This window comes from Nannobrachium achirus, assembly GCF_963921795.1.
Source record: "Nannobrachium achirus genome assembly, chromosome: 2".
NCBI lineage: Eukaryota > Metazoa > Chordata > Actinopteri > Myctophiformes > Myctophidae > Nannobrachium > Nannobrachium achirus.
The window spans coordinates 56,018,275-56,090,363 of NC_137811.1; the positions used below are offsets into that span (position 1 = coordinate 56,018,275).

General features: G+C 43.0%; 1 protein-coding gene across 2 annotated transcripts; it reads left to right on the forward strand.

The window, feature by feature from the left end:
• The first annotated feature begins 3,948 nt into the window (after window positions 1-3,948).
• On the forward strand, window positions 3,949-55,606 carry eif3ea (eukaryotic translation initiation factor 3, subunit E, a). Of its 2 annotated transcripts, XM_080748022.1 has the most exons (13): window positions 3,949-4,041; window positions 6,934-7,051; window positions 7,810-7,927; window positions 11,218-11,260; window positions 12,446-12,550; window positions 29,841-29,966; window positions 31,155-31,279; window positions 33,739-33,865; window positions 35,117-35,218; window positions 47,684-47,793; window positions 53,515-53,617; window positions 54,112-54,246; window positions 55,460-55,606. In XM_080748022.1, the coding sequence occupies exons 1-13, from the start codon at window positions 3,952-3,954 to the stop codon at window positions 55,493-55,495; spliced, it is 1,338 nt and encodes a 445-aa protein (XP_080604148.1). In that variant the 5' UTR covers window positions 3,949-3,951; the 3' UTR covers window positions 55,496-55,606. The 2 variants fall into 2 exon arrangements, with proteins under 2 accessions (XP_080604148.1, XP_080604149.1); XM_080748023.1 differs by lacking the exons at window positions 31,155-31,279; window positions 33,739-33,865.
• The last annotated feature ends 16,483 nt before the right edge of the window (window positions 55,607-72,089 follow it).

Sequence of the window (72,089 nt, forward strand, 5' to 3'; positions counted from 1 at the left end):
TCAGACGGGGGTCAAATTTTCCGACCCCTCCCTCATTTCCTGGGGGCGGGTCACTTCAGTTTTGGCCCTATGTATTCCCAATTTCCCATAGTATTTTTTGCTAATATTGATTTGTTTGCTGTTTTGGCTTCTATAGGGACCAAACTATCAGAAAATTACGGGGGTCACATTTTCAGACCCCTCCCTCATTTCCTGGGGGCGGGTCACTTCAGTTTTGGCCCTATTCGGCTATGTATTCCCAATTTCCCATAGTATTTTTTTCTAATATTGATTTGTTTGCTGTTTTGGCTTCTATAGGGACCAAACTATCAGATAATTACGGGGGTCACATTTTCAGACCCCTCCCTCATTTCCTGGGGGCGGGTCACTTCAGTTTTGGCCCTATTCAGCTATGCATTCCCAATTTCCCATAGGATTTTTTATTTTTTTGCTAAAATTGTTTTGTTTGCTGTTTAGGCTACTATGGGGACCAAACTATCAGAAAATGACAGGGTTCAAATTTTCATACCCCTCCCCCATTTCCTGAGGGGGGGGGGTTCAGTTTTGGCCCTATTCGGCTCTATATTCCCATAGATTTTTTTTTCTTCTTTTCTGTTTTGGCTTCTTTAGGGACCAAACTGTCAGAAAATGAGGGGGTTCAGATTTTGCATGCAATTGAAGATGCCAGGGCAGAGCCCCTGTAGGAAGATCTTCCATGTGTCCCATAGCATGATCTGACGGAGGACGGTTATTCTATCAAAGTTCTTATTGTTGATGCCATGGGTTTGCTTCAGAACATGAAAAAGACAAAAAGCTGTCAGATCTTCAGGATGCATTCAACAAACGCATCATAACGATGATGGCTGGCTATGTTGAGGGTGGAGTTGTCTTTGATAGGTAATATTAGGTATACGGATCAGTCGAAAAACACAAAGTCTTCATCCAGAGATGAAGCTCACTATGTCCATCAAGGAACTCCTGACTGTGTGATCAACCAAGGAGACGTTCACATGTGTTAGGCCAGGGACTGCTTGAGTATTTCTCAAGGGACAGTTCTTTCAAGCTCGTTGTCATATATGATACCTTCATCAAGGGACATGATTTTGAGGAGGTGCACACATCGAAGAGGCTGCTGACACCGATCTCCAATTGCCCTGAGCCCTGAGCTTCCACCAATTGAAGAGAATTGGAATTCAGAGAGTGGAGGGTATGTTCCAGTCAGGTGTCTTGCCCTCCCTGCTCCAAAGGCAATACTTAAGCTCATCACATGTGGGTGCAAAGCAGGTTGCAAGGGACAGTCAGTCTCTGCAAGTGCTATGGCACTGGACTGGAGACTTTGCCAACAGTATAAAGGCCCATTCTCACTGGGCCAGATTAACAGATAAAGAAATATCTTTCTCCATTCAAGTGGATGGTAAGACACAGATAAAAAAATATCTGTGACAGATATTTTCTTTTATCTGTATCTTACCATCCACTGGAATGGAGAAAGATATTTTTGTATCTGTTTATCTGGCCCAGTGGGAATGAGCATTAAGGGAGGACATAACAGTGATCATGAATAGATCCTGTATTTGACTAGAATAATAACAGGTCAGAAGTATAAATGCTACCCCATCCTCCTCACTTGAACTGTTCCTATCTAAACTATTGAATAGCCTCAGAATATACTGTGAAGTTGTGTATAAAGTACTGTAAAGTACTCCCCCCAGGATACGAGGGAGGGGTCTGAAAATTGGAACCCTGTCATTTTGTAAAATGACAGGGTTCCAAGATAGTTTGGTCCCTAAAGAAGCCAAAACGGCAAATAAATCAATTTTAGCAAAATACTCCTATGGGAATACAATACTGAAGTGACCCCCCCAGGAAATGAGGGAGGGGTCTGAAAATGTGTACCCCGTCATTTTCTGATAGTTTGGTCCATATAGAAGCCAAAACAACAAAAGAAAATATATATTTTAGCAAAACAATCCTATGGGAGATTGGGAAAACATAGCCGAATAGGGCCAAAACTTAAGTGACCCGCCCCCAGGAAATGAGGGAGGGGTCTGAAAATTTGACCCCCATCATTTTCGGATAGTTTGGTCCCTATAGAAGCCAAAACAGCAAACAAATCGTTTTTTTGCAGAAAACTCCTGTGGGAAATTGGGAAAACATAGCTGAATAGGGCCAAAACTGAAGTGACCCGCCTCCAGGAAATGAGGGAGGGGTCTGAAAATTTAACCCCCATCATTTTCTGATAGTGTGGTCCCTATAGAAGCCAAAACAGCAAAAAAAAATCTATTTTGGCAAAAAGATCCTTTGGGAAATTGGGAAAACAAGGCCGAATAGGGCCAAAACTGAAGTGACCCGCCCCCAGGAAATGAGGGAGGGGTCTGAAAATTTGACCCCCGTCATTTTCTGATAGTTTGGTCCCTATAGAAGCCAAAAAAGCAACAAAAAAAAAACAATTTGGGCAAAACAATCCTTTGGGAAATTGGGAAAACAAGGCAGAGAAGGGCCAAAACTGAAGTGACCCGCCCCCAGGAAATGAGGGAGGGGTCTGAAAATTTGACCCCCGTCATTTTCTGATAGTTTGATCCCCATAGAAGCCAAAACAGCAAAAAAATCAATTTTGGCAAAAAAATCCTACGGGAATACATAGCATACCGCACTATTGGCCTAGTGGGAACGTGTCCTACAAACTTTGGAAGCCAAATCTTAGCCAATCAGGATGGAATATGCAAAATCGGACAGATCCGTAAGAGTAGTGTACAGAAATGTGTTTTGCGAACATCGGCCTCATGGTGGCGCTAGAACAGGCCCATTTGAAAAATGTGGGTCAGAGCTTCTGAATTCGCATCCAGGGAGTATGTGTGCTCATTTTGGCAGCGACCGGGGCAACGGCAACTGAGATTAGGTGGTAACAAACTGCAAGGACGCAGGGACGCACGGACGGACGGACGGATGAAGACGAAAACATACTCTCTCTGCCCCATGCCTTCGGCTGGTGGAGACAATAGAGCATCGCAGTGCGGTGTCGGAAGTATAAACAACCCATTCATTTTCACCATAGCGTTTTTCATTATCAGCCACAAAGTCGTAGCAATTCAATGTACACTTACCACTAGGCTGGTGGTTGTAAAATGGTTCTATATGCTCCTGTAGAACCCCCGAGTATGTATGCAATCACTCTAGTTTTAGTAAAAACACGTTTTAATCAAGATCGCACGGAGAAGAACTGCATTTCCCATACTGCTAAACATGTACATCCGGTGAAATCGACGTCTGTGATTGGTCTAGCTTCTTCTTCTTTCATGTATCTTGCGGTTACCGCGGAAGTAGCTACTGCCCCCTGTCTTCCCGGCGGATTATTGCACGTCAGCAGAACTGCGTGAGCGATCGTCTTTCTTTTACAAATATGATCCACTATGTTAAGGATGACGATAAGAGCGTCCACAGAGATGACAATCACTACATTTCAGGCCGTATGCTGGCCTGGATAACTAAACTGAGCGTGATTTAAGGGCTTTATTTCAGGAAACAACAACAACATTCGCTATGCATTCTGGGAGTGTAGTTTCCGCAATTTTAAAAATAATGATGTACACAGTCTTGTACCCTGCCCTTTTTTTCAGCTTTCTAATTAATCTTTGCATTCAAAAAAATGTGAATATTGACACGATCCCTCTCCAGCCGAGGTGGCTTTGTCCAAGGCTTAAAAACGTTTAAATAAATACTTTATGAAATGTCTATGGAAGAAATGAATGCGGAAAACGCTTCCGACACCAGAGTGAGGACGGGGTGGGGCTTTAACTGCGATGCTCTATAACAATCCTAGGAAACCCGCATCTTTTGGCTCTTGTTTCTGACAGAAACAAGAGCGAGGATGCTGAGGCTGTCGCTGATTGGTTGCCTTGGTCACAGTCACTGTTGACACCGCGGCTCCATCATCATCATCATCATCTGCTTCCTTCCCTTCTCGCGGTAAAGATGGCGGATTACGATCTCACCACCAGAATTGCCCATTTTTTGGACCGGCACCTTGTATTCCCTTTGCTGGAATTTCTCTCTGTCAAAGAGGTTTGTGGGATTTATTTTTAAGTAGTAGACGATGCTCCGTTCTCTATGCAACGACAAACGTAGACGGCGTTTTAAAGTCCTAAACAACAGCCACGTGCGCGGTTGTAGCAGCGCAGCCTTGCGCTGTTTCAGACTGCTGACTTTAGGAGCACTTGTGTCACTACACGGAGTACACCCGGTAGCGGGCGGTGTTCTATGTCACCGATGAGCCATTGCGCACACAGCCGCGGTAGCCCAGGCTGCTAAGCCTCTCGTCTGTAGTAAAAATAAAAAATACACTTTCGCCACTCACCAAAACAAACACTGTTCTGCGATATTGAAGGCCTACTTTCCTTAGTGGGAATACTCGGGAGTCCCCCACCTCACGTCTAAAATACACTTTTTGGCCAGAAAAGAAAATATTTCACTGGAAGTTTTAGATCCTCCACACCGCCCTCTACAGGTCTTGTCAATAGTAAATTCCATTGACCAGATTTTGCCTTGCGGTGAAATGTTTTCTTTCTGGCTAAAATGTGTATTGTAGACGTGAGGTGAGGTGCTCAGAGTGTTCCCACTAAGAAAAGTAGGCTTTTAACTCCATGAAGCCGTCTTGTAGCGAATTTGTATTTTTTATTTCTACTACAGACGAGAGGGTGCGCACTGTGCAGCCTTTCCTGCGGCGCAAGGGCTTATAGGTGACATAGCGTTAGGGAGAATTCCTTCTAACGCTATGGACCAGAGCTATGCTAACGGCATTGCTAGGCTACTTTCTTAGCTCAGCTAAGAATCAAGTTGTAGTGTCGCACAAGACGCACATCTTCCTATTAGACATACAGTATGTATCTGTTTAATAGGAAGATAGGCGACTCCATTTAGGCCTATAGGTAGTTGAGAAGTATCTCCCAGTTCCAAGTATTTTACTGGGAGTCTGGGATAAATTGAATTGCCGTTACATAATTGTTAAAGTAACTTGCACTTGCTAGAATGCTAGTTGACATTCTGTTCGCTATATATCAACAACTAGTCGGCTTATATGAATATCTAGTAGCTAACAAGCTGTCATGTGTCGTATATTTAACTGATGGTCACTGATCTAACAATAATATTAAACCTTCACACGGCTGTTGAATGTCGTGCAAACCACCAACGAACGATCCAGATACTGTGTTGCTCTTGATCCAAGGGTAGTTGTTGATGTACTTTCTGTAAACCTTGAGTTTTACAGTCAAACATTTTGCGCAGCTAGGCCACAATTTAAGATTACATTACAATTTCATTCGTATATTAATCTTGTTAATAAGAATCACTAGATGGGTTTAATTCATATTAATGTTATTCAGATAATAACAGCTTGATATTAGCGATTCATAAAAAAGATGAACTTTACTGAGAGGTAATTAACAGATGGCTGTCCCATTATAATATTTGAACAAATAATAGTAATGTAATCTATCTATAAATGCGACAAATCTCTGTCTGTCTGCGTGTCTGTCTGTTTGTAATCCGCGTATCTCGAGAACCGTTCGTCCCACCGGCTTCAGATTCGGCACGCGCGTTCCCCGCCGCCGCGCGGAGTGCAGTGCCGGGCCTCGACCCGACCCGACTCGCGGTTTTCCGAAACCGGCGCAAAACGTTCGGAATCTTCTTATGCGGAGCTGATTGTTGACATCAGGCTGTTCCGGAGGAAATCGGCGCAAGGTGAAAAGTCACCTTCAGACAGCTGCTACCCGTGACTTGTAAATAGATTAAGCCCCCATGCCCCCCCTCCCCCCTTTTTTTTCTTTTTTCTGCCTGCCTTTGTATTTGATGTTATGCTTTTGAAACTGATATTATCCTAGATAAAGTACTATGTTCTATCCGTCTGTCTTTCAATGTTATATGAGATACTTACAGTGTGGTTCCTGTGGAAATAAGCCTCGGCTTTCTAGGATCTCCTTTTAGTTGACCTTGTACCAGTGATTTGTACTGTCATGAAACTGTACTTTTTTCTATTGCAAACTTCTAATAAATTCTTCAATCAATCAAAAAAAGCGCTGACTCATTGTGACATCACTTCATAAAAGGCTCTGAGATCACGTACACCACATGAGTCAACAAAAAATGCCATGGTTACGTATTCTGATGTTCCTATATGGGCATAAAAGGACACAGGCAAACATATGGTCAAAACGGCTCTTATGACAACAGGTATAATGGGGTTTGCATTAAAGAGTGGGGCATTCATGGGGCACTATCAAATAAAGGCAAAAAGCCCAAAAACTAATCTTTAAAAAAAAAGGAAAAAAAAAAGAGTGGGGCATTCATTCCCTATTTCAAATTAGGCACGCGCGTTCCCCGCCATGGGCATAAAATGGATGCAAACAGACAGATACAGAGATCTCCATAATGGGCATAAAGGGACACAGACAAACAGATACAGAGATCTCCATATATGGGCATGAAATGGATGCAGACAGACAGACAGATACAGATATCTCCATATATGAGCATAAATGGACACAGGCAAACAGATGGTCAATACAGGTCCTACAGAGATCTCCATATATGGGCATAAAATGGACGCAGACAGACAGATAACTCCATGTATGGGCATAAATGGACACAGGCAAACAGATGGTCAAAACGGGTCCTACAGAGATCTCCATATATGGACATAAAATGGACGTAGACAGATAGATATCCCCATACATGGGCATAAATGGACACACGCAAACAGATGGTCAAAACAGATCCTATGACAACAGGTATAATGGGGTTTGCATTAAAGGGCGGGGCATTCATCCCCTATATACATTGTTCCCGAGTTGGCCAGGGTGCGCCCGAGCTTCTTGTAGTAATAATACCAATAATATTAGAAACATTTACTGATATCACTACATCCTCATTTTGTTTCCGTTATGCCTCTCTTCATAGATCTACAATGAACAGGAGCTGCTTCATGGAAAGCTGGACCTCCTCAGCGAGACAAACATGGTGGACTTCGCGATGGACGTGTACAAAAACCTCTTCTCCGATAAGGAGATCCCCCACAGTAAGTGACCGCCCATACTGTCTGTACCCCTAAACTCTTATATTAACAAGCTGTCAAGATAATGTTCCTCAGCCCCCCTGATTCTGATTCTTGATTCACAATATACACACATAGTCCATAAGATTTGCAACTGCATCTTATTAGCACCTTATTACATTACCCCCATGGAAGATATTACGGTGACGACTGACGACTGTTACTGCACACAGCACTTAGCGCTAATGTCATTGTTGACGTTGCTATACAGCAGGGGTGTCCAAACTTTTTTCAAAGGGGGCCACATTAGAAAATATTAAAACACCCAAGGGCCGACACCATCTCCTGACATAATGTACTTTCTTTTGGTCTGACCATAACAAAGTCATATATCCATCACATTTAAATGATTTTATTTAACTATATTTGAGGTGTGTGCTCTGAACAAAACACAAATTACTCAGCCTTATTTCACATTGGCAAATGTAGCCAGACGTGCAAGGTACCGCTTCAGAATGTGACAAGTTCTGACAACAGGACAACAAGGAATATCCTGACAAATTATACTCTGGGAAAATATTCTTGTTTGAGAGTGCTGGCGGGCCGTTTATGATACAATTTAGGAATGAAGCAAAGGGCCATATAAGATGTGTCCACGGGCCACATTTGGCCCCCGGGCCGCACTTTGGACACTCCTGCTATACAGCATATTTATAGATGATTTTATATATATGTTCATTATTGATCATGCACTTGAAACACTGCCCCCTGTCATTATTCAGCTCTACGGGAGAAGAGGATATCCGTAGTGGCTCAATTAAAGCAGCTCCAGTCAGAGACAGAACCCATTGTGAAGATATTTGAGGACCCAGAGACCACCAAGCAGATGCAGTCCACCAGGTGAGTCTGCGGGAGCTACTGTAGGGGAAATAGTTCAGTGTTCAGTGTCATTTCACCCTGCCATTCTTAAGCAAAAGCACAAGTGACAGAGAGCATAGTCTGTTTTTTTTGCCAAACATTTCCACAAAAGTGGGTTTCATGCAAGACATGTAGTGAGGTTGCGGTTGACATTTATTAGTGGTTGTGTTCTTGTGATTCCAGGATGAGTAAAAACAAAGTGTTATTTAATACAGTAGATGGCACGGCAACACCACGAGGGAATTTTGTAATTGAAGAAGTGATGGGAATGCATCAAATGAAAAGAATTCTCTCATTCTTTTAAGGGTCTCGTTGAGCAAACTCAGCAAACACAGGGAGGAACAGAGACAGACACAAGATCCTGTGGTTAACTTTATTAAGGCTATTTTGTCGTCTGCGGTGATTAAAATATTTTGGTCCAATTCAGTCTTTAGCCTTTCCTTTTGTCTCTTGGCGAGAGTGAATACAGTTAATCAAAAGCATTTTTCATTTTTATCCATTTTCCAGTTTGCCTTCTCTTGTTATTTTCTTTGTTGAATCATAGAAATTTGTTTATTAAAGACAACATTTCACAGGGGTTATAATTGAACAGTAATGTGAGAGTTGAAGGCTGTGCTTAGATGTTAGCTCATGTATATGTTTTTTGTCAGTTTGCAGTTTTGGTAAATGTCTTTTTTGGACCCGGTATCATTTTGCTGTTTCTGTCTTTTGTTATTCATAGATTCCTTCTGATACCGTTGGATTTGTAAAACAATGGGAAAGTTGTCTGTGGAAACTGAAGAATTCTCTCTTGAGCCAAAATACAAGTAAAAGACTTATTTAGCTATTGTGGCATATCTGCTTAACTTATACTTGATACAGTGGAGCATTTTTAACATGATTTCTGGATTTACACAGAGGATCATGTTGTACTGAAGATGACAAAATGGTGCTTAGATATTTGAATCCATTAGTCCTGTCTTCTTGGGTTAATACAGACAGATATGCAAACGATTATACAGTATTGAAAAGCCTGTTGTACTTACTAGCTCTTATTCAACAGAGTTGCCAATTATCTCATACCAGACTTTCTTCAGACAGCTGAAGCCAGAAATGTAATGGGCCAAACCTAATCATCATGGTCAATCTCATTATGGCTTAATCTTTAAACAGTCAGTCATTATTAGACACACTTGTAGGATTACAGTCACCATTAGGCTCTAAGCTATGTTCTCATTTGTTTGGATTTGTTGAGGTAATGAAAACCACTTTTGGGGTTTTTGATTGTGCAAACTGCCTCCGTTTCCTTGACTTGTTTTTCATGTAGACAGAGGCAGTAATGCAGTTTTCACAATGGTTGTGCCAGTATATCTTCTCACACCTCAAGCCGATTATAACATTGGTACTGGATAGGTTGTCGTGACATTAACCAGCCTATATACTTAGTTGACTGAGGTCCCCCAGGGATCTATACTTTGTCCTCTCCTTTTCTCCTCTACACAATATCTCGACACCAAAAATAGCCAATCTATAAGCTCGTAGCGCGTTGAGTTGCTATGACGAAACCCACTGTGAGCTTTTAGATCAGCTATTTTCACTTTCAGCAATTGTTCAGATTTTTCACCCATTATGACATACCAAGTGTTACAAAGAATACGACATCCAGCATGAGATCACCACCTAATCTGGCACAATGCCAGCGTGACGTCACAGCAATGGGGAGGCTGTGATCATGTGGCTAAAAAAAGGATACTGCTGTCAGGATGCTTTGTTTCCCTCCACTAGATACAGGTGTGAATTGTCCTATACCTTTAGGCAGTTGGAGTTGTGGCTTGAGCATGCAGCTATTCAAGTCATTGGTTGTACATATGTCCTCTTATAGGATGGTATGGCCAGTGGCCATACAGTGATACATCATCAGGTCCGGTGTTCCCATCAGACGCCACAGGCTAACATTCCCGTCCACAGGGAACATGGTAACCTTGGATCTCCTACACACTGTCCTTCATTAGACTCTAGGCAGGGGGTAGCAAGAATATGGCAGATAGATGCCTTCCAAGAATTGTGTCACTTGTGTTTACATGCGCACAAGTGCACGTGAGCACCATGCACTCTCTTTTGGGGCAGCAGTGGCTCAGGAGGTAGAGCGGTTGCTTGGGAATCAGAAGGTTATCGGTTCTATCCCTGGCTTCCCTGGGTTAGTGTAAAATTGTCCTTAAAGGGCCATTTCACCTCTGGGACAACCAGATCTTATTTTATTGTTGTTTGGGACAAGATCAACACAATCCTGAGTTATTTTTTGAGTTCAATCTGTGTTTTGAGATATTTTTGTATTTCAGCATGAATGATGATGCATTTTGCATCATATGAGTCATCATGCTGCATCATATGATGCAAAATGCATCATCATTCATGCTGAAATACAAAAATATCTCAATGCACAGATTGAACACAAAAAATAAGTCAGGATTGTGTTGATCTTGTCTCAAACAACAATAAAATAAGATCTGGTTGTCCCAGAGGTGGACTGGCCCTTTAAGCAAGACCCTTAACCCCTAACTGCTACCGCTGAGCAGGTTGGTGCCTTACATGGTTTCCTCTGCCATCGGTGTGTGAATGTTTGTCTGAGTGGCTGAATGTAATGTGCACACTGTAAGGACTTTGGATAAAGGTGCTATATGAATGCAGAATTTACCTTTCGTTTGTCCAGACCACATCTCCTATATGATTAGGCCAAGGATACTCAAATTAGTCGTAGGTTACATCTAGGGAAGGCTGTGTTTCATATAACAAAAGTAGGTCAATGTGACCCTAAAATCAGAACCACTGCTCTGTCTACTGGGGTACTACAGATTTCCCTGCAATACTATTCCTTGTTTATTGAATTTATTTTTTCATTGTGAGATGTTTGTTGTAAACATCAGTTCTGCTTTTTGCCACTACAAAAGAAAGACAAATATATAAATATTATATCTGTGACAGAACAACTAGATGGAACAATGTGTTCGTAATTTCCAAGACCATAGCCTCAAAGTCTGAGTACAGACTGATTTGGTTCTTGAGAAGTACTAATTTGTTAGACATGGCTAACACAGATGTATAATGGCCAAAGCAAATGTTTCAAATCAACCTGGTCTAGACATGAAATGGACTTTATTTGCCTACAGCTTGTGACCTACACCAGACATGGAAAAATACACCTGAGTGACGCTCCGGGGAAAGGGATGTCAGCCAACTGGCGACTCCTGTGAAACGGCCTCTAACCACAGCACTATCTCGCTTTCTTTTTTCAGGGATGGACGAATGCTCTTTGATTATCTAGCGGAGAAACACAACGTAAGTTCTTCATTACTGTGTTTCCCATGACTCCTATGTGAACTCATGGCTGTTTAGGGGTGCAGTGTGGGAGGGGAAGCTGAAGCAAGGGAGATGCAAAATTACTTCCCAAAAACCTTAACTCATTTTCGGGGTTTGTATGGCTTGCAAAAATTCTGTGGACATTTACATTCTGTGGTGAATTGTTAAGAATAAACGGAACAGTTCGGGACTCGTGGATATAGCCGCAAGAATGCCGGAGGTTCTATATTTGGCACGTTGTTTGGCTTCTTCCCCTCCCCTCTGTCGGTCCCCTCCCACTCCGGTATCCCGCTGACCTGCACCCTGTCCTCAGTGCAACTCCATGCACGGCCCAGGCTCGGGGCCCCTCGGCTGGGTGTGGGAAAGGCTTGGGCTGCCTGGAGCACCCACCCGCTGTCTGTCAGAGGCACAGGCATTGAATGGCCTCGGTTCACACTGACGTCAGAACAACAACTACTCTGAGGTGCCGGACAGCAGGAAGGATGTTCAAATATAAGCATATAATGGTAGAACCCAAATTATATCCTTGTTAGACACACTTCAGTTGAATGTGACCACTATGTTGCATTTTTCACACAACAAGTGGAATGTGTTTGTTTTCTAGAAGTTTTTATGTGCTTGACTGCCCTTTTCTTTTTATAAATGACCTCTGTATGACCGTATCACATTGTTGGGAGCGAAGAGTTTAACCAGTCCACTTTCAAACTGTTATCCCTGTTTTGGGTCATAATAGGCGAACATTTAAAAAAAGTGGTCAAATTGTGACAATAGCAGACATACAAGCTCATAATGCGATGCGATGTGAGCTTGTAAATTGGCTATATCCGCTGTTGAACGTACAACAAAGTATCTAGGGCATAACCCCTCAAACCCTACATATTACGTTGACCGGGGTACCCCGGGGGTCTGTACTTGGCCCCTTTCCGTTTATCCCTCTGCACCAAATCACCAAAAGCGCAATGCGACACATTGTGAGCTTGTAGATGTAGATTTGTTTGCCTATTATATGACATGCCCAGAATCGGGACACTAGGTGTTAAGTGGTTGAATCCAACACTGTAAAGCAATGTTTTATCCTTGTTTATTTTTGTTATATGGCAGAAACTGACTGTCTTTTGCTGAATGTACGTGTTAATGTTTAATTTGTTTGTGTTTCCCTTGAAGTTCCGTCAGGAGTACTTGGACACCCTGTATCGATATGCCAAGTTCCAGTATGAGTGTGGAAACTATTCTGGAGCTGCTGAATACCTCTACTTCTTCAGAGTCTTGGTAAGTTCTCAACCGTTGTTGGACACCCACACACTAAAGCCTAATAATCCACACCAGTGGTTCTCAAATTCAGGGGTCCTTGAGGGGTCTGTAACACTGGAATCTTTGTACACTCTGTTTTAAGGTTTTATAAGATTGGTGTCCCAGAGATAGAAAATGGTATCAAATGAGGTTGGCCGCATGAATATCAAACTGATGTTGCTTGAAATAAAAAAAGATGGTGTTGCTTGCCAGAAATCTGTTATTTTCGATGAGCACTGCCACTGGCGAGTCACTCGTCAAAGCGTCATAAATTCAGTGAGGCACCTGTCCTCAGTCTGTGAATGATCCCAGGATCACCGAAGAAGAGTACAGCCAAAAATCACGTGATCTCCAAAAAAGCAAGATGGTTTACTTTTGTTGAAAAAACAAAAACAAAAAATCTGCTTTGTGCTGCTTTTTGGCGAAAACATTCAACTGCTTATACGTCTCCAACGGCTTACCGCGTCCGACTCGCTACTCACCCTCTGTGGGCAGATCGTAGCGACACATAATACTCTATGATTTCATTAAGTGTCACGCAAAGCTTGGCCATTGTGACCCTGGGCGTACAACATACACCAATTGACCAATCACAGTCCGGACAAACAGACAAAGCCAGATGTAGGTGCGGTTAGCACCTCTCAAAAATCTAATAATGTCGATCTCTGGATCCAAAAGAAATGCTGTGGCTCCAATTTGGAGCCAGCCTGTGACGTCTGTCATTTGTGACATCAGATCTCTATGACATATCTATGATGTATGACTTCAATGTTGGGCAAGGTTTCAAGCCCCATTGACAATTATAAAACTAGAAAGAAAGATGCAATTCTGGAATTACGAGTGAAGTTGATGTTTTTGCATTTTTCCATTCAAGTCAATGGGGAAATCTAATTAATGATCTCAACAACGTATCTCCTTGCAAAATGCAAGCACACGATTCTCGATGAAGCTGGTCAATTTGACATCAAGTGTGTGCCGTCAAAACTGTGGGGTTACTCTATAAACTAGTAAGATGCCGCAAGGCGACATGCGACCTCGCCCTAAAGGGCGGGTCACGCCAATTCTACTGTATAGTACATCCCTTTTATGCCCATACATGGAGATCCCTGTCTGAACCACCCAAACGAAGTCCTGTTAGATATGGGCTTAATATTGATGACATCAGGGATCTCCATATATAAGCATTAAAGGGAATCTGTTAGAGTGGTTCCCATGACATCACAACATACAATATCATTTATGCCCATACATGGAGATGTGCCGGACATCACAATGACATCAGAGCTTGATGTCAGAGCGACAAACCCCTTCAGAGATACACGTATACGTGGACAAGATGTGCCGGACATCACAGTAACATCAGAGCATGATGTTAGAGCGACAAACCCATAGGCCGTAAAAATGTGTACACACGGAGACTTCGGTCGCAATAAAGTTGGATTTTGGGGCACACTAATTATTATTACTAGAATTTCGGGCCCCCTTTGGGGGCCCTCAAATCTAGAGCTCGGGCCCCCTCTGGGGGCCCTCACGGTATACCAGCAATCAAATGGATTTGTAATGGCCAAATATGGGTAGTTTTTTTTTTAGAGAAAAAAATTTTTTTTGAGAAAAAATAGTTTTTTGAGAAAAAAATTGTTTTTTGAGGAAAAAAGAATTTTTTGAGAAAAAAAAAGTTTTTTGAAAAAAAAGTTTTTTGAAAAAAAAAAAGTTTTTTGAAAAAAAAAAGTTTTTTGAAAAAAAAAAAGTTTTGGCCTAATTGTGTTATTATTATTACGATAATAGGCCTGCCAATGTTTTATTTTCATTATTTCAATGTTTTCATTTTAGCAACACAGACAGTATCTTGCTGTGAACTCTAGAGGTGAGTGGCCCGAAGGGCCGCCAACTTCTTGTAAGATACAGGCTCTCGGCTCGCTGCTGCGCGGCCGTCACTGCTGAAGCAAACTGTAACCTGATACTTTGGTGACGAAAATTGCGTAGGAGACACTTTTCTACAAAGTGTACATCGTGCGAATACAATAGCTTCAGGAGAAGCTGCTAGGAACATTGGGGTAAAAATGCGCGATTTTTGTGCAAAAGGTGGAGTCTTTAGATGCAGTGTAAATGTGATTCTATCGCGCAGGATGCTTAAAAATACTTAAAGAGAGTCGCTGTGGGTTATGGCTGCTGAGATATATTTTTTTGCACTCAAAAACAAAATAACAAGCCATGTGTCGCGGTGGTGGCTTTGTGCTACCACCTCCAGGCAAATCATTCATGGGTCGATCTTCTATCTTTGTTGCAAGATCATGATTAACTGTCCTACTGCCAGATGTTATTATTTATTTATTGGGGCTGGTGCCAGCAAAAAGCAGCTTACCTTTGCGATGTTATAGAAAATTATCTATTGGTTCTTTCTAAACTAATTCGTTTTACAATGGACGGTCAAATGTGTACTTTGGCCATACTGGCGGCAGAGGGCAGCCTTATGCAAGAATTAATGTGAATTGGTTGCCATACATTCAGAGCATAGAAATGCATTTTCTAGAACAGATCCACAGAAAACAGCCAGGTAGTGATTTGGCACTCCATTATTGCTAACGTGCGGTGGATTTTTGAGAGCAGCATTACGGGAGATGTTTTTACTGTATACGGTGACGAGACCCCCCATCAACTTACAGTCATCAGACGAGGTAAAAAGAACGAGCCGTATTGGCAACTCGCCGCCGTCAAAATTGGGGCAAACGGGAACGTCCGAAGCAGTAAAAGAGTTAAAGACAACTGTAGTGAACTTGCCATCAGTACCTAGTCTTCGTGCAGCGTAGAGCTGTGACAATTGGCAAAAAATGATTTACACCACATGGGTTCGATCCATTCGATTTGAATTTTGAATACCAGTAAGACTCCCTAATCGGGAGAAAAGCGACCGTCAGGTCACATGTATACAAAATGGGACAGATCCATGTTGATGACATGAGTGTAGACATACTGTGTACCGCTTTGCGTGATTTTAGGGCAAAATCTGTAGGAGCAGTGTCCAAAAATGTGTTTGAAAAAATCTGCCTGATGGTGGCGCTAAATGGGACAGATCCATCTTGATTACTGTGTACCGCTTTGCGTGATTTTAGGGCAAAATCTGTAGGAGCAGTGTCCAAAAATCTGTGTTGCAAGAATCTGCCTCATGGTGGCGCTAGAAGAGGGGCATGTGAGAAATGAGGGGTGGAGGTTGTGGTTTGGAAGCCAAGGATTGTGTGAGCAAAGTTGTGTGGCAGAGATATGAGTAGGGGAAAAGTGTGACGTGACCTGACTGACTGACTGACTGACAGACAGACAGACAGACAACCGGTGGAGGTTTTGATAGTAACTGTGACCTGACGGTCGCAATAAAATATTGTATGCAGTAAATTAGTGTTGTCACGATACTGGATTTTCAACTTCGATACGATATTTTAAAAAATTTCGATACTCGATACCATTTTCGATACCACGCAACCACGGAGAATTTAGAGCAAAAATTTAAAGAAAAATACACAAATAAAAAAATGAACTATCAACTGTCTGGAAGAAATAATTACACTTTCTTTCACAGTAATATTTTTCTTTCACATTAACAGTGAGTGCATGGCATGCATTGTAATTGTAAAGTACCGTATTAGCCCGAATTTAGTACGACTCTGATTATAAGACGACCCCTATTTTTCAATTATCATTTATTTATCAGTTATTTATAAAGAAAAACGTTATTATTGTAAAATTATTATAGAAAAGCTTATACAGAGATAAGATTCTGCTGTATTGTATTGCATTAACCATCAAAGTCAACTTCTATTCAAAAACAACATTCACAATTCAGACTGTGAAAAGCACAATAACAAACACTACATTTCCCATCAAGCTTTGCGGCCCGTTTCATCATTCAGATGCGACGGTCCATTGTAAACAACCATTGCAGCCAGCATTATAGTCTAGGGCTAGGCTATTCAGTTGCTGTTGGGATTAAACTTCCACGCTAAAGATCACATGTGCGCCCGTCATCCACGCCGATGTTCGCGAGAACAACGCACACGCACGCGGCCGGTAAGTCCAATGCCAAAGCCATCCGACTTTGCCAAACGGGAGGTGAAATGAGCCGAGGTCCAAAGTTCGCTGCGCATCAATCATGTAGTGTACGGTAGTGCCGCGCTGCGAGCTTGTAGGTCTGCTACTGCAGGAGCTCGCGGGGGCTGAGAGAGCCGCCACAGCTCGGGAACACTCCAGCTTGCATGACTGTACCGAACTGTAAAACGTAGTATCGATACTACCGATACTACGGAAAAGTCGTATTGTACCGAATGGATTTTTTCAGTATGGATATTTATCGATATACCGATATTTTTGACAACACTACAGTAAATCTTAAAGTTGTGGTGAATGGCTTTTTTGTAAATTTTATTTTGAAGTTTCAGTCTGAAACAACCAATGAGAAGGTCCCATCCCTTCTATTGAGTATACTAGCCCTTACCCGTTCAAAGATATGAGCTCCGAAATGATGTGCAGTGTGTGGGTTATGGGATGTGCACTGTGCACTGTGCACACAGTATATGAGGGATGGAAAGTAACTTTAACTGGTGCTTGCATGATAATATGTAGGAGCATCAATGTAAGAAATACCCGTTTCGTTTAAAGGCTACAGAGATACTGTGTACCGATCTGCATGATTTTTGGACAAAATCTGTAACAGGGCCAGACAACCGACCCCCAGCCCGCCACCCGCCTGCACGCACACACACACACACACACACACACACACACACACACACACACACACAGCTGGTTAAACATGTTGCCTCATGCTAGATGCAGAATAGACATGCCTCAAGCTAGATGCAGAATAGATATAGATACACCATAAAAATGCTAATATACAGCATATGATTTGTGAAAGTGACAAACGGGCTTCACAGTTATGTCAGGTGTGTTCATATGCTAATGGTGATGCGATTTCAGATCAATTGCTCCAGCCACTGAGGAGAAACGCTGTGACAGACACTCAGACAGACAGACAGACAGACACTCACTCAGACAAACATTCGGAAAATTATATGTTTGATGGAAGGCTGGAATCTATCTCACTCACTGCAGCTCTGTGCAGCAGAGGGCTTTTGTTTGTAGTCTGCCGCTCAGGTTGCCCAAGTCGGAGAGACGGGCAGTGTGAAGCATATTTGTTACTACGTTGCTCTCTCTCTCTGTGTGTGTGTGTGTGTGTGTGTGTGTGTGTGTGTGTGTGTGCGTGTGCGTGCGTGCATGCGTGCATGCGTGATTGTTGTTCTAGTGTTAATGAGCAGGTGATATGTCTGTCTGTACCTAGGCAATAGTCATGGCTGGGATGCATAAAAAGGATGCTAAAAAAATACATAACGTATCATTGTCATTGATAGAGCCCAGCAAGCACGGTCAGGACCTGGACCAATCAGTGACATCTCAATTGGGGCCAGATCAAGTCATCAAACCATGACAGCCCACAAAAACGGACGTCCAGGATTAATCATAGAGGGTCCGATAGAGGCCAGATAAATATCATAACTAGTCAGATATGTCCCAGAATATAACCTTACATGCTCATATTTCAACTAACATTTACAAACAATAACAATAATCCTATAGTCCATATGATTTCCTGGTAATGACGTCAAGATCATCCCAATATGGGCTGTGATCTGGCCTAGCTCTGAACGTCACCGGAGTCACCAGAGGACGTCATCATAACGTCATCATGACGTCATTTGGCTTGCAGGGTGATATCAATCACAATATTTCTATTACTCAGAAAAAAACAGTTTTATGTTGATATGGAGCTGCGTGGAGCACAATGACTGTGTTCAGAGCAAAATTATGTGTTGGTACTCAAAGGGAGGTACATCTGTGGCCTACTGGCAGTGTGCGCTAGAAATCTGGTGCCGATTGTTCCAGCCATGCGCGCAGGGGGTAGGGGGGGACGGGGGGGATTAACACCTCCACTTTTTTTGGGTGGGGGGGATATCCCCTCCAGTGTTCAGGACCTCTTTACATTTTTAAAATCGCTTCATAATTGCCCGATCTATGAGGAATCAATCTGCAGTTTTGCTTTGCTTCATATAGATGCGTGATCGCTGATCGCGATGCGTCATGCCAATTTAGCCAAATAAGAAAAGAAAAAAAGCTCTCGAAGCACTATAGGCTATACATGGCATGTTGACAGCTTTTAGGTCTAAATATGTTTTTTTCGGACACACACATGTACAGTAGGCCTATGTGCTACAGTTCTGGCTACGTCTGGCTGCCATTACCTAGGCGCTGAATTAAGTAATTAAACAGCCCTATTCTTTTACATCTCTGTCATTTTTGGTCTAATTTTACAAATGTAAATTTCTAAATAATAAATGAAATGTATTTATTATTACTGTACTCAATATCAAACTAAATCAGGTGGGATATGTTTTATTTCGTTTAATTAGGCTACTGGTTCCATCAGATTCCCTTTTTTTTTGGCAGGAGGCCGCCGTTCCGTAGCCTATTAATTAATAGGCCACTATGCGTCCATTGTTCACTCAACAAGGCCAGCCTATGTTTCACTGACACGCTGGCATGAGATGAGAGAGACAAATAGATATGTGGACGTGACAAAAAAATGTATTATATTAATATAGCCTTCTCTCTCTCTCTCTCTCTCTCTCTCTTTCTCGCCTTTTTTTCTCTATACGCAAACAATGTCGGTTCTAATAAAACAGACCTTATTGAGTGTGAGATATTTACAAGCATGATATCACTGTGATATGTGAATAAGCATTAGCCCCCCCATCCTCTGGTTTTATGCCAGTTAAATGGAATGACGGACAAGCTTCTGATTGGTGAATGTACCTACAGCGGTCATGCCATCGGTTTCCTCACACGTTTCCATGAAAACACACCCATGAATAATTTTTCACGTGGTGAGCGCACAATTACGATCATCGCAAATCACATAATCAGCTGCTGAGCGTTATTCATGCGTCAAACACGATCGTCGGCAGTCGGTATCTCCTTAGCACGGGCGTTAATTACCGCCTTCTTAATTGGGCCCTGAGTAGTTCTCATTTCAAGGCGTATTACTGCCCTCTAGAGGCACAGTCCCACCAGTGCAGTGCAGTCAGCTCAGCTCAGCTGTTCTGAATGAGTTTAATTAATGCAACGCGATAGTGACAAGCAGGCAGGCAGTGGCAGAAGGAGACCGTCATTGCAGGTGCTGGACCTGCTGCTGGTGTGTGTAGGTTAGTCTCACATCATTCTCAGTCAAAAAACCAAAAAACGATAACGTTGTTCTTTAAATCAAGCAACAATGTAAGTACCTTTGAACAGATGCATAATGGAAATGCAATTTCGTTTGTCAACACATTTTAAGTTACGTTTCCTCTTGTTACTGTGGGGGGGATACAGTAACAAGAAAAAAAATGCCTTGAAATCTGCGTAAAACAACTGTGTAATTCAGCTCAAGTGGAGGGGATATGTCCCCCCCTCCTCGGGGCAAAAGTGGGGGGGATATCACCAAAAGTGGGGGGGGATACCCCAAAATTTTTCGCGCGCGCGCGCACATACCTCCCAGATGTGTCCCCTTCACTTTTAAAATGCCTCCTGCGCCCCTGGTTCCAGCGGTTGGTGAGGTTAGCTCCAGGGACACAGACAGACAGACAGACAGACAAGAAGACCCTCTTATAGACTGCTAGCCTCCTGCGGAGCCACAACGCAAAAAAAAAACGTGTTTATTTCTTCTCCCCACTGGGCAAACTCATGGGGTAATGACGCAAGTGTCATTTGAAGGTCAGATGAAGTAAACTCTGTTAGGTAAATGTTATCACGCACTTATTTTTCTTTACAGACCTTTTCAAGATGTCTACTTGCCTTTTACATTCATTTAACAATGTAGCTGTGCTATATTGCACGGTTCTCTCTGAGCTACTGGCCCCAGCCAGCCCTACGATGAAATATTGAAATGGCACACCACTTTTTTTATTGTGTTTGCCAGATTACTTTAATTTCTCTAAAGGCCAGCGCTTGCGCAGAGGAGGAAAAGAACACTTATCGGTAATTGAATGTGAAAAGCTTACGTCATTCCCTCTTCAATTCCCTGCACGTCGTCTGTATTAGGGGAAGGCTGCTGTTCAAGGACTTGAGTAGGATCTTTTACTGGGCCAAGTGTTCAGCAGCAGACTTCATAATCTGTCTTTAGTCCTCTTGCTGTGCGGGCCTCAGACGAGAGCTTATTGATTTGAACATTGCAGCCAGATAGCTCCAAGTCATGATTCCTGGGCTTTTTGTGTGTGTTTCAGTTAGGGATGGGACGATACGAAAATTACATGTCATGATTACAGGGGCAAAAATAATTGCGATTAACGATATTACCACGATAATCAAAATTATGCTTACAACTTAAAATGACACTTTAGTTAACCACTAAAGCATCCCATAACGCCCAGCATCCCTAATCTGGGGGGAACGTTTGCCAAAAATAGCTGATCTACAAGCTCACAATGCACTGCGTTGCAATGCATTGTGAACTTGTAGATCTGCTATTTTTGGAGAATCGAGAGTGAATAAGGTCGTACCAAATGCGCTCTTTGCAGGTCTGTCTTATCATCAAGTATAGAGGGTTTAAGCGGTACTGAATTTGCAGCTCAATAAAAGCTAATTCAAACCAGTGTATGACAGATGACAATTTCACGATAGATTAAAATCTCTGTGATTATTGTGACTGGTTTTTAATCACGATAAACGATTATTGGCCCATTTGCAAAGAAGCCTCCTGTGAACCTCCAGAGGGCTACGTGTGGCCTATTATGTTTTATCACACCGGCTTGAGAAAATGTGTGGCTATTTTGCAAGGGGGGAATGATTTTAAATGTACTGATTGAAGGCTATTTAATTTATTTTCCCACCCACGTTACACTCTACGTGTGAACCAATGTGAACATAATAACAAAAGGGTGACAAAGTCAGAGGTATGCACAGAGCTAGATTAAATAATTTCCAACAGTTGAAATATTTTGGAAATCAGATAATACCAAAGTAGGTTTTGCGGGGGAAGATAATTACAGTTCACAGAGAGTACTGGCAGTATCTTCGTTACACATGCGTACTTCTTATTTCCTCTATAAACAAAGGACTCATTGCCTGGGCTCTGGTGTTAGTGGCTTCTATCCCACTGCCCTCAGAATTGAGTGAAAGATGAACTACACAGTGAACAGGCGAGGTGCAGCAGGACTCTGAGGGAGCTGTACCTCCTTAGAGGGCTGCAAAGCCCTTTAGGGGCCTTGGTTGCAAACTGAGTGAGGGGAGAGGGGAGTTTGGGTCACAATGGAGTGTTGTAACTTGTAACATTAGCTAGCCCTAAGTCTTGGGAATGGTCAGCCTGTGACCTCTTTGCTTCGCAGAAGTTGCCACCACAATGTTACAGATGCCTTTGTTAGTTTCTTGGGGACTGGTGGGCCCTGGTTTGGTTTGGTTTTCTTGTGTCTCTCTTTGTCTGTTAACCACTGAAACCCTAATACTTAGTTGACTGCGGCCTACCAGGGCTCTATACTAGGTCTGCAAGTATTTCCCTCTACACCAAATCTCTTTGCCAAAAGTAGCATATCTACATGTGACATGTGAATAGGGGCGATAGTCTTTATGTGGTTAAAGATGCACATTGTAGTCACCTTGGAATGAAATACAAGGGGTTTATGGATATTTTATATTCCTTCTGTAAGCAGGGTTTAGCTGCTGCTGTGGTGTCATAAGGCATGTTTTCACTACAGTTCCGGAATTTTTCCTGCAAAATAATTAGCATAATCATTTTCAACTTGCCGGGAGTTTTGTTTTTTGGGTGTTTTCACATGAGCAAAAATGCTGGCATCGCCATAAAATACATCGTTTTCACTACTAAACCGTCACGGAATGAAAATCCGTGTTGCCAGACTTTGCGAGAGAAATAAGCAACCAGGTGTACGAAAATAAGCCCCAAAAAGTGATATTATCTAGGCCACAAAAGCAATTTAAAACTATAAGCATCGCCACATCAGCTACTTGACAATTACCGATCTAAAAGATCACAACAAATAAAAAGCAGCCAGAAACGATCAATACATACAAGCAACTTTACGGAAATCAAGACCATAGTCGCTTATAATTAGCAAACATGGCAACCAGTGCTTACCACACCGTCTGCGTCTGGACGCTTGATCGCTTGCTAAAGCAGCAGCGAGTCACGTCTGTTCGTCTCTCCTTTTCTCTCTCACCAATGGATTTAACAAGTTACGCTCTTTGAGTTGGTAGCTTCCAACTTTCATCACAGCATAGGCCAAATGAGCGCATTGTGTCTCACTCAGACAAAAAATAGGCTATAGCACCGTAAAAAAAGTTGGTAAAGATCCCAGCTTTTATCACATTACGAGCGCATCGCGCTCCTGTCTCCAGAGCGGACTTGTATCAAAACCCACACAGCTTAATTACAAATAGGCTATAGAATAATTTTGAACCATGCATTGATCTAGCATTAAGCTTGCATTTCTCGAGTCTGTCTTCTGTGTTTGGCTGGCTTACATAACATTCGAATGCAATATGGATTCTGAAGCTTTCAATCCCAATTACAATGCTTTAATTGTTAATATTGGCTCCTTGCGTGCACCTGCTTGTCCGAAAAAAGTAAAAATCACGGTATGCCGTTTTCACTGTGGGGATATTTCTATTCTGCCGGGACTTTAGGCAAAAATTACTAGGTATTTTCCCGTCACGTTTGGGACACCAAAACTCACGGAAGACAAAATAAGTGGCCGTTTTCACATGGCGTGAATTTCAAAATTGCCGTCATTTTGGAAAAAACTTCCAGAAGTTTGACTCAGTGAAAACGGGGCTATATAGTAGCCAGTGTTAATAAGTTCATTCCTACAGCATGTATGTCCTGTAATGACCGGCAATAACCAGGCTACACAGCCAGTCGTTTCCAAGTGTCACTCACTTGTCTTATTGTTTTTGTTTGTCCTTGGTTCTGCACTGAGTTTTGTGGTGAAGTAAGGACTTGCGCCAAAGCCAATCCTGAAAGAATGGGCAAGAATCAAATCAACATTTTGTCCATTCATTAGAGTGGAGAAAAATATATATATATCAAGACCATCCATCTTTTGTTCCGATTCTAATTGGCATTTGATACTCGACTGTGTTGCCTCTTGTCTAGTGGATGTCAGTGACTCTGGCGAGTCATGCACACTGATGGTGCTGGAGTGTCCTCTACTGAAAAGCTTGGCAGGGACTCTGAACCATGATGAGCCCTCTCCACTATAAACAAGCCTCTTAACCCAAAGCAGTTGGGTACTTCATTTGATGGCCTGTCTCACTGATGTTACTCGCCTCTACAGAAAGAAGACTCATTCGAGATGATGAGTTAGAAATGAAAAACAAAGAAACTAAAAATTAAAAAAGAAAGGAATCATGCAACGGCTGTGCCCCCACATCCCAACAACAGTTGTTTATGGCTCTGCAATTCTGTCTAAATAAACCAAAATTGCTCTAATTGAGGTATGTTGTTCTTAGTCCAGCAATGCTTTTTCTTTCTTTCCACCACTCACTTTTCGTTTGCCCCTCAAATCGTTAGACCCCTCATTTTAAGTTCCAGAACAGGCTCTGTAACTAGATATCTGTTGCTTACGGTTGACAATGCAAGAGGCTTTTTAGAAGGAGAGTGTAAGTTGGGGGTGGGGGGTAGAAATGGATTTCATCAGTGGCAGTCTTTATACTGCTCTCCCCTCATCTCTTTTCTGTGTTTTGTGGACCTCCCATCCACATAGGCCCCCCATCTTCCTCCCCCTTAAAACCCATTTGGAACGGGTACACATTTTGTGTATCATTATTTTATGCTTTAACTATTGAAAAATAGCAGATATACAAGCTCACAGCGCGGCACCGAGTGCCGCGCTGCGAGCTTGTAGATCTGCTATTTTTTGAAAAATCGTGAAAATTAGATTTTTGACCCGACTCTATAAGTGTCTTTTGAATCCTTCTAAGATTTTTTGAAAAACCTATGTTTCTATGTCAGCAATCTGGCCAGCCATCGTCAAAGAAAAGGTCCTTTTCACTTAAATGGAGCTCAGTTAGTCTGTTCTTGAGAGATTACTATGTCAGTGGTTCTCACACTTTTTCATGTGAAGGACCCCCAAAATGATATTTATTTGGCCACGGACCGCCATCTCAAAATATCTAGTTCCAGGGACCACCCAGAAGCAAAATTTGAGTTACAAACGTTCGCTTTGAAAATACATATATTCAAAGATTTGCACACATTTTCACGACTTTTTCAAAAATAGCAGATCTACAAGCTCGCAGCGCGGCACTCGGTGCCGCGCTGTGAGCTTGTATATCTGCTATTTTTCACTGGTTAAAGCATTCAATAATTCTAGGCCTAAATGGGTTAAGGGAGGTGAGGCTCCATAAGTCATTTAACGTGGGAAACCCAGTCAATTAAATGAAGGAAGCCAGCCTTGCAAAATCCAGGCCTCAGGTCCTGTTACAGTGTGGCCTAGCACGAAAAGAGCAAGTTATTCATATCATCGCTTAATGCAGGGATTGGATGTTGAGAATAAAGATTGAGTGTCCCGACAGATCCGCAGCACAGTAAATTTATTGTTGCTGGTCAGTCAGTGAAAATGTGCCCATTTCACAAACCAATGGAAACTTAAGGTAACTGCTGGAAAAACCCAGGTATTGAAACTTTTCTTGCGTGGCCACCAGTGAATGCCGGGCAGTGTGTGTAGAAAGCTGCCATAATGACCTGGAGGTCAGCCAAACGTAGCAGTCAGGAACTTCCAAGAGAGGGAGAAAAAAACAAACAAAACAAAACACTCGAGGAGATGAAACGCTGACCTTTTCTATTGGCAGTGCTGCCAATTTCTTCTCCCACGGCTACAATAATCATCTTTATTATGACTTCTGTATTTAAAATGTTAGCCAGAACAGTCTTAAGGTGTATTCCATGATCAAAGACCTCAGTCTTTACTGACTGGATGGACTGGACAAGTACATCCCTGGGTGTTCTCCTGTGCTGGATTGTACAGCCACTGGAATTCTTGTCAGTGATTTTTCCCTGTTAATTTTTCCCCTCCTACCTGCCATCCTGTCTTATAACTGTAGCTCATTCACATATCTGAGTCTACATTACGCTAGTCTGAGGAGAGAAAAAAAAAGTATACTCTAATACTCTTCTTTCCCCAATTACTGGGATTCCAACGGAAACCTGATCTTTTTTTGGTGTTTCCTCTACTTGTGGATCTGTCATGTCTCACAGTCCACTCCACTGGCTGTCCGACGGGGAAAGGGGGTGTGTGGTTTGCGTCTAGGTTTCTCTGGCCGCACACCAGACACCCGCCCTGACTTCCTGCTTGACTCATGTCACTACGTCTGGTGTTTGGTGTTATCATGGGCTACTGTTGGCCAGAGTTTCCCATGAGCCTGAGGGTGTAGCCCGACGTCCACTATAGAATGATTGCCACGCCGAGGTTCAGGGGCATTTTTCAACCTGAGTTTGATTACCCCGATTATTTTTGTTTGTTTTAAGCCTTTTATTATAATCAGAAACGGTAGCCTACAACCATTCTGAGGGAGAATATCCATGCCAAGATTGTTAGGGTCAGTTCATATTTCAACGTAATTATGTTATCATAATAACAAAAGTTTGTCTTGAGACTTTGTAACGTGATTCCACAGAAGGTAATGATTGGAGATATTACAATCACCATTTTATTTGTTTGAAGGTTTCTTGGGCTGGTTTAAATTATAATTTTTGCTCCAATTGGAGGTTTTCTCATTTGTATTATACCTTATTAGGCAAAACATACAAATAAATAGGCTATGGTTATCAGTCTGGTTAGTGAGTAGGGGCGACTTTTAATTAATTGATTGGCAGCCAGCTATGGATTTCCTCCCCGTCATGAAATGTATTTACATAACAGGTGAATGTTTCAGTTTTCTGTCTTACTCTTATCAAGCCGATAAGGCATCCTATAGTAGTTTCAATATACAGATTATTTATTTATCGTTTAGACTGTTTTGACTTGTTCTTGGTTTCCCTATGACCCTAGATTGTCATTTCTATGCATTTGATGTATTGCCTGCTTACTGTAAATCGCTCTGGATTAAAGGAGAATTACGTGCTACACGCTTTCTCACCTATTTTGTTCTTATTTTGTCGCCAAAAAGGTGTGTTTTTTCAGAAGATGCAATATTGTCCATTTTGGCCGACCCGACCACAGCTCAAAACGGGAGCAATGGGGCTTATGTAAATCCGCTTATTCCATCGCTCCAAAAATAAAAATTAAATGTGTAATTATCTGCTGTTAATAAACACACTGTTGAACTAACATGCATGTTTAACTCCAGGGCAAAATAACAACAAAAAAAGGTGAGAAAGCGATTTACACCCAGAATTCTCCTTTAAGAGCGTCTGCTAAATGCCTAAATTATAATTGTAAATTGTAAGTTGTGTAAGATATTGCTTACAGAAAGCGCAGATCGTCATTTCACAGAGACATTTAAAAAAAACGAACAGGCCGTACTGAATAGCCTTCCCCTCTCTCTGTCTATTAGTCAGGGAATTTTAATAAAACCCTGGGAATAAATTCCTTACCTAACAATGTCTTCACCAATGTGTTCGTAAAGGTGTCTAGTAACATATCTAACAAAGATTGAAATTCAACATCCCTAGCAAAATATTTGACAGCTAGGGTAATTCTGGGTCTCATTCACTTACTATACACTGTACTATAAGGGAAAAAATCACTCCTAAAAATATGCTTTAAGTAGCATGTGAGGGGTCTAACTAGGTGTTTTTAATTATTCTGAATCCATTGCAAGCATTTGTTTTGCACAAAATACATTCATTGGGCCAAAATCAGACGCAAAAAAACGATGGTTTAGTGATGAGTCATCACTTTTCACAAGGTGTATGGGGTCCATTTTTGGCCCAAGGAATGTTTTTCGTGCAAAACAAATGCTTGCAATGGATTCAGAATAATTAAAAACACCTAGTTAGACCCCTCACATCCCACTTAAAGCATATTTTGGGAGTGATTTTTTTCCCTTATAGTACACTGTATAGTAAGTGAATGAGACCCAGCATTACCCTAGCTGTCAAACATTTTGCTAGGGATGTTGAATTTCAATCTTTGTTAGATATGTTACTAGACACCTTTACGAACACATTGGTGAAGAAATTGTTTGGTAAGGAATTTATTCCCAGATTTGACAGGTATTCTGCTAATTTTCCCTGACTATATCCCCTGCTCTGACTCTCTCTCTCTCTCTCTCTCTCTCTCTCTCTCTCTCTCTCTCTCTCTCTCCGTGAATCATTCTGAGTCTGTCTCTCTTTCTCTTTCTCACTTGCCCCCTCTCACTGCCTGCTGTCTCTTACCTCCCTCTCCCCTTCTAACCTTGTTGATCAAAGCCCCCAGACATGTGTTTCCCAAACCGGTAGTAGTAGTAGCAGCAGCAGCACCAGCGGTGGTACACTTCATTATAGAGCCCTCAGAGAGGCCACAGTGTTTTCACAAGGGATTTGTCCTGAGGTCAGTGCAAAGTCAAAGGAACAGGGGATGCCACCCCCCCTCCCCCCGAGATGCTAGGTGTGCCTGCCCTCCCCATCCATACCCTTCAGCTTGATTGTTGTTCTTCCAGATTGGTAGCGTGGCTCATTTTTCACTTAATTGCAGTTGATGAAACAGTCTCAGACTTTTTTTTTTTCAGGTATTGGTGGGTAGAAGAAACCAAATGTTTCATTTAGAGGCGTGGCTGGCCAACATGGTGATACAGGTCTAAGTGCAGCCCAGTCTACAGCTCTTTTATACTGATTACCGGGTATCTGACCCCAGCACTAGTGTGGTATTACAATGTCACAGACAGCCCGACCCTTGGCCTCATGACCCTGTCTCAATAACATTTGAACCCTGGAGCTTGCTGAAAAGTGTTCGTGACCAAAAGAGCAGCTTGACCTGGCTCGAGTTGGGTTAAATGATAGTTTCCATCTTTTTTAATCCAATTGAAAAAGGACAAATTGCCTGTGGAATAAAAAGGTTCATTATAAGGCCTTTTCCCATTTGCAAATTTTTTAAGATGTTTAGAATGTGCTTCCTTTATGTAAACAAGGCACCATCCTAATGTTTTAGCACTGTCCAATTGTACAGAATGCAGTTACACACATGCTTCAAATATGGCTCCATTTACTGTGGTAATCTGAAAGGATCGTTCAGTATAGTCATCTGCAATGCAGTGGTTGTTGTATCTCAAAGTGCAGCAAATTAGGTTTTATAAAAAGCTAAACAGTCTTTCATGATCCATTTCTCTTTTTCTGTCAAGCCCCATTCCCCCAGGATGACATAATTTAATTCATTTATCCAGTATAAATAAGAAAAGTGACTGCACCAAACAGCAGTGCCACTGAAGCCAAGCAAGTGGTGGCAACAGCCTGCTCTCACTGTCCAAGGATGCAGATGTTATTGAACACTCTCAGTCAGCCCATTCGAAGAAACTTTTAATCAGGGTTCAGGGGCGTCGCAAGGGGGGAAAAGTGGGACTGAGTTACTAGGGCCCAAGGTGGAGGGGGCCTTAATTATTTTATACTTTAGCTATTGAAGAATAGCAGATATACAAGCTCACAGCGTGGCACTCGGTGCCGCGCTGCGAGCTTGTAGATCTGCTATTTTTGAAAAGTCGTGAAAATGTGAGCAAATCTTTGAATATATGTATTTTTTTAAGCTAACATTTGTAACTCAAATTTTGCTTCTGGGGGGTCCCTGCACTCCCTGGAACTACATATTTTGAGATGGGGGTCCTTTGCCAAATACATATCATTTTGAGGATCCTTCAACACGAAAAGGTTTGAGCACCACTAACTTATAAACATAGGTTTTCAAAAAAGGATTTGAAATATTCAAAGACTTGCACAAATTTTCACGATTTTTCACAAATAGCAGATCTACAAGCTCACACGGTGCCGCGCTGTGAGCTGGTATATCTGCTTTTTCAATAGTTAAAGCACAAAATAATACGTAATAATGCGTTCCCAGTCTAAATGGGTAAAAACCCCTCCCCCTATGAAGAACATTCATGGGGGAGCCCGCAGTGAATCCTTGTACCCAGGGGGGCCCAGAATTTGGTGCGACACCCCTGATCAGGGTTCAGTCTGCCAAGTAATGTGGAAAAAAGTTGTTTCATGTGTTCTGCTGTCTATTCTAGGTTTTAACAAGTGTGCCCTGCCGTCCATCTCTCTCCCCAGGTCCCGGCCACGGACAGGAATGCCCTGAGCTCTCTGTGGGGCAAGCTGGCCTCTGAGATCCTGATGCAGAACTGGGAGGCTGCCATGGAAGACCTCACCCGCCTGAGAGAGACTATCGATAACAACGTAAATGCCCCACCTCTCAGAATTTGATAGCACATTTAGATTGCCTTACATAGACTCTCATATTGACCGCTTTACTTTTATGTACAGCGGTGCTGTGTTTTTTTTTTTTTTTTTTTTTTTTTCACGTTTTTTCTCACCACATTCCGCCTAAGCACAAGCACTGATCTGACTTCTTAACACATGGACTGCCAGGTATTCATTATTTGATTCATCCGCCAATGCCACATTTTTTTCAGTGATTTTACCTTATTTTCGCCAGCAACTAGAACGCACCATATGTGGCCAGGATGTAAACAAGAAGCACATGGCCAGGCAGAGTGTCATGTTTTCTTTCACCCTGAAAAATAAAAATTGTATCCACGATCCGTTCTTTTAGTTAGGGTCCATAGAAACAAGCTTGTTTTCACCAAAAAACACAATCTAGGAAAAGAATCCGAGATAAATCGATTTTTCAAAATCTGATATCATGGAGCCGGGCGGACCGGAAATCTTTGGGATGACGTCATCCGGTTGTATTCTGGGATTTGTAGTCCTGGCATCACTCACGGATGTGGGAGAGCGTGTTTTCAGCAAATCACTGAAAAGGCTGTTTGACGTCCTTGACGGTGAAATGTTGGATTTCGAATGGCAGTGGATGTGTTAGATTTTCAGCCCGACTGGTGGTGGTCTAAAAATATATGAATTTCGTCCCTCCATCCAACTCTCTGGTCCTAATAAAGATTGGAGAAATGCAGGATGGGTTGCCAGGGAATTTGCGTGTCACTTCATGCTTCCCAGAGGAAGAACCCTACTGATTTTGACCTTTCCTCTAGCTCCACCTGTAGGCCAACATTTTCACTTTTTTCTCAAAATCTAATGAGCAGATTGCCATGAAACTTGCAAATTGTATTCATGCTCCCCGGGGAAGATGAAAGCTAACCATTTGAGAGATCCCATGGCCTTTCCTATAGACCCACGTTAAGGCCAGTGTACACAAGATATCTTAAAATCTAATTGGGAAAACGTGTATTGTATTTAGACACTTAAGATATTTCACTTCCAAACATGTTTGGGGTTAATTTAAAATCTACTCAGGTTTTTGTAAGGACCCCAGACAGTTTGTAAGATATATTTGATATTCCTTTTATCAGAACTCCTAAACTCTATCTGGCTGTCTCCTTCCTTTCCTTCTGCTTTTCTCCATTTCAGTCTGTTAGCTCCCCTCTCCAGTCACTCCAGCAGAGGACATGGCTCATTCATTGGTCACTATTTGTCTTCTTCAACCATCCCAAAGGCAGAGACAATATCATTGAACTCTTCCTGTATCAGCCTCAGTAAGCATAAGTCTACACATGCATATTTCATAAAGTACCGTTCCCAGTTTTACTCCTAAGGGACATATACCATTTGCCCAGAAATTCAAACTCCCACCAGATTCATGATTATACATGTACAACCTTACGGTACCATTTGTACACTCTTACTGTGTGTACACGTGTGTCATCCAAGAGGTACTCCTGAACATCAGCAGGCCCATTGGACTTTCCCAGCCCCAGCAAAGGACAAATACCCACAAGAGAAACGGAAAACAAAGAGCTGCACGTTAGCTGAACCTTGGCTCTTGGGGGGTTTTGGCCCTGGAAGGTGGACCCAAATGGGCATAGAGCAGCCTGGCTGGCAGACTTTCCCCTCTATTCTGTGAGATCTGGAGGAAAAGTTGGACACATTTTATTAGAGTAACTCAATTTTGAGAAAACCATTTTCTATTATAACGTTGTTTTGGGGGGTGGGCTTCTTCATGAACCCTACTGGTATGTTTAAAGTGGTTACAGTCAGTGTGTTTTTGTGTGGTCTGTTTACTCTCCAAGTTGAGAAGAATGCCATGTGTACAGCAGAGCGGAAACTTGATACAGTGTGTTAAAATTTACACACCACCTATTTTGATGTTTTTCACCCCCCCCCCCCCCTCCCCCTGCTCTGATTGTAGGTTTGTGTAATTGAACAGATGATTGCACTCCACAGACAGAATGACAGGCCACCACAACACAGCACATTGGGCTGTCTGGCTTTTTGAATTTTGCTCAGTTTTTAATTTTATTGTGGATGATTAAGGATGGCTGCCCAATAATTAGTCATGAAAAAGCTCTCCTCCAGCCATCTGTGTGCACAAACGGAGGTCGTTTTGTGTGCTTTGCAGTCTCACAGTCGAGAAACCTCATGTTTCCCCAGTGAGGCTTGGCTTGGCATTTGTCCCCCATCGCTTGACCATTACTTCCTTTGGCTGAATTCGGTGACCAGTGGCTGGCCTTCAGTTCCACATTTGACCTCCCTTACCTCTGGAGTCAGCAGATGTTGGCCAAAGTGTTGTTTGTGTACTAATGGCAGCCCGCACAGAGTTCAAGGGCATTCATATAAGGGAACGATGCCCAACAACAACTGTGATGCAGGTGCAAACTGAACAAATAATACTGCGGTAATGCAATCCAAGCACTCACTTGATTGTCTGTATCACTCGTTCTACATCATTGTCTTCTCCAGATGGGCCATGAAATTGGAACTTGTTTCCCTGTCTCTGGCCCGCTTTCTCAAACCCCCCCCCCCCCCCCCCTGTATAGCCCTGTCCCTCGTTGAGTTAAAAATGTTTTGAACAGGGGAAATTTGAACTCTCCTTGATTCCTTGGCTGTGTGCCGCTGAAGCATCTTCAGCTGCCAGTACAGCAGTGTCGTTACCCCAAACTCCAAAATGATTAAGTCCCATAAGTGGGGTCGGGTGAATGTTACCGCTCTTTTCTTTCCCCAATCCCCTTACTAGTTCCAGATATGGCACAGTGACTCATGCAGGATTGCTCGCTATTGGAGCCCCCCTGGAGAGGGAGTAGGTGTAAGCTAATCAGGAAAACAGCACGGAGTGTTGCGGTCGGCCACGGAGTCGAGCAACTACAAAGGGAGAGGAGAGGGCTTCTCTGTACCAGGCTGACGATCGCCTGGCCTGCACAGCCTGCTGTTCTTAGACACAACATCATAACTGCCACAGCCACAGGCCACTTGTCCCTTTAATTGTTTCAGCTAATTAAACTGTAGCTTGATGCTCTCCCTCTCTTTCTGTCTCCCCCTCTGTCCCACTGGCCAAATCTATTGGAGAGCTGAACGGGGCCCACTCTCTGTGGTAGGGGGAAAACTCCACTTCCTCTGCTCGGATTTAATTTGGTCAGTAGGGGTTGAGTGGAGGGCGAAGTTCAAAGATAGATGCATGGATAAGGATAAGGAGTGGTCCCGATATAACGAATGCCGATTGCTCGCACATCTTGACAAGGCAGGCGTTGTACATGCGTAGCCCCTACCCCTACATGTTGTTTTTACAGAAATGTAGTCTCAAGAGTCCAAATGTTGTCTGGGGTTAGAATCAGCCTCTTAACAAGGCCTACTCTCTCGTGCTCAGCCCTCAGCCAGTTGACCTGTGGTTGAAACACAAGGCCTTGATGGATAGGGTTTCAGCTACTGGGCAGGTCCCTGCTGCTCAGTGATCTGTATCTACTACCCAGGGTGAGCTCTCCCTCCCTCCCCTGCACAGGACACTAATGAAAGAGAAGGCTTAAAGCCGGGACCCGCATCCCCACACAGAGTGCCCCGGTAGGACTCTTATCTGTTTAGCTAGAAAAGGCTACTTCTCCCTTCTAAATGCCACGAGCCTCGAAAGCAGCCAAAATGTCCCATTGTGCGTCCCTCTAAAGATCACATTCCTCCTTAACGCTGGTTTGGTGAGTGATGTTGACCTTTAATGTTCTTGCTCCAGATACCTCAACGCCATCCAGACCATGTGCCCCCACATCTTGCGTTACCTCACCACAGCAGTCATCACAAACAAGGATGTCCGCAAGCGGCGGCAGGTTCTGAAAGATCTGGTGAAGGTCATACAGCAGGTAAAACTCTCCCTTAACACCCCTATGTTATATTAAAAGTTCAGGCAGTTAAGACTTCATTCGTTATTGGCCTGGGAATCCGTTCAGGCAGGCATTACTGGGTGAGTAACTGACCGTGTATACCCAGTATACCACATCGACACAGTGGCCATTTTGCTTTTACGTCATACTCTGGAAGCATGCTTAGGAGTACAGTATGAATAGCAAAATGGCCACTGTGTGAATATGGTCAATAGCTTTTATGGTACTTCCTTTTAAAGAGCAGAGTGAGTTTAAGCCCAAGTTGGAGAGGTCTTGAACCCATTAGGTTTGATGAATGGCAGTGCACTGTCTGATTGTAGTGTACCCGATGCTTTCCCCACCAATGACAGTAGCTTCTTCAGACATCAATGGCTCTGAAATCCAAATAAGTGCCGTCTCGGTGGGTTCTGGGTAATCACTAAAACATGTGCTTGGTGCTCCGTGTTAAGGCCCCTAGTCTTTTTGGGACTCATCCTCAAGCACGGCTTGGAACTGCTTATGGGAGTTTTAGTGTGTGTTTTTACTCAAGTTCTTGTAAAGTGTGGTGTTCATTCTGCAGTTGTCATTTTGATTTCATGATAGTCGTCGTTTCTTGTTAGTCAACCTAGACAAACTTTTTATATTGTTTTATGATATTGGTGTTTTCTGACTCCAGCTGACACTGGGCATGGATATCTTTAGGTTATTGATTCCGATTATGCTTATCGATTCCAGTTCTTAACGAATCTGAAGGACTACGGACCAAAATAGTTTTATTCCAATTAAAAGTTTATCATTATCATAATTTATCATGTGTAGGAGTATTGATTCTACATTGCCAATGTAAATCTGTAGGTGTGAAAGAGTTTTGCTCATTTTGGTTCTAAAATATTAGATATGGAAAATATAATTTCTTCTCATTAACTGAAATTACAGTATTTATTACTGTTAATAATTCAAAACTGCTTATCCTAGTAGTATCTGAGACCTGAGATGGAGCCATACTAAGTGATGTATGTCCTTGCAACTAAATTATGTAACTTTTGTTTGCAATAATGAAAGGTTATTATTAGTACATGTAGGAACCGATGAGCAGAACCGGAATTTGATCATTTTTTCAGGATACTCTGCACAGAGTTTTTTTCTGGATACGTTTTGGATTCAGTTCCAACTTGGAATCTAATTTTGGTACCCAACCCTAAACAACACGCATGCATACCTCATACATTTCTCATCTTGTTTTGTTCTCAGGAGTCTTACACCTACAAAGACCCAATTACAGAGTTTGTGGAGTGCCTGTACGTGAACTTTGACTTTGACAGTGCTCAGAAGAAGCTAAGGGAGTGTGAGTCGGTAAGTAAGCACTTACACCACCACCAGTCATTAACTCATCTCATCGGCTGGCTATCATCACTTTTGTGGTTTTGTAGGGGGGTAGGAGAAAGTGTTTCACACTGATCCTGGTTTATTGTGCCTCTGAGGTGATCAATCAGATGCGGAATTCCTCATTTTGCAGGTCAGCCTGCTGAACTTTCAGATGTAACTGTGTAGTAAACACCATTAGCATTAGACTATAGCGTTTTTCCAAACAAATGTTGTATTTGATGATGGTCTGTGTGGGTCCAGGGCAGACTTATATCATACCGGGGTGATACAGAGGTTCTCTTGGAAACCCTATGACTCACGGTTTCGGTCAGATTTTACTATGGCCTGTAATTGTCCATCAGGCTAGTAGTTAACAGTAAAAGCTTTATAAGCAAAGGTCTATGCAGAGGCGTGCAGACACTCATTTTAAGAGGGAGGTCTGTCACAGAGGATCCATTTAAAGCATTTATTTCCATTTTGGTTTGTAATGGCTCAATGGATTATGCCATAACAATTCCAACTGTAGTGCTTGAGCTAAGAATGGAGTATGAGTAGCACACTGTAAAAAGCCCTCTGTATGTTCGCTACACAACAGTGCTGAAATCCACAGTGCTGTGGACATAGTGTTTTGATAACAAGTCATTCTTGGACCATTCTCAAATAAGTGCAGATAAGACCAGAAGACACAACAAATTCACAAAATCAGGTCTCAACGGCACCTGTCAGCATGAGTGTTGTCATTGTTGTATACACAGTGCATCGGTCACTTACCAGCAATACTTGAGGGCTGTCCACAACAAGCTAACATAAAACTAAAACTATATCATTCCCCACTGTCATTAAAGCTGTGGTGTGGACTGTGCCATCCACTTTAGTTACAATGATTTCTAAAACAATATCTTCATAGTTATGGTGTTTGGTGTGGATGGCCCTTGAGGTTCATGACTGACAGTAAAGTCACACAACTTCTGGCAATTTGAGAGCATTTGACGTCAGACCACAGTTTAGCTAAGTGGCAGTGTGAGATGTTCTACACTCTGTTCCCTGAAGAGGTGTAACTTACTCTGTGATGCCCAGCTAAGGACACTCTGTAGGTGGCATTGTCTAGAGTTTCTGGCTCGGCTAGAACAATCTGCCCACACAAAGAATACCGAGCATGAAGCATACACTTGTAATGATATAACTTGAAACTCATCAGCTGTCATTCGAGTAGAGTACTACTTTTTAGCCCATAAGATATCTCATAATCTAATAGGTTGCAGGATTTCCATTAGCCTTTCAGTGAATGCATAATAGAAAATAATTCTGCTACTAATAATTACAATAGATTTTTTTCTTCACACTGGTGTGAAAACGATTTCTCTCATTCCGTTTTATAAAAATGCAATAAAATGGGCTTGTCCAAGGTATGAGTGAAACCCTCATAAATAAGCAAGTTGTGATCCAATATTGAGAGCTCCAATGCTCTTGAGTGGCTCAAGGCAGCACACCTGTGTCTAGCAGGAGAGCTCACTGGCAGAGGCTTCCTACAAACAGTAAATATACCCTCTCCTTGTCCTTTGAGAATGAGGGAATCAAGCTTGATCCAAGCCAAGAGGCTAATCACGCTCAGAGTGTGCATGTAGTCATAACATAAACGGGGAAATCCCGCTAAGTCAAACGCCGATAAGGCAAACGCTGATAAGGCAAACGCAAATGTACTGCCCGGGTCTCCTACCGTAGTGATCTTCTGCCGTCCCGTTAAGGAAACAGAGTAGCCTCCTTATTTTTTAGCAATACAATGGTTATATGTCACAGTTATTGTCCACGACATTGCAGCGGACCTTGGTCCTGCTCTTCGCGCCCGAGCGCCGCAGGCGAAGAGCGGGCCAGGGCCGGCCGTGCGAGTTACGTAGCCGTGGTGAATGCAATCGTTATATTTATGTAAGGCCTGGGCAAGCGCACGATAAACGCATGAATGACATAATTGGACATAATCGGTTTCCAAGGCATTAGTTGAAGGTTTCTTAGTTGGTGTTCTCGCCACCAGTCTATGATTGGTAGGCGGACAATTCCGATCAGGACTAATGATAGATAGATAGATAGATACCTTCACTATCCCAAGCCAAACTATTAGCATTTTGGTGTGGTTTGGTATAAGGAGCAAAATGGATGAGGACAGAGACTACTGTATAACAAAAAATAGCGTTTTAAAGCTATACTCTGGAAGTTGCTCAACTACTGGTCAGTAGCGGTATTGCAGGTATTTTACAAAAAACGCGGTCGCGTCTGCTTTTTTTGGCCGTTTTCACCTGAAGCCGCCGCGAACCACCGCGCTGTGATTGGCCGGTAGTTTATGATCCGCGCTGTGATTGCGTATACGGAATGATGCAGATGACGTCATTTTGCCGGGAAATGCAGTCCCAGTCACGGCCACACGGCTCAGTAGAAAACATATAAATAAAAGGCTTTTGGGGCTGAAATTGGGTTGAGTGGGTGTTCTAACTTCTAAAACTTTAGCGATTTAATAGTTAGGACAATTTTAAGATTTGTTTTATTTAAAAAGTTACATAGTATAGCTTTAAAGCCTTAAAATAATGTACTATACCTATACAAAGTCATAGGCACATGAACTGGGTGTACTCAGTACAAGGAGTAACATAGCCTATAGCAGTGGTTCCCAAACCTTTTAGCTCAACACCCAACTAGAGAAATGAGATGTTTGCCCAGGACCCAAACTAGTGAAAATAGCCGGCTTCGCGCCACATTCGACTATGGGTCCGTGACCCACAAATGGGTCCCGACCCAGTGCTTGGGAACCAGTGGCCTATAGGGGTCGCTACCATCTTGACAGTACCAACAGTAAACTTGTTCAAAAGCTTACATAACTTATTTTCAAACCACAGCTAAACAAATGGCCCATGGTAGCATTTGATAGCATAACGTGTTTACATCTTTTAAAGATTTTAGACAAGGACGATACGAAATGCAGAAGGGAAGAAAATAAAAAAACATTTGTTGGTGTAAGTTTTACACCCACCACTGTAAAGGCATGTTTTTGTGATTTTATGAATTGAGGAACGTCAGCTTTGCGTAACACAGAAGTAAATTGAATGTGATTGCATCATGCCGCACTCTGGCGGTTGTGATCGAATCTGACCACCATGAGACCGGCCCAACTAGGCCAGAGGAAATGTTTTTATGTTTTTCTTTTCATTTCAGTGGCGTGCTGGGATGTACTGTTACTCCCCCCACCACTCTTATTTCCGCCACCCCCCCTTGTGATTGGATCACTTATTTGCGATCAGTAGCTGCGATTGAAAGATATGAAAATAAAAACCTAATCAAACCTAATCAAATACCCTTTCAGTCTTTTTTTTTTTTTTTTTTTCTGCGCAGTCGCCTCACAACTAGAAGGTCTCGGGTTCGATTCCCACCGGGGATGCTGTGGGTGTGTTCTCTCCTCCACGTCATCAGTGCCCATACCCTTGGTGTGGCGACAGGGCCTTTCTGTGTGGAGTTTGCATGTTCTTCCCGTGTCCCCTGGGATAGGTACAGTGCAGGGGCATAGTTCTGCCGATTTAAAATGACTCCAATACGGAACTAAATCTTCCTATGATTGGCCGCTAGTTGCGCTGTTTTCCCCCCCGGCTGGTCGCAAAAAGAATTGTTCTCCATTGGACACCATTCATTTTCCCCTTTCGTTTTCTAACTCTCTAAATGCCCACATGGTGTCAACGCGTCAAACTCTTTGATGTCGCTGGAGGCCCACGACGCGTTTACTGTATTTACAGTAACAATATTAAATCTTACCGTAAGGTCGGGGAAACCCGTGGATATTGCCCAATTACAGCGACTTGTTTCCATTAGACGCTGAGAGCATCGCGCCGCCGTTTTTCTCCATATAATCCAATGCATTTCTCAAACTTTAAAGCCCTTTATCTCTGATGTATTTTTTATGGCTAAAACTGTGGGCATGGCTGGCAAAATGACCAAATTATGATCGGCAAACAATAGCTATAGGCTACACTAGCCCATACAGGGTGGAAGACAACAACATCCTGACTACGGTCATGTGACCAAGTGATGTCATCACGCTTGCACTGACGCAGGGGCCTGTATTATACAATGGAGGTGGATGGAGGAAATTTGGGCAGCTAGAGGGGATGACTCTGGCGCCATCTGGGGCATTTAATGTGTTTTAATTAACATTTTCATAAATACTTTATGGTTCCTATCGCTAGTTAAAAATTGCCTTTCAATCACCATGATATGACTTTTGTGAAAATATGGTACCATTTATGTTAAAATTGATGATAAAGTTGCGGGGGGCGTGACCGACTTCTGATGAAACTGATATGCGGCCAGCCTAGGGTTGGGTATCGTCATCGATACGTTTAATGGTATCGATCGCATGACTTCGATACTATCGAGTATCGGTTCACGCAAAAACAAACAATACCTTGTTTCGATACTCTTGAACACACCCCTGGCCGGTCGCATCTGTAACAGTTGGGCTACTGAAAGTTTAATGACTGCTTTAGTAGGCTACACTCGTTACTGTGAAAATAGCCGACCATAGCCTATAATGTTTATTATTATGATGATTATCCAATGTCTATACTCTCCGCTCCGCCACACTGTGTGATCATCATCATCGTAGACCCTATCAATAGAGGGTATGCGCGTGACATCACTGTTGCTGGAAGTTATGTGGGAACGCCTACTGAGTGGCAAAAAAATAATTTCTGCCATTGACAGCCCATATATCCAAACAGAAAAGTCCTATCTGATTGTATTGAACAAAGTTAACTCACCAACATTGCGGCTGTACTGAAAACTTGAATTATCCTCTTTCTATCTGCAAAGTTTTTGTTTCATAAAAATCCACCATAGGCATGTTATGAGCTACTTTCTGTCAAGACATTCTGTGCAGGTTTTTATTTCTCCAAGTGTCAGAGTTTGGAAGCACTCGTTTTCAACAACACAACATCCTGCTGCCTCCTGCATTATGTGCAAATTAGAAACAGGTGGTATGCAGGGCCGTTGAGTGATTTGCAACGAGCACTTCCAAACTCCAATGCTCCATGCTGCTCAGTGTTTTGCCACTCAGTCTAGATTAGGGGGGTGGGTCCCAGTGGACGTGCATACCCTCTATAGCCTAGCTGTAAAAAGTATGTGTATATTCTATTGTAGACAAACACTATAAGTATACTTATACATAGCCAATTACTCTACTACTAGGCCTACTTAACATGAAAATGGCTGAATAACTGTCTTAATAACCTATTGTGGTGTGTAAAATAGCCCATAGAAAAACGCAAATAATAATTATAATAATAAATAAAAAGTATCGAAAATGGTATCGAAAAAGGTATCGTATTGATTCCCAGGTATCGAAAAAGGTATCGTATCGATTCAAAGGTGAACGATACTAGAGATGTTACCGATCAATCGGCAATGGATCGGATCGGGCCGATCAAAGCGTGATCGGCGATAATCGGTGGTTTAGATCAAAAGGTAAATTCACCGATCCGATCCGATCGGTGCATCCGATCAACCAGCCGTTCAGTATACCCACTTGAGGCCATTTTGGGGTATTGATTTCCACAGTGCTGAAGGAATAATTAGTTACTGCTATGATAATAAATACATAGTAATGCTGGTAAATAACTATAAGGCAAATATATAAATGAATTCATGAGTGAATTAATTAATTAAAGTTAAAACATTAACATTTAGAAAATATAAATAATATATAAATAATAACTTGATCGGATCGGTGATTGATCGGTATCGGGAGATCAAACTTTTGTGATCGGTGCTCGGTGATCGGTTCCAAAAAACCTGATCGGACCATCCCTAATTTACGATACCCATCCCTAGGCCAGCCTGCACACCACAACTAGTAGCCCAGAGCAGATATACAAGCTAACTCGTCGTAATGCAACGCACTGTTAGCTTGTAGATCGGTTTTCTTTGTACAACGGCATATAAACATTGTTACAATATAAAACTATTATACAAACCCAGGTTACAATGTACAATATAGGCATTTAGCAGACGCTCTTAATCCAGAGCTATTAAAATGAGAGAGGACATAAATAAACACACATATAGGCTATTCTTCATAATTATATAAATGTTAAAACATCATTTTTGTTAATACGCCTATAATGTATTTACTCTTATAGGCATATCAGCCACAAATACACAACTTGGTATTTATTTATTATGAAGGCTACCTACTGCCCGATTGTGTAACAACTTATGAGAGCCTATATATGCCACCAAAACAATGCGTCGTTATTTATTTTTTTCTCGTCATGATTTGTGCAAGTATGGCATGCCATTAAGCTAGGCCTACATAAACACATCGACACCAGCCTACAGAATATCACTGGCCACTCACAGCCAAAATAGCCTATGTTCTAAGCCAAGGGAAGCCTATATTATTTTATGAACTCGTCTTTAACATTGGATAGACTTTCATATGGCATTCTTGATAATTTGTCATATATGCCTAGTCTACCTACCACAGGCTTACTTTACATTACTTCAGACCATTTATCAAATATTTCATTAAACATTTTGGAAACTGAAAACAGCACTTTTTACATGGAGTTGCATGTCCTGCTATCTTGTATCCTGTTGTTGGAGCCAGGAGTATGGGAGATCTGGGTCGGGAGCTCTTTTGGAATTTGAAGTTGGTCATAGCAGGCTTCGGCGACGTGATGTTATGGCAATTATCTGGCTTTTTGTAGGTTTAGAACGGCTATTAAGTAATAATGTATTTCCCCCAAGTAACCACTCGTATATAATAGAATATAAAACGAAACAAAAGAAACACTCAACATTTAGCCTCGCTAATGGTATTAATTAACACATTTGAAAAGAACACTGAGGCTACAGTATAATTGTCAATAGAATAGTCTGCACATCAAACTAAGTTAGCACTTACATTCACACATACAAATGTCGCGCATAGGAACGCACACAAATAGGCATAAAAGGAGGAGTTGATCTCACATTTTATTTCCAAAATATAAACCAGAATGAAATTGACTGAATCAAAGATAGAGGAGGAATAGGCTACATGAATGATGTATACTGTAAATACCTAAATCAAACAAAAATGACATGAATCAAGCGCATTTACGTTAACGATCGCTGATTGAAATAACCTCTTTAATATGTAGGAATAATTAACCCACGATACTGCATATGTCAGCTCAATAATTAGTTCATGAATCCATTCATGAATCCAGCTTCACGTCTACTGTACTTAGCATGTCACAATGGACAATTCATATGCATATTGCATCCATTCCTACATTTTCGCAGTGTTAACATAGGTGTCACATTGTTGACAGCTTTTGTTAAGAGGTGTGAAAACTATTAATGCAACTTCAGTCCTATAAACATCACAAATCCCTGTTAATAAATATGAATAAACACATGCATATTTCTCTTAGTGAAAAGTATTGTGGACAACTCAGTCTGGATTATTAACACATGGGCGGCCAAGGTTTATAACATTTATAGCTGTTGCTGGTGCCACCATTGACTTACGTTATGTTTTGATGAGCCCCGCAAGCTTCGTGCGTGTGCACGTGCGTGTCCAGAGAAGATTGAGGAGGTACTCCATTTGTTTACAAACGCTCGCGAAACTCGCGGTAAAAAAATCGCGGTAAATTCGCGGTAAAGTGTCGCCGTGAAAACAATCAGCTCTCTGCCTCCATGGGGCTGTTTTTACCTCATTCTCAGATAAAGCCGTTCTTATGTTTCAAAGTAGAATCTAAAGCCATGTAAAATCCTTCCGTGTGGGGAGAGACAGGGGGCTTCCTGCCCTGGCTGGGTGACGTAATGGATTCAGGGCATGCAAAGGGAAGCTGCGGTCTCGAAAAGTTAACTATTTGTTGACTCGTCCCTCGACGATATAACTTCCTGTGGCAGGGTGACATCTAGTGGCCATAACTCGTCACTGAACGAGTTTGGCTCCCCAAGTGTTAAAAGACCCAGCGGAACTGCACGGGCACTTTCAAAAGTAGAGTCCTCAATGCGGGGGGTACAGAGTCCTAGAAGGCTCGGTCAGGTTAGCGGCGGCTGCAGCGGCTACTCCAGACAGAGTCCAAACGTTCGGTGCACAAACCTCCGTGGCAAAACGAAAACGTTATTCGGACATTTAATGGCACTGCGGTCCGTCTGTGTCAGCCATACTGGATTTGTTTTTCGCTGGCTGTCTTGTGGGTGGTCCACGTTTTCAATCTATGATGGCGACACCCATGCCAAGGACCCAAAATGCGTCATTTGCGCTGCATAGAAACCAATGGCTTCGCTTTGTCCATATATTTTACAGTCTATGGTACAGTGTTGAATTAGTCCGGGGTCGCGCGCCCCCGCCGCCCCCCCATATCTTTTCTGAGCTGGGGTCACGCCTCTTACGCAAACGGACATGCATTGATGCCAAAACCCCCCAAGTTCACATCTCGAAACGCTTTAGTGTCACAACAGGGTGTTTTAACAAAGAAACAAGCCTGTATGCATATCAATGGATCCGTTTAGTAGGTGTTGAGTGACGTGCGTGTGACGTCTGTAGATAAGCGACCCCCCAAACATTGACTCACTAATAACTAATTAATTAACTCACAAAAAAACATGCAGTAATCCTGGTTTATACTATACTGCCGGTAAGCCGGGCGGTTGAATAACGTGTTCCTTCCACACGCTATATCTGGGGAAACTCCCGCCTGTCAGGTGATAAGAAGCGCATGCTCATTCCTCATGCATTGAAGGAAGCATGAGCTCAGTTCAAGGCTCTCCCCAGGTTGGCAGAGGGAGAGCAGCGCCCAGGATTACAGTTTAGGCAATTGGCACTGGGTGAAAAATGGGTTACAAAATCGTTGGATAATTTAGGGAAACAAAAAAAACAAAAAAATCACACCCGTGTGAAGTGGAGCTGTGTGTGTGTGTGTGTGTGTGTGTGTGTGTGTGTGTGTGTGTGTGTGTGTGTGTGTGGATCATGTGTACCGATTTTTGTGACATTTGAAGAAAATATGTAGGAAAAGGAGCAAAAAGTGTGTTTTGGAGAAAATTCAAGATGGCGGAAAATCCATCATGGCGCAAATGGGCGTGGCCTATATGGGGAGATGCGTCATGACCCAAGGAATCCAGGGAAAAAATATTTTTAATTTTCCGACCTACGGTTCAAGAGTTACAGGCCAAAACGTAAAGTGGGGTGTTATGGCGCCACCATGCGGCCAAATGACACAATTATTTTTTATTTAATCCTTGAAATCATTATGAACCTCCTCTCCAAGTCTTGAAACTCTAGCCCCTATGGTTTGCGAGAGACAAATAATTGAATGTGAGTTTTTGCAATTCCCATTATAAGTCAATGGGGAAAATTAATTCACTAATAAATTAATATCAATTAAACTATAGAACCTTTCTCTTAGAAAAGTAATAGCCCACGATTCCCGAGTAAGCCGGTCGATTTGACATATGGCGCGAGTGTGTGGTGGCAAAACTGTGGGACTAGTGGCGTGCCGAAGTTTAGGCTACATACACACACAGACAGACCCACACGGCCACGTATAGGGAGCCTGTGCTTCACACAGCTCCAAAAATAGATTCTTTGATATTACAGCTTACCAAAATGTTATAGCCTATATTCTTTAAAAGTTCTCATTGATTTTAGCTTATTTTAACCTGCTAGGAATATATAACCTCTTATGAAATATATAAAATGTATGTTTAACATTTTATCAGTTTGAGCTACACTATAATCATGAGGAAAACTGAGGTAATCATTCATGTATTGACTATGCCCAGGAGATGGGTAATTTAGGCCCTCTGGTGTTTTTTTCTTTTTCTTTTGGTGGTGGTGGTGTGGGGGGGTTCTGGAGACCCAGTCATTGGATAGCAATCAGATTTAGAGGCACAGCAGGTGTGCTAATTGGTTCTGTGTTCTATGTTCCACTGAAACCTGATCCCCCAGTTCATTCTTTGCATACAGGCTGTAATTTAGATTTCCCAAATGATTTGATAATTTGGACTGCTGAAGAGTAAAGGACTAAACTTGGGGTTGTTTGGCCCCTTTTTCATCTTTGCCTCTTGACGATAAATGTGTACAATGAAAAACATCTGGCCTGATCAAATGGCTCTTTCACTGTAGTAAATGTTTATAAATCATGTCAGTGGTTTAGTGAAGGTTCAATTTCGTTCTAATCTATCTTTATGCTAATACAAAGAGTCTGCCGGTTTCCAAGTCACCATTTAACAAATAAGAAGCCTATAACCAAACTCATTTGGGTGGATTCGTTTTTACTTCATAATATCCTTACAAAATTCTCGTTCGGACAGAAAGAATTCCAAGCATAGCCTCTGAGAAAATGAGATTTTTCCTGTGCAATTGCCTCCGGGGACCATCTTCAAATGATGACATGTACTTCCAACAATATTAGAAGTGTATCCCATTTCAGCTCAGAAATGACACACGACCTCAATCTTCGACCTTGTTAAACACTTGCACGCACTTTTGTAGAACTCTCTGGGTCGGTCCTGACCTCGCTCCACAGGGATGTTTTTACAAAGACTCCGTCTTCCCCTGCTACCATGCAGGTCAACCCAAGTTATTCCAGGTGCTTTTAGCACCGGCCTGGGAATAGCCAGGTAACTGTCATTATCAGAGCTTACCCAGTGCATTGAAAAGCCCTCGTCAAAACTTGTTTTGTCCGCACGTAGTTGTGGCAAGATGGGTGGTTACGCTAAGGGTTTGACTGCATGCAGCTTCAATGCATTACCAGTGATGGTCTGCAACCATTTTCACAAAATGACATCGTGTTTGAAAAGCAATAATGGTAAGGTTTTTTTCTTTATTCCCCAGACACTGACACATATTTGACGAAAAGGAACGCCACTCAAGGGTTTAAAAGGATGTGTAGTGCTGGTTGAAAAGTAAATGGATACCCCATAGGAATGGATGTTTGTAATTTATACATTTAGAGTCACTGAGGAGAACAAAAAGGCTGTTAGTGACAACCACCTATTCACTGATTGCCATAATAGCCAGATTTGGGTTTAGTTTTCTTCACAGTACACTTTGCAATGGTTGGAGCCAAGTTAGCTTGGTTTGAATTGTCTTGTTTAGGGTGTTCATGTTGTTGTTTTTTTTCACCCTCTCCGTTCCCATCTGGAATCACTGTCAGATGTTGGATTCTTGCATGTCCAAGAAAGAAAAGTATAGCCTACCTATAGTTCAGATTGTCCATAAAAGGCCTCTTGAAGCCCCTTTCAGACTTTGTTTAAGCTTTGTGGTCTGAATCCCAGATGACAGTAATTAGAGCACTTAGCTGTTCAAAGTTTATCAGCCTTAGATAAGCGTTGTCATAGCTGAAATGTGCATTGCCTGATAGCGCCATGTAGTTGGGATTTATTCAAGCAGAACTCTGGGTAGATAGCAGCTTTCTAAGCTTAAGCAAACAAAGAGTTGGCAATTCTTGGAGAAGTGTTTGAAGATGGAGTTCAGTGATTTGAAGTGGTACTCAAAGGATAGTTGGAGCACAGCAACAACTGTGGAATGTGAGCATTTCATTCAATGGTACCTCTTGGGGCACAGCTGGGTCATGAGCATTCACCATCTAGATGAATCGTCTGATTGCTCCTTTTTGCTCCTTTTGGCTAACGTCAAAAGTCCAAGCTAAGCCATATTAATCTGTGTAGCTGGCCACAGGTGATACATGAACTGCAGAGGATCCTATGTCCCTACTGTGGGTGTGTGCAGAGTGGAGGTGTTCATGTGTCTCAGTGTGACCGTGACGCCCTTGAGAATATGATGGTGTGTAAATTGGAGGTCCTGCACAGTAGAATTGACACAGCAACACCGGAGGAGATGAAGGGTGATAAGTCACAGCCACTGTTGTCAGTTCAGTGGCTGGCTCCATTCTTGCATTCTTGTTTCATGTGGAGACCGTGGAATTCAAAGATATGTGGTTGATTTGGAGCACCCTGAGTGGCCTGGGATTACTTTTTTTTTAACAGATGGGGCTTTCTCCTTTTAGGCTTGTGCCAAAGCAAACCGCTCTGTAACTTAAATGTGGCCAAAATGGACTTCCCTACCCCATTCACTGTGCCTGTATCTCAAAAACTGTGATTTAGTTTTCCCTGTTCTGTTTTAATTTGACTTGGGTTTCAGTGAATTGAGTTTTCCCACAATTGAATCAGACTTGAATCCCAAAAAAGGAAAAAGAAGGAAGCTTGTAATGCTGCACTTATAGTATGGCTCTCAGGGACCGTTGAGTCAGAAAGACCCGATCTTGATTGCCTCAGCGAGTCTCTAAAAAGCTCTGTAGTCTGTCCTCATTTCACTGTCTTAACCTTCCAGAAACCTTAGTTTCAGCTAGCCTATACACTGACTGAAATAACTCTTGGTATAATATTTACAGTAACGTTAACCTATTCTCTCTCTCCTAGGTTCTTGTGAATGACTTCTTTCTGGTTGCTTGCCTTGAGGACTTCATTGAGAACGCCCGCCTCTTCATCTTTGAGACTTTCTGCAGAATACATCAGTGTATCAGCAACAGGTCAGTCACTTGATCAAATTCCCGAGCGAAATCTCTCATCTCATTGTTGGTATTGCAGGAAGGTGGTCTATTCGTTTTGTCACTCTTCAGCATAATACAGCAGAACCCCTCAAGAGTATGAGGATGTGCCCTCTGCTGTGTGTGCTATATCGCTAGGCTTGTTTAGTGCAGGAAGTACGAACAACAGCCTTGTGATTTAGTGGAATGTCCCGTACAGATAAGTGTTTATTGCCCTGTTCTCCCTAGCCGAAAAGACACGCATGCGCACACACTCGCACACACGCACGCACGCGCGCGCGTATGCTGATCACACACTAAGAGATTAGGCATTTGGAAGTTTAAGTACTACCAGGTCTCCAGTGCCCATTCTGCTCACTAGACATTAAAGACCACCTGGGTGAGCCCAAACCAGAGACAGGTTTCTCCCAGGAAGAGGTCAGAGTTTAGAGATGGCCTCAGACCTTCCCAACCATTCTGCCTTTTTTTCTGACATTTTTCCTCTGGGTTGTATTGGGTCAGGGGGTTCTGAAGGGGCTCTACTGACCCGAGTTCAAAACACAGTGTTGTGACATGAAAAATAAATTAACCTTGGACGTCCACCAAAACCAAGAAATTTAGTCAATGCTAATTATAGTGAGCATTAGAGGGGAAAAAAGAGATTATAGTAATTGTATGCAATTAAGAGAGATTATATGATTGGGCTGCCTCTTTACATAAATTTTAGAAAATGACAAATATAAAGATGTGTTTTCAGAGCATCCACCCTTCCTGACTATTAGCCTCTGTGTTTGCATGCCTGGATTTTCCTATACCATGCCTTAGATCTCCGATATCATGTTAACTCGTACATAAGTAGGTGTCTTGTTTAATCATGATTACCTCACTGTTGTAGAGTACAAATGGCCCTACGCATTGAGAAAGCCATATTCGCATTATATTGCCCCTCAGGCATATTTTGTATGTTCAAACACTGAAGGCAGGCTTGCATTTCAAATATGCTACCCTGAACATATGATGCTCAGTGGAAAGAGGGAATGAATTACTTCTCTTGACACGAAAATGATTGCATTGACTGTTATATAGAGCTGTGGAGGTCTGTAGTCAAGGTTGAACCATGGAACATGATCGGGCTCTGTCGAAATCTCCAGTTGCAGATTGTCTGGAATTGATTAGGAGTCCTGGCTCTTTTTGGCAGTCTTACTGCAATTGGATCCATTTACTTGTTAAAGACCACAAAGGTTAGTGGTAACATCGAAATAGGAAGTTGAACGGTGATTTTTCTACTTTTCACTTTTTTTCCCAGTATTTTCAGGTTTCTTTGTTGAGGTTTCTACAGCAGGAGAACACGTTGTGGTCAGTGTCAGGGATTTCCCTGTTTATTTTCGGTGTTATGACAGAATGTGTCTATTTTTGACAAACGCCCAAATTCAAAGTCATTAGTCCTCTACCCAGGAGCCCTTTGCACCCAAGCATGGGCCCGAATGAATTTGATGCCTGTTTTTAATGAGGCCATTTTTACAGCCTGCTGGCCGTGATACTTTCACAGATATTTGCTCGCTTTTTGCCCATGGCATGGGACACAAAAGTAGACCAGAATTTGGCGTAATTTAGTTATTTTATGCAGTAACTAGGCTTATGTAAAACTTACTGTAGGCAGTGAAAATGTGACCCTGTGATTCAAGCTTGCACTCATAATTGCACACACACATCCTTTTGTCTAGACTTTTTGAATGTCCCAGTGTGTGTATTTCCTCTTTAATTTAGTTTTTATTGTGTGATTTACTGGGATAAATCCTTTCTAACATTGATTTGTTGCTCGCAAGGCCCTTCATCGACCTCAAATGGCACACTTGTTCTTTGACGTTTTAAGTAAGTGCCAGAGACGGCTGTTTAGCCCTTGCTAGGCTAGAAATGGTGTGAGTGGACAGTCTTTTCCCATTGCCCAATTGTATTTTGTTCACTGGCAGTTGGACGGATCTAGCCAGTGTTGTGTATTTGGACCTAAAATGGAGAATCTTTCCACCTCACAATTGAGTCATTAGAAAGACCACACGGTCATTTCGGTTTTCCCGAAAAATCAATTTTACCCCAAGCTGAAAGCGGGGCTGCTCCAAATGGCTTGGAATCTCCAAATGCTATCATATGGTAGTGTTTAACAATGCATTCGTTTTAGCCCAGCCATGTTAAGAAGGGGGCTACTCTTTTAAGAAGGACCCCTTCCCTCCTCCTCCTTCTCCTCTCTAACCCATTTATACCCCTACGTCTGACCCTTCTACCTTAGTGTGAGGTTGGTATTGAGACACAGAGGAGTCCTGTAGCCTGAAGTCGAAAGCTCAGGAGCCAGAGTGAGTAAGGGGTCGAAATGAAAGTGATCCCCTCTCCCCCAAGGAACAGGGGCATGGTTGTGTAAAACAAAACCAGTCATGGAAGCTGTCTGCTTGGCTTAAGGGCCAAAGGATGTCAATAGTTTGGGTTGTGTAAGTCCGGCACTCTCTCTTGCCCCTCTCACATCTCCTCACATTGCTTACCCTTCTCTCCCCCTGCAACTTGCTCTTATTTTCTCTCCAGGGTCTATGTAGGGCTTGTTGAGAAGGACCTGCCTCAGAAAGACTGCAAGATAAAGGCTGCCCCTCTCTGAAACACAAATGCCCTTCCTATGAGGAAAGCATGGCCTGATTTTCCCTTTATAAATTAGATTAGAGATCTTTGGCTGCTGCAGGCTAGCCCCCAGAGCCTTTTGGGGGTTCTCTGTAGTCCTGCACTATGCTGGATAGATTACGTTAGGAGTGGTTAAGGGGTTGATGAACTCTTTGACGGGTGAACTCGATTGTGTTTGTTTTGATGTTCATATCTCACTGGGGCTTGGACTGACATGTGCCCCCACTTTACAAAATTGCCAAACAAAATACCCAACACCCCTGTGCAGAAATCACTTAATCACCGGGATAAGCTGAAACCAAAACAACACTTCTTTGTTTTTGCCCTTTTATTATTTGAATCCTCAGTAATAAGTGTGAATGCGTCAGAAGTAGGCTAGACTTGACAATCGTTTTAGAGATTTACCGGTACTGTTTTCCTTACGGTTTTTCACAGTTTTTCTACTGGCGAGCAAGGTTGTGACGGATTATTGTGTACAGCCATCCTCAGATTACCTTTAACAAATTGGCTTTGGCTGTGAATATGCACTGCGATTATCCCTCAATGAACCATTTGCAATGCATGGGCAGCCATCAGGCATACAGGCTTCTACCACAAAACGCTGCCCCATTCTGACAGGAGGCCCTGCATTGGCCTCTCTGGTGTTAACGGTGTCACTTTGTGATGGCAGACATGTGTTAGCCATCACGATCCCAACTCACGTCACTTGACAGCCGACACTTTCCACGCTTGTTAGGTCCCAAATAATGATCCATAAGAACGATTTCTTTGCCAAGCATCATTTTCCACAGGTTTTGCAGAGCCTACGCATAATTGTCCGTCCGGCGGAGCTTAGCGGGTCGAATCACGTCTCTCTGAGTGGCAGGTTGATCAGCCTCCCTCCATGCTTCTTTACTCCTCTGGGCTGTTGAGGTTCACATGAATCAGTGCCTAACTGGTGTTTTTCTGTCCTGCTGTCCACCTCCTCCATCTCTTTTCTGTGGTGAAAGTGCTGATAGATCATGCACTGTCATTGGGAGACCACACTCTATTTTGTCTATTATGCTGAGGTAATGCTATTTATTTGTTGTTGATGTCTTAACGACCCTTCCAGACACTGATGTCATTTCAGCCCCCTCCTGTATGTGGTTTTTGCTACAATTGAAAAAAAAAAAAAGAAACCCAGTGGGTTTGGATGATTTTCTTTTTTCTTCTGTTCGAGCCTTGAGGTAAGGCAAACATTATCGTAAATGAGATTACTTTCAAGGGGGCATTTACAAGGAAGTAGGTCTTAAAGAAGTCCGGGTCTTGGAGCGACGGTTCAAATCGTCCCGCTGGCATTAGCGGTTGTGGGATGCGTCTGTGTGTGGACCCATAGCGTGAGAAGTGGTTTGGTCTGGCCAGGTTCTAGCTTACTCACTGGTCTGTTTCACCCAATGAGACTCGCAAAATGTGATTAATGGACCAGGAAGTGATAATTAGTGGGGTAAATTGTTTTTATACAGACCTCATAACCCCTGTTATTTTGCGCACACATACACACACATAGTAAGTACACTCAGGCCGCTTGCACTCAAATTAGTAACCTATTTTCCAAGCATGTGTGTTAATAAGGTTTGTTCAAAGGTGGAGTGTGTGTGTGTGTGTGTGTGTGTGTGTGTGTGTGTGTGTGTGTGTGTGTGTGTGTGTGTGTGTGTGTGTGTGTGTGTGTGTGTGTGTGTGTGTGTGTGTGTGTGTGTGTGTGTGTGTGTGTGTGTGTGTGTGTGTGTGTGCGTGCGTGCGTGCGTGTTAGGTGTCTTTCCTTTGAGATGAGGAGTAGGGTAGCTATAGTAATTGTGGGCAGTGTGGCGGGCAGAGGGGGCAGGGATATTTATAGGCCCCTTATATGAAATTGGGGGGGGGGGGGGCAGGAAACGTGGGGAGGGGGTCTAGATGGCGGTATCAAGGGGGTCTAGTTATTTTGAAAGCCACAAGGGAGGCCAGCTGCACTCTTTGGATCAAAGAGTAGCGGCCAGCACCCCCCACCTCCCTTCCTCTGTTGTGACACATCCACGTCCTGCTGTATCAAACAGCGGCACAGGCTGCAACCTGGCTTTCATTTTGAGGGACAGTAGCTGGTCCTGGGCTGGTGTGTCACACACGACTGTAGGGACCAGGTGGAGAGAAGCGGGTATGTCCAGGAGAGAGAGAGAGGGGGCGATCAAAGAGGAAGGAGAACAGACTGGGAACAAGGGGGGAGTTCCACTGCCTCTTAATTGAGTTGGCTTCAGGAGTCTCTAAATCAAGTGTTTCACAAATATTGGGTCATGGACATGTTTCTTATGGATCATAGATATATTTAAGTTTTTTTTTACCTTTCCTACATACAGTATAATAGATTAAAATCTAAAATCTTCCAAAATTCCAAAAGATTTCTCACATATTTTCCAAAGTAGGTAAAACGGAAGATATGCCAGTTTTCGCTTCGCAGCATGTGTGTTAGTTTGTAGAGTGGCTATTTCTCTTTTGGGTCTGGAGCGGAAAACGTTTGGGTACCCATGCTCCCCTTCCTGTCAAACCCATGGAGGTGTTGTCTGTCTGCTGGCATTTTCTCTGTTTCATGTTATACACCCTTCTGCCCCAAGTACAAGTCACTGTCACTGGCTCATTAACATTGTCACTTTAATAGCAGCTGCTCATTTAATTACGTTGTCACTTAATTGGCTACAACACATAATGTTCAACATTCATCATGTTGATGTCTAGTATAAAGTTATGGAGTTAGTACATTCAGCCACATATTTTGTTTTACGCACTTTTGGGCAGAATTAACACTGAAGAGTACTGCGTAGGATATTTGTAAGCCCACATAGGCCCATTTCTTAACCAAGCAATGCATTCTTGAACCCAACACACCATTATCCTCTAAACTTAGTACTGAAACAGCTCCTGAGAATGTGTTGTCTAAACAAGCAGTAAACACAAACCCATATTGCATGTTCGGGGGATCTGCCCTGACACCGCCTTGCGCCTACTGTAGATAAACCCCCACTACCGCTTCTGTGTCTTCCTACCTGATCATGTGTGTCTGCCTCCCTTCCACAGCATGCTGGCAGACAAGCTGAACATGACGCCCGAGGAGGCAGAGAGATGGATCGTCAACCTTATCCGCAACGCCAGGCTAGATGCCAAGATAGACTCCAAGCTGGTAAGACGCCCCCTGTCTGCCTCCTCAATCAATCAGTCCAGGACTTGATTGATTAATCAAAGATTCCCCCACCCCCCTTTCTTTCTTCAAACTGGGGACCGTTGCTTCCACATACTGTTAGGCGTGACCGTTGAGGGAATATGACTAAAATGTACCTTTATTTATGTCCTGATTTTTTTGTAATTGAAGGGTATATTATGAGGACGTTGTAACCCACCTCTTGAGGTCCCCAGCTCAGAGTTGGTCTTGCATGTTTTGGAATAAGCATCACAGCACAGGCTCTCTGTAATCAGCAAATCATACCCCAACTCCGCTGGAATGACATAGAATTATCTACAGTACAGTAGATGATGTGAATGCGACCTATTCCACCACTGTTTTGGTGTTCATGGCTTCTTCTTTTTTTTTTTTTTTAGGGTGTGTCTTGCAAGACCAAATGTGATAGGCTTATTTGTCCTGACCGTGTGTCTGTTGCCACCCTCTTGTGTTCCTAGGGTCATGTGGTTATGGGGAACAACGCTGTGTCGCCGTACCAGCAGGTGATTGAGAAGACCAAGAGCCTCTCGTTCCGTAGCCAAATGTTGGCCATGAACATTGAGAAGAAACAAGCCCACAGCAACAGGAACGAGGTGAGCATGACGCACCTGCACAGCAAACCTATAGGTGAACCCTCGTCCTTAGCCAGAGGCCACCAACCCTTCCTTGACTGATCACATGGCTGGAAGGGCGACATGAGCACAGAGCAGTTCAAAGCCTCTCAAATGATCAGCTCGGGAGAGCGGGGCCCAAGAATGTTGATGAACAACCATCAACAAAAGCTCTCTTTACACGAAATAAACCAGTAAGAGCAAGTTTAACAGAGCTAACGCTTTCATCCTTCCATTGCCCTTCAAAGGCCTAATGACAAGGTAGATTCCAATGCAGCCGTAAAACTAGGCCCAAGCTCTGTGACTCAGATCTGCAACGTAAATAAGGTGGACTCACACTCAAACTGGCTCTTGGTGAACATTACTCAAAGCCCTGGAGTTCCCTGCACTTAGGAGCTCCCGCAGATGTTTGGCTGTGGATGCTGTCATCCCAGTGCGTGTGTTTTGATGTTGACCTTGCGCGGATGAGTGGCATGTTAGGCCGTTGAAACTACTACAACTACCCAGAATGTCATAATCACACATCCTCTGACCTAGCCCTCCCAACCTGCCCTCAGCTCCTTGAAGTTGGTAAAGAGAGGCATGTCAGTAAAAGCGGATTGATGCATTAGCCCCCCACCTCACTGTCCTTCAGTCTACACACGCAAGGGCCAAGGCCGTGGAATTACAACGTGCACATTAAATGTTCACTTTTTAACTGCGCAGCTCTAGAGAGGGTATCGTTTGATCTGCGCAATTACCATCCTCCTTATTGTTTGAATATCTGCAGCGGGAGAGCTGCTATAACCCTGTCCTGTAAAAAGCTTAGCCCCCCGCCCCCCTTCATTAAGGAGTTTTTTGTAATTAGACAAAAGAGGCTGCAAACAACTCACAGAGCACCATTACATCCTGCTGTCCTCGGGGCTACAAATCACTTACATATAGAGTGCATTTACTGCCTGCCATCTGGGTAGGCTGCTGAGGGTCCCTGTCAACTCTCACAACCACCCCTTGTGTAACGATGGAACACACACACGCACAAACAACGTTATACATCTACAAGAAGGAAAACGTCATGTTAAATGCTTGCACGTGTATCTTGTTTCTTTTACGGATTTTTCTCTCACAATTAACAACAAAGTGTTTGTATCGATCATTCTTGATGATCAAAACGAACTCCTTATATGTTGATGTTTTCTTCATCTTTATGTTTCAGACTCCTAACTGGGCAGGTCAAGAAGCTGGATTTTAGAAGCACATAGAAGACGGATAGAGATTTTTCTTTTCGTCCCAGTTCTCCATGCTGCTACATCCTGTTTTGTTTCCCACTTGCCCCCCAAGAAGCAGAGTACTTTTTTACTGATTCAATAAAAAAGAAAGACCTAAAACCATTTTCACCCATGATTGCCTTATTTCTGGACATTACAAATGGCGGTTTGGGTTTCAGTGGTCAGGCTTTTTTGTATTGGTAATACTTGATGAAGTTTTAATGTGTGTATTGAGTCACTGAGTGGGACGGCTAAGACTGTTCTGTGCGATGCGGCCCATGTATGCGCTGTAATGATGAATGGGTGTTTAGTCTGTCGGTTTTATGGTGTTTTGGTGGTAGATTCACCGTAGCGGGCAGTCTCACTGAGTGGGATGTGAGATGAAGGGGGCAAGCGGAGGTGATGTACAGTTACTAGTGGTCATACTCTCTGCCAGTCATCCTTCCCATCTGAGGACATGAGGGAGCCATAAAGAACCATTAGCCAGACGGACACAATCATTTTAATGTCCTGCTCCCCCTGTTCTCTACTTTCTGCTCGCTCACAACTTGCTTCTCGCTCCCCTTCCTCTCTCTATCACAACAGCTTACAGCCCCAGCTTTTCATTCCCCTTCTCTTCCTACTCGATAGCTAGTCATTTAATGCGCTCTGTCTGCTTAAATCCTAGTTTATACATAGGACATGGTCATATGATGAAGTATAAATATGGCTTAACCCTAACCTCCTCATGCTCACATTGAACATCTTTTGGATTGTCAGTGCTGACATGACCATCGCCAGCGAGGACCAAGCGTCTTCGTCAAGGGCTGCCAGGTTGACCGCTCTGTGTCTTTGTCGAGGGAAGGAGAGCAGCTCCCATCCTTGCTGCTATGGCACCCGGGGCTCGGAGCCAGACCATTCAAAAGCTGACGTCACCTCGACTCCCGTGGACTGCAAAGGGCTGCTGGTCAAGATGGAGGAGGGGGAAGAGAGAAAGAGAAAGATGAAGTGAACAAAGTGATTGGTTTACCGGTACACTCCCCCCCCCCCCCCCAATGACACATGAAAATAAAAGTCCTCTAGGCTTAAATTATCGCATTCACCTTACCAGTGCACTCTTAGATGTTGTTTTAGAGAGACGTCCAGACCAACACCAGGCCTGTGGTTAACAGTCCTCCCAACCACAATGTCTGTCACTGCACTCTGAATAAATAAATAAACAAAGTCAGGAGAAAGGTCACTATCGGTTTTGGCAAGGAAACATCCATGGTTCTTTTTTTACATATTGTTAGAGGTTTTCCCCCCACAAAAAGGGTTTTGCGAGCAGTTCCAGTGATGAAATGGAAACTTGCATTGTATGTGTGTCTGTGTATGTGTGTTTTATTGCTTGAGGGTAGAAGTCTCCCTTTCTCTAGTGTCCCAAGTAAAGACCAGTGTTAAAAAAAAATTGTTAATGAAATGTGTGACTAAATAAAAATGTGTTTAGGGAATATGGAAGGCCTCTGTGGGTTTACCTATCTAGACCTACCGGCACTATGATATTTCACAACTTCTGTCATCTAAAATACAATTTTCTGTTTTCATGTTTCTTGATCTGAAATTTTCAGGACGTGAGATGGGCTGAATGTACAGTACATGCAATTATTATGTGATTGTCAGGCGACTGTATATAGGCTACAGAGTTAGAAACGGGCACACAAAAGCCTTGAAATATCCCATCCACATAAAAAGATAATTTCCCAGAATAAATAAAAGATTAAGTGCCACACCTAGTGGTTGAAATGGGTAGAGCATTTACAAGTGCTATTACAATCAGGACATGGCAGCATTTGCTGACTATGATGATTGTGGTCCGGAAATGTTCCCAAAATAGTCAAAATATAGTAACCTCGTTGTTTCGTTCACGCATCGCAGACTTTCCCCTTTCTTAACATCGCTGACACATTTAATCCATGCATTTTTTTTTATTTGCTCGTAAGTATTCCCCCTAGGCGATTTGCAGAGTTGACCTACAGCCAAATGTTGGATATCATTGTGGAGTGGATGGATGCCAAACCCCATGACTTTCCCTCAAGGTAGGCTGGGTCTAACCCTGCTTTGGTTCCTGCAATCTCAGTGTCAGTAAATGAGAAGGGGGTTTCTAATGAGGATCATTATCAAACAGGTTTTTGGTTTTAGGCCCAATAGTAAAGACCACTGAACAGCCTCAGTTGTCCATGTTTATATGGTGTCACGCAGGTCAGCACGTAGTCTTCGGCCTTGAGAATCGTAAATAATTGAATAATATATATCCTTTCACCACAATTACAGCCTCCCCAACAATTAGACCACTAATTTTGGTGCATGGGGCCAAGTCCAAAGATGTACAATAAAAGGCCCACCTCATTACTCACATTATGCAGATATGTGCTTCTTGGCCAACCTTTAATTATTCAATCTGCGAATCATGAACAAAAATGGGGAAAACTGATACTTATTATTACGATATGCAATAACCAGTCTTTGGTCACTGAACTCCCCTCCAAGTGCACAGTAAAATCGGTAGTTGTGTAGTTGGGTTGATTTAACTCTATAAGATCTTAAATAGGCCTACTCTTGATTTAAGATCTAACCATTTTCTAAAGAATACAAAAAAGGAAGCAGTTTTGCTTCCATCTGTATACACACACAGACTCTGAGTTAAATTAACAAACAAAAACTATTCCAGTGCTGGTCTACTGCAGATGTGTAGTCTACCAGTGGTTCTCAACCTGTGGGGAGAAATGTCATCTTCACAATCACAATCATAAGTAAAGGAGGGAAAAAACAGCCCACTCTCCTCTGGCCAAGGGGAGTACTTCTTCTTGCGAGCAGCGCCACCGATGGAGAACCCTCCACGTGACAGACGCACACACGCACGGCGTTAGCAGCTATATGAGAAAGAAGAAGCAAAGCATCAGGACCAGTTGGTCTCCCTGCTACCACACTGTCTCTGCACAGCAGCAGCAGCAGCCAGCAGCGCGCACAGACAGACAGACACATGCATGCACACAGTCCAGCACAGGAGATCTGACGGGCTCTCGTTCTCTCCCTCCTACTCCATCTCCTCAAAGTACACACGCTATTACATTAAACAAGTTTACCACTACACTGTTCGACTGGACACGTCAGGAAAACACTCCAGGTAAATGGAATAAGAAGCGTTCACTGATCAACGCGTGAGAGAGAGAGAGAGAGAAAGAGAGAGAGAGAGAGGAAGAAACCCCCCCTTCTTGTTGTTCCTCTGCTCGGACCTCTGTTCTCCTCTGAAGAATAAGTTTTCACACTAGAAGGGATGCTGTATGTTCCCAACCCGCACTTCTTACACTCAGAGGGAACCTAAAAAGTTGACCGAAGCGGATCTACTCCTATTTAATGCAGGTATGATGCCGTTGCATTGCATGGAACACGGAGCATCTTGAGACCATTACGCGTGGTTTGCTCTTTTTTTTCTTTTTTTCTTTTTTTTCTTTTTTTTGGGTATCATGCTTTTGAGAGCGTAAAATGTGCATGTGAGCCGAGTGCATTGCCTTAATAACACTTCTGCTATTGTTACAGAACATTAAACACGTACACAGAACAGTGCATGTAATCTCGTTTATTTTTGCCATTATTTTGGGTAGGTGTTGATGTTGATCTTGTTAAAACTGTCATCATAACCCTCCTTTTTGTCGTTGTTTTCCGCAGCACTCAAAGGGTCCCACTTGTGACTTAAGGACCAGCGCGCTTCAGAAAATGATTCTAATCGGCGGTGTGATACTATATCGCCTCTCGTTTGATGTTTGACACATCGGGATCAAGCAAGAAGCTGGAGGACGCTGAACCGGAGAATCCATCCCAAAGCCCCCGCTGGCACTTTTTTTTATTCGAGTCGGAACAACAGATCATAAGTCGTCCAGATGCAGTTTCGGCTGTTCTCATTCGCCCTCATCGTATTGAACTGTATGGAGTACAGCAACTGTCAGGCGCCGTCGCATCGCTGGAGGCGAAACAAAAGAGGTAGGATGGATGCGTCCTGCGTGTGGTGGGCACTGGTGGCTCAGTGGTTCCCCAACTTTTTCATGTCAAGAACCCCCAAATTGACACTTATTTAGCCCGCGGGTAGCTATGGGGAAAATGTGCTTATACATAAAGTGCATAAAGTCAGTACTGGGTATATTAGACAGCACAGCCTTTATCCATTTGGAACTCAAGAGTGTAAAATGCTCAGAGTTAAATGAACACAGGATTTACTGTGTAGGTGGTTGTCTCTTCTGTAAGCATTGCAACTACAACACTTATTTAACTTCAGTCAACTTAGCCCATTTATGGGGCCCATTGGTTTTTAAAGTGGGACCAGGGGGTCCCCAGCTAAATGATAGTTAGGAACGAAATGGACGCTTATGGGTCTGTAACTCAGAGAGTGTAGGCTACAAACATTTGTAGCCTACACTCTCAGAGTTTAATTAATATTGATTTTACGATTGGGCTCTCGGATACATATAAATGGCATTAAATGGGGGTCCGAAGCCTAATGCATGTCAAACTGCGGGGTCCTTGAAAATATAATTGGTCATCTCTACTAGAGCCGTAAAAGATCTTCTCTTATGGGGGTCCCTGGCATATCTTTTCAAATGGGGGGTCCGCTGGCTAATAAGTGTCAATTTGAGGGTCCTTTACATGAGAAAGTTTGAGAACCACTGGCCTATAGATTCCAAACATATTGCGTAATTTGCGCAAAATTGACTGCGCCTATGACCTATGTAATTTATTTGCTCACACTACTATTAATTGCAGTCTAATTGAAGATATAATAGGCTAGTGTCCTACTCCTACTTAGCTGTTAACTGCCGATGAAACATGTTCACTTTCATTTGTCGCCTCAACCTGTCCGCCAATTATTGCTGCAATTATCAAGGAACGCGCCAAGCGTTTATTAGTGAAACTGTTTAAAAATAATTGGCCGGCAAAAAGCAAGTGGTCCGGCTCGCTCCATAGAATGCGGTGACCTGTGTGGTGTTATTTATTTCGTGAATAGATTCGGAATCCCCTTCCAGTGTCTTCTGCCCATCTACAACTCCCTAAGCTGGTTTTAATTGATCTCGTAACCACTTTGACCTGTTGGTAGGCAACCTGTATATAACAATCGCCTTGGGGAAGCGCAAGGCTATTCAGCCCCTTAGTAAATACTAGCCTACTACTCTGAATGAATGAGTAGACAGCGGAATTAAACTGCCGGCTGTTGCAAAGCCCCTTTGTGGGCTACCAGTGACATAATCAAAAGTCCTTGGTGTGATGACGAAAGTGCCAGTCGATCTGAATTGCGCACTGGGCTGCAGCACATACGCCACACAGTGGAGTAGCTAACAGTAGGGCAACTCGTCTAAAATTCACATTTTTTGGTTTAAGGTTTGCTTGTAAAATGTAAGGCAATCACAGATTTAATCATATGCACTGCGTGCCAAGGGAACCTCCACACTCTGCAAGCCATCCACTGCCCATCTGCAAATAATCAGGCAATCACTGCGGGGTACTGGCACACACGTTTTTCTGCTCTTCTATTTCTCTCAAAGGATTGTATGATTTCAGATGGTAATACTAATATAATTTTGTTTGTAATATATATTGTTTTCTTCTCACTCAAACTGGTTAAGTTGAGGATTTAGATTTGGGTGGAACTGACAAAGTCATGGGTCTACAGTAATAAGTTATTATTCACACATTCTACATGCTGTTTTGTTGTCTGCAATCCTTCCCCTGGTGGGTTTGGGTGTGCTGGGTATTGGAGAGGAGGGGATGAGATCAAGAGGTTAACTTACATATTTGACCTTAAGAACAGCTTTAGACTGAGCATTATACACATTGTGAGCAGAAGGACTATTTCTTAAACTGCCCATTTCACTTGTCAAGCTAATCCTACAGAAACAATCTAGGCTACAGTCTTGTGCCCTGATAACTAATGTTGGACGAGGTGTTTGAGGGTGGAACTCAACCTGGGGCCAAAAGTGGCATTTTAGTATAAGTGGTGGCAGTCGGCCAAACGTTCCTTTTTTTCCCCTTTTTTTGCTTCCTTCCTTTATTTATCATGGTTTGTATTGAGTAAAGCATGTGTGAGAGATCACTGTTCAATACGTTCTGAAATTCTTGAATATTTTTCTTGCCCTCAAGGTTCCTGTGACAGCTTTATATACAGTCTGTCTGGCACGCATACGGAGCTATCCAAATCATTCAGGAGTGTTGAGTCCCAGACATTCTGAACTAAATTTGAATTTGGCCACGCTCTGCTCCCCAGGCATACCTATTTTATGCGTAGCAAAACACGCCCTGCATGATTTAACAAATGGCTTTACCTTATAGGTATAGGGTGGCTGAATAAACAACGTTTTTTGCCATTGATATATGCGTCTGGATTTGACAGTGAGGTGTAAGGGAAGTAGATTCCATTATAATGAGGGGATGTCAGGAGAGGAAAAACAGCCATCGCAAATAACTAGAAGCCACTAAGACCTATGAGGAAAGCCTAGATTGGGATCTTTGTGGTTTCTGGGTTGATCTTGTCTTGCAAGCTAACATAGCCTACTGCATGGCATGACCCGGCCCTCTGTTCTTCTGTGGTTAATGTTTTGTTTTTGTTTTTTCAAGTCTGCAAATAAAACAGATGAAAAAACATATTAAATTTACACCTCCTAACCCCCCGGCCCGCACAGTAAAAATGAGGAAATCATGCCAATGAGCCCTGCTATGATATCATTGGTAGACTCAAGGGTATTACTTTTCATTTTTATTCTCTGGCTAATGATGCCACCTGCTGACTACATAAAATCAGGCTGGAGTACCAACATTGCCTGAAGGAACAGAGTTACATTGTGAGTCCATGATGTCAAAGCCAGTAATGATTAGGTAATACTACTCAACCTGGTGAACAATTTCCACGCAATACTATTAACCCTTCACTTTCTTTTTTTGCAAATGAGTCTCTGCATATTTAAGCTAAAGAGCAAAAGAAAAGAAAACACTGTCATGTGGTACATACATTTTGTATGGGACAGTATGTCTATCTTTTCTGAATATTTGGACTGCAGACAGATATTAATTGATCTTGATCGTTGATTCTTAACTGCATTAGAGTTAACCTGAGTGTGAAGACACTGGATACTAGCTTCCCCCCCCCCCCCCCCCCCCCCTCTCTCTTTTTCCAGTTTGTTTCCAAATACAAACTGACACTAGTCTGATGTTACCCCCCCCCCCCCCCCCCCACCAATGATTATCTGTTACAAGATTAAAGTAAGTTAATATTAATATTAAACTAAATATGTTTGAGGGGCAGTAAAGGAGTTGAAAACTTTTGTTGGTTTTTTTACACGATTTGTTGATGGAGGGACACAAATGCTTATGTCAAATTTGCTTTTATAGTCGATTATCTATGGCTTTTGTGAGCCTAAATTTTGAATTGTACAGAATCTCAGGCCACAGGGAGGGATTCAGCCCTCTCCCCCTTGCTCTTTTCTCTTTATAAGCGATAGACATCAGGCCTTTACGGAATGTGCTGAAAGCTTTCACAAGGTCCCAGGTTTGTGGGTTTAAGTGTTAATGTTGGATTCTGTTACTCTAGCGCAATGTAATATGTTGATTAAGTGCCTGACAGGAAAAGAGAATGCTCCAATAAGCCTCCGTTAAACCACCCTTGCCACTCTGCCTTTGGAAAAAGTGAAAAAGCGCTGCAGATGGCATGTCTTTTAACAAGGCTTTTGCACATGATGCCACTCTAATCCGCAGGATAGGAGCTCTATCCTGGTGTGTGTGTGTGTGTGTGTGTGTGTGTGTGTGTGTGTGTGTGTGTGTGTGTGTGTGTGTGTGTGTGTGTGTGTGTGTGTGTGAGAGTGTGTGCACGCGTGTGTGGGTGCGTGCAGATTCGTGTGTGTGTGTGTGTGGGTTTGTGTTCGTGTTTGTGCGTGACTGTGTGTCTCACGACCAAAGCAGTGTGACTTTTTCTTTTTATTCCACAGTGCTTTTCTGGCTGGTTCTAAGAAAGCCTGTACAGTGTGCATCAGGTCGTCATGGTGCCAGCCGGGCCCATGCGATGATCGTTTTCCGGAAATGCTGAAAAGCGATATGAGGTCCGCGGTGTGGAATAGCAGTAGTCCTTGGAGCTTGTGCTGCTGGTGGTGAAGGGGGCTTTTAGGGATGAGAGTGAGTGCGGGGCGGAGTGGGAGGGTGGGGGGGAATATTTAAGCAGATCAGCTGGAAGTGGCTGAATGTGAACAGCATCACCTGAGAGGGATTACCACTAGCCAAGGCCTGACCTGAGAACAGGCTACAGTGTCAATGAACAGAGCTCTTTCTTTCTCTCCCAGGCCCCATCAGCCAAGCTTCTTTACGTGCAAGCGCACACAGCCATGTTATATGTGTGGGTACGTGTGAGATACTGAGGCAATGAGCAAAGGTAGATTAGAGGCACAGGTAGGTGCTATTTTGCCTTAACCACTTATGACCCCTTATGTCCCTATTATTGCGATGTCATTAGGCGAAAATAGGCAAACAGTACACATTGGATATGTTTGGATAAAGAGACTTGGTGTAGAGGGGGAAAAAGGAGTGGACCAAGCAAAGACAACCTGGGACCCTGATCAATGATGTATATAGGGTTTAAGTGGTTAATTGAACACACCAGTTTAGCTATAGTATACACACTCCTGGACAAATTATAACTGCAAGCCATTTTGTTTTTCATTATCACAGCCATTACAGTACACAGGACTTAACAAGCAGACTCCCCAGCATTAATTACAGTAACCAGTTTAAGGGGCCCTTCAGATGAGCAGCGGTTGTTGCAATGGCTCCCGCTAGGATCAGTGGCGGCCGCGTCGCGGTGAGATACAAACACACTCAGTGAGTAAACGCCACGCGGTATTTCACAAAGATGAACATAATCCATCCATAGTTTTGGAGAATGTTCACCTATTTTCATAAAATGTGGGTTTGGAATTCGGAAGTGTACAGTGTGCTGTATTGGCAGATCACATAAGTCGGACTCCAGCCTCTGAACTGTCTAGAAAGACTATAGTACCCTGTTTGACCTACTAACCCATGCATGTCAGTGCTGCCTGTAGCAGAGCTCCCTGCTCTTAAGTCACAGCAGTATCAGATGAAGCCAGTGAAAGGCCCCCTCAGTGCACCGATGCCATGCAACACTGGCAAGAAAAACCCAGCTGAGGAATGAACATGCAGTGGCATGAACTCTATAGGGAGACAGGGAGAGGGAGATTCTTCAGGGTACCACGTGACAAACCGCGGGTTATCTCTTTGTCTTCCCCTCGCCACAACAACAGTCTTTCACCCCTCTCCCCAGCACCCAATAAACTCAATTTGGTCTAATTTGTTTATATTTGCCCCAAAGATCCTTCATTCTAAGCCAAGACACTGGATTTGTGAGTCGAGCAAAGAGGGGTTACAGTACGTATGTTCCTGTTTTCTGCTCTTAAGGGGCGATGTTTAGCGTACGAGCGTGGAGACTGCGGAGGATCCATTTCACAAGAAGGCTAGTTTGGTAACACTTCTGCGCGTTTCCATTTATCACGTCACGGCGGAGAAACATTCGCTGTGTGTGGATTTGTTCCCTTTTTTTGAGTACACAAGGGGATCTTCTCTTCCACCCTCAATCATTGTCATCAGAGGATCCCATATGCTGGCAACGCTAAATGCCAAACAGATGTTTTTCTTTCAGGCTCCATTTTTTACCATACTGTAAAAGTTCATTTTCGGAAATGTGAAATAAAAAAGGACTTATTACACAAATCTCATAATACGCTCCATATTTCCCCATGGTGATTGGAAACTCCAGAGCAGCAGACAAAAGGTCCAGTGTCCCTTCCGAGTGGGAGGGAGGTTTGGTATAAGCCTCACCTACGGTATGCTATTCTCTCAATAGCACACTTGCCGAGAGCAATTACACCTTAATATGTTTTCTTATAAAGCTACTAAATATGGCCAGCCAATTTGGTTCGATTCTCTCAAGTTTATTGGGCTGTAAAAAATCTAATATGGGAATCATTTCTAAGTGGTAAATGAAGACAAAAAAACAACATCAACAACACAAAAGAAGCATTTAAAGACTTGAGCCATAGAAGGGATTCACAGGTGGGAGAGAGAGGCTGCCCCCTAGACCATCGTTTCCCAAACAATGGTACCAGAACTATTTGTGAGTCGCAGATCCATTTTCGTGGGTCGCGAGTGAATATCTCTAAAATTTTGGGTTGCTAAACTTTGTCAATTATTATTTTAAAAGAGTTTTTAAAGATTCACCCGGGGACGCTGTGGGCCCTGTCGGGCGTGTTGGGAAAGGGCCTTCCTGTGTGGAGTTTGCATGTTCTCTCCGCGTCCCCTATAGGTACCCTCACAAAAAACATGCAGTAGTCTCTATACTGCCTCTCCTGGTCACCCGGGGCGCCAGATTATGGAGGGGAATAACGTGTTCCTTACATGCGCTACGTCCAACTGGGGAAACTCCACCCTGTCAGGTGATCAGAAGCGGCCTGCTCACTCCTCATGCATTGAAGGAAGCATGAGCTCAGTTCGGAGATCTCTCCAGGTTGGCAGAGGGAGGGTAGCGCCCAGGATTACAGCTTAAAGGGGCACTCCACCACTTTTCAACCTATGTTCATATAATTGGTCCTCACTCAAAAATAGTAAATAAATATTCTTTTTTTTTTTTTTTTTTTTTTCCTCAGAGGAGGGTTGTGGGCAGGTCAGAAACCCATCGTCTTGTGACATCATCAATTGCCAATCCAGTTTATAGAAACTGCAGGCTTTCTATTCCTGAAAAGTTGCAATTTTAAAGTGGAAGCCAATAATAAAAATCAAAATATTTAAAAAAAAATATTGATTACATTTTTTGGGGGGAAAATGATGATGTCACAAGACGATGGATTCTGAACTTCCCACAGCTCTCCTAGGAGACTTGGACTGAGTAGAAAAAAATTGTGATATTTTATCATGAACATTAGTGAGGACCTATTATATGAAGACAGGTTGAAAAGTGGTGAACTACTCCTTTAAGCAATTGGCACAAAGATTGTGGGATGAAAATAAATAATAATAATAATAATAATAACGTAGAAATTACCTAGATTAGAAAACAAATGTTTACTAAACAGTGAAAATAGCAGATCTACAAGCTAGTAATGCGGCGCATTGTGAGCTTGTAAATCCGCTATTTACACTAGTTTGGGTCTTTTGGGAACCATGCCTCAAAGAAAGATTCTAGAGACACCCCTCCCCCCCCCCCCCCCCCCAACACACACACACACACACACGCACACACGCACACACGCACGCACACACACACACACACACACACACACACACAAAATAATCGTATTTTGTCAGAGAAATTTTTATTTCACTCAATTTGGAGTCACTCTCTCTGGTAGCGCTTGCTAAACCTGCCTTACACTAAGAAAGTCCCATTGGTCCGACATTAACTAACCCTAACCATAAACCCCCTAACCTCACATTGACCTAACGGTCGGAAATAGACCCAGGCTGACTCATTGTTTGGAGAGTGTAATGTTGTTACATGGCATCCTATCGTAGCCTACATCGAAGCTATAGTGTGTAAAACTTCGATGTACAGATTTTTGATGTTTTGATTTTATTGAATAAGTTGTTGGTTTACCTACGTTTTTAGAATTCCTACTTCTTTGCATTTGATGTTTTACCCTGTGCTGTCCTTGCTTATTGTGAGACACTCTGGATTAAGAGTGTCTGCTAAATGCCTACATTGTAAATGGTTAAATGTTGAGTGAGCCAGAAACAGCTGATCTACCTACAGGCACGGCAAAGAGATTTGGTGTAGAAGGAAACAAGAGCAGACCAAGTACAGAGCCAGGTCATATATAGAGGGTTTAAAGTGGTGAGGAGACGCCGGGGAAGATGCTTTAGGGCTAGTGTTTTGTTACTGCAAAAGGCCACATATCTGCTCCTTGTTTTCCATGTCGGTGTGTGTTGGCCTGTGTGCGCAGAGCCTGGTACCTACTTTGGATCGATCTGCAAGGCCTGGTAATTTGAAACCAGGAGCTCCCTTGAGAAAATACACAAATCTGTGTAGAAGCAACAAACACGCACACATGCATGCACGCACGCACAGCGCACGCACAGCGCACGCACAACGCACGCACTCACACACCCACACACACACACACAGGTCCTCATTTGCCATTAAGGGGTATCTGCATCCGTGCCTGTTGGAATGGCTGCTGTCATAGCAACGGGGGTGCTGTGATCCAGAACATGGAGCTCTAACCCCCCCACGCAACCCCCCCCCCCCCCTGCCCCCAACCCCTTAACACTCGACAGATGGACATGCCTCCTTTTTTTTCCTCCTCTCTCCGCTTTTATGGGACCTCTAATTATGCTTACACGCCACATCAAAATAAGGCTCAGCATGCAATGCCTTCGGTATGGAGAGGAAGTGAGCTGGTCAGATGCAATAAAGCGTCTCTCTGGGGAGTGCGTCTGTAATTTGTGGGTCCCACTGTGGACTTTGGGAGAGGTAAAGGTGATCCGACATACTTGTCCCGCTGCCCGTCCGACACCCCGGCTTCCGTACCACTGAATCGACGGCAAGTCTTGAGGAATGATGAGCACAGCTCAGCACACTGGGATGAAATACATAAAGAATAAAGCCAAGCGTACTAGGAGTAGGCGACGAATACATTTGGAAACACTTGAAAAACCAGAGGAGCGCTTGATTGATCTTGTCTCTCTGTAGGCGATTTAGCCGTGATGTGTTTGACGTGATAAATCAAGCACGACCCACCTTAAGTAGTTCATATATCTCAAAACTAATTTTCTTCTTCACATGAGCCCTCTATGAGGCTGAGACTGCAGTCGGCGAGGCTTTGTTATGGTTTTGGCTGAGGCCTGGACTGGTAATTGGGCACACTTGGACTAAATAAGACTGGCCTTTGGATTTAGCCTTGGACTAGAGCTTTGAGTGCTACAATGGCTAGGGCTTACGCGGGATTTAGAAGCTTTTTTTAGAGCGTGGAATCGTGTTGAGATTGGGGCCGTGCCTCTATCTCTTGGCTCTCGGGCCTTGTGGTGTGAGGAGGGGAAGGCCTCATGGCTGCCTGCGGAGTGCAGAAGCACCCAGTGTGTTTTTAATCAGGCCCGGGGCTGGTAGTCATTAGTGGGCCCCGATTCTGAGCTCATTGTCTCTCTGACTCCCTCTGCGGAGGGAGAGGGAGAGAGAGAGAGAGAGAGAGAGAAGAGAGTGAGAGAAAAAACGAGAGGAGAGATAGCGTGCGTGTCAGATGTAAAGAGGTCTTAGAGGGTCATCCCCTTTAGATTTATGTGGTCAGAGCAGAGGGGAGTGGAGAGGAAGAAAGCAATGGGAGAGGGAAAGAGAGAGAGAGAGAGAGAGAGGATGCAGCATAAGGTTGGAAGAATGATTGAATGAGACATACAGTACATCCGTCTTTTATCAGGATAAAGCAATAAGATGGAACATCAATCATGTAATTAATATCGCAACTGGAACAACCATCCTGTCTGCCCCCGTCAGAACTTCATCCCTCCAGACCGGTAGACGTGGATGGGATTACCTTGACCTGGTTGTGCACAGCTGTCGCTGCATGGGGGGGCGTTGTGTGATCAGCTATAGGTTCTTTTCTAACAGTCCATGATGCGTTCTCTGAAGATTGCAGTCATTAGGGTGCAGTCTGACAACATTCTTATTGAACTGAGTTACGCTCTCTCTCTCTCTCTCTCTCTCTCTCTCTCTCTCTCTCTCTCTCTCTCTCTCTCTCTCTCTCTCTCTCTCCCCTCTCTCTCTCTCTCTCTCTCTCTCTCTCAGGGCCCTAGCCCTGTGTCAAGCCCCTGAGAATGGGCCCAGCCCTGTTCACTGTAATATAGTGCATGACTGGCTCAGTCGTGCGGTTGCGGCCTTTGTTGTTGTTTGTCTTGCTGTTGATGTTGACTCAAGGCCATGCACATTTTATGCACTTGGTTCTGGTTGCATGCCAAAGAGAGCCTTAGACACACAGACACGGATATACTGTACACACACACACACACACACTCACACGCGCGCGCGCGCGCGCGCACGCGCGCACACACACACACACACACACACACACACACACACACACACACACACTCTGTACATAAAAAGAGAGCTCCTCTGTCCCTGTTTGGGATCTGTTAAGTATAATTTGTCGGGGGAATTTGCAAGCTGTATTATGATTTTAACATAACACATTTTTAGGTTCTGCCTCGTCACAGACAACCTCAATTGTGGTGAGTTTTTTTGCATTCCCTGCCCCATTAGGGTTTCTTGCTAACCTTGTTTTAAGGACCAAACAATGAAACAAGACTGTGGTAAAGATGAATGGTAAAGAAAAAGTAAAAACTCGTGGAAGAAAATAGTCCATTAACATTTCTCACATTCCTTCCCTTTTTTTCCCTACGGTTATGCACTTGTATTACATCTTGGCTGGCTTCTCCTTAACTGGATATTATTTTATTTGAACCCAGGCCAGGTTTCAGGAGCACCGGCCTTAGCTGTGTAAACAACTGTCACCAGCAGGAGTCATAACTAATAGGTCTCTGCAAGCAGGGGTCACGTGTAGTTTACATGTTTACCAGCTAATGGCTTCAGAGATGGTACCGCCTTGGTGCCGTAATGGACAGTAGCCAAAATTTGCGGCTGGTTATCATCATCAATGGACAAAAACACACATGCACGCACAGTCGCACGCGTAGGTGTTCGTGAACAATAATATCGTAATTGTATTCCTTTTTATGTAATCTTTTTAAATAAATGACTGACCTATTTTATACTTTGTCATACAACTAAAATAGTCAATCTACAAGCTCAGCGCCGTGATGCGATGACTTACAATGAAATGCGATTTTCACCTAGAATGAAATGCCAAAAATAGGGATGCCAGATTGAAAGTGGTTGTTATGTGTCTGTCTTTGGGTTTTATGAATATTGAAACCATGAAAAGTTCTAACAACTTGACTAAATAATAACTATAATGGATCCTTTGGATTTCTTGAAAAGTAACGGTTTTGGACATTACACAGTTTCTGCCCGACAGTGAAAATATCCTTAAAAACAACAGTTAAGATTGGTTGTCTCACAGGGGAATGTAACAGCTTTTTAGAAAACAACACATGGATGATCATTTGTAAAATTACAGCAGGTCCTCTTGACTCCTCTGGGAATGTCTGACTGTTCAATGAAAACGTCTCCCCTGGTTGAATTGTTATCACGCAACTCTTTAGCAGATACATTACCTCGGGGCTTTGCTTTAACAGCAGTCGTTACATGAAAACCCAATTTGTTGCTCGTTTATCACAGTGAATGCCGCGGCATGTAGTCACCTGTGAGGCAGAGGTTAATGCATCCTAGTTTGAGACTCTGTTGTGTCCTTGTAATCGTACACTTAGGCATTTCATGCCACCCAAGGCTTTGGATGGAAGCCTGAGTCCTAATTCAAAAATTCCCTGTATCACAATATCCAAAGCCCTCATTTCTAGTTTTCTCATGTACCTGAGCTCACTTCATGTGACGCCTGCATAAAATAGTACAGTTACGTTTCCATATCTAGAAGCGGCACACACTGGACCATTAATCGAGTGAGGTTAACTGTACACACAGTCTGTTCTTTTGTCAGTTTATTTTGCCTGCAAAATACTTTACTCCTATGAAAGCATGATCCTGTGCCACCACATGGTTATTAAAAAAAGAAATAGATGAGACTATTACGGTTTTCCCCTTTTGACTCCTTCGAAAGCTCATATACTGTGGTGTGTCTGTGTGCTGCATGCATGATGTCTGCACTTGCATTACATTTTAACATTCAAAATTATGGTGTTTTACTTTTAACAAACTGGATTCTTTATTTTCCATTTAATCCCCAGGTCTAATACATAGTCAACTCTACTCCGTACAGCAGTTATTCTGAACCTTTTTTTTTGTACAAATGAAACCACAACGAAATTTGTACACTCTTTGAGTTACAGACTTGTAAGCATCAATTTGTTTCCTAGATCTGCTATTTCAAAATTCTGGAAGAGAGTCAAACAAAAGGGATTGCCTCAACTCCTACATTCCAAGTGCAGGGTCCCCAGTTCAAATATGATTATTCTGGGGGGGTTCACAGCCCGAAAAGGTTGAGGACCACTGGTTTTATAATGTGTGTTTGGACCTCTGCTTCCACAAGTCAGGCGTTCAGCAACTAAGATTATTCATTATGTCCTCAATAATTGTGCCTAAAAAAGATTCCCACTAAATCGCCTATCTCGTGTGTAATTGGATCAGAATCAGGCCCCGGCGTGTTCTGACCGAGTGGTGTGTGACTGACATTGGGCTCTGCCTCACCCAGATGTGTGGCTACAGAACATCTACGCCAAATGATCCGCATACACGCTCCATGTATTTAATGCTTTAATCGCCCCGATCGCCCGCTAATGGCCTGCCCATTATTCACATACGAAACAGGTTCCAGTTAAAGCGGGGGGAAGTAAAGCAGTGTTGTGCAGGTTTCCCGTGAAGCATCTAGTGTAGCTCTTGGACTCGGCCCAGGGAGGGGT

Bases quoted from the DNA above. Each gene is read 5' to 3' on its own strand.
- eif3ea (XM_080748022.1), top strand. From the start codon at position 3,952: ATGGCGGATTACGATCTCACCACCAGAATTGCCCATTTTTTGGACCGG. The intron at 4,042-6,933 runs GTTTGTGGGATT...CTCTCTTCATAG, and splicing joins AATTTCTCTCTGTCAAAGAG to ATCTACAATGAACAGGAGCT. The intron at 54,247-55,459 runs GTGAGCATGACG...TTTATGTTTCAG, and splicing joins CCCACAGCAACAGGAACGAG to ACTCCTAACTGGGCAGGTCA.